Source organism: Marmota flaviventris, chromosome 2 (genome assembly GCF_047511675.1).
Source record: "Marmota flaviventris isolate mMarFla1 chromosome 2, mMarFla1.hap1, whole genome shotgun sequence".
NCBI lineage: Eukaryota > Metazoa > Chordata > Mammalia > Rodentia > Sciuridae > Marmota > Marmota flaviventris.
Window position 1 is genome coordinate 94,930,711 of NC_092499.1, and position 72,089 is coordinate 95,002,799.

The following is a 72,089-nucleotide window of genomic DNA, read 5'->3' on the forward strand; positions in this document are numbered from 1 at the left end:
AAACTGTCCCTAAAAAAAAAAAAAAAAAAAAAAAAAAAAAAAAACTGATGGGAAATCTGCTAAAAACAGACTAAAAACTGCTGCTTAAAAATGCTCAAAAAAAAAAAAAAACTAAAGGAGGATGTGGAAAAACTCAAGAAGATGGTATGTAAGCAAATTAGAAAAATTGATCAAGAAATAGAAAATCTGAAAAGAAACTAAAGGAAATTCTGGAACTGAAAAGTGCAATGAATGAAATGAAAAGCACACCAGAGGATTTCAAAGGCAAATTTGAGTAAATAAAGGCATCTATGAATTGAAGAAAAGGACAATGGAAATTATTGAACCTGAGGAACAATGAGATAAAAGATCAAAGAGAAATTAAAATAAATAAATCCATGCAATTATAGTCAACTGATTTTAATTAAGTTCAAGAATACTCAAGGGAGAAGGGAAACTGAATACTCATATGCAGATGAATGAAACAGGATTCTTATATTATGCCATATAAAAAGCAACAACTAAAAAACTTAATGTAAAACCTAGAACTATTAAACTACCTGAATAAAATATAGGGGAATAATCTCCATGGTATTGGTCCAGGTGATATTTTAGACAGGATACCCCAAAACTCAGGCAACAAAATTGAAAGTAGATAAATTGTATTGCATCAAACTACAAGTTTCTTTCTGCACAGCAAAGGAAACAATTAACAAATGAAGAGACAAACAACCAGAGTGGAAGAAAAATATACATTGGCATATATCTGATAAGGGTTTAATATTCAAAATACATAATGAATTCAAATAACCTGATTAACTGGGTAAAGGACTAAAATAGACATTTTTTTCAGAAGACCAGTGACCACTAGATTCAGGAAAAAAATGCTCAGCATCACTAGTTATTCGGGAAATACAAATTAATTCACAATAAGATATCATGTCACACTTGTTAAAAAGGTTAATATTGAAAAGATGCAGGATAACCAGTGTTGACATGGCTGTACAGAAAAGGGAACCTTTGTATATTGTTAGTGGGGATAAAACTTAGTGCAGTCATTATAAAAAAAAATAGTATGGAAATTCCTCAAAAATCTAAAAATGGAACCATTATGTGATTTGGTAGTACTACCTCTGGCTACATATTCCAAGGAAGTCAGTATGTCAGAGAGGTATCTGTGCTCTTATGTTCATTACAGCATTATTCACATTAGTCAAGATATGAACACAACCTAAATATCTTCTTGAGCCACAACTAGTGCAGAGAGCAGATAGCCAAGGGAGCCCTGGGTAATGAACCTTGAGGCTCCTGGAGGCTCTAGGCCCCTCCCACAAAATCATTCTCCCAGCAAGCCTGGGCCTGTGATGGGTGTGGTACTACTGAGATAGGCAAGGCAGCCCTGAAGAGCTCCAACTAGCATCTTAGTCATTCTTCATTTTCTTGTTAACCCACCTGGCTTCCTTCTATCCACAGTAATCTTCTTATCAGATGGCAACTTGGAATACTGTTGGTTTTCTCTCAACATACTTTCTTATATTTTACATGGCCAGACTTAGAATTTTCCAAGTTTTTACATTGTTTTACTTTTAATGGTAAGTTCTGTCTTTCAATCATTTCTTTCTTCTCACATCTAACCATAAACAGGTAAGGGAAGCCACGCAGATTTTGTGATTTACTGCTTAGATATCTTTCCATAAAATATCTTAATTAATTACTCTTAAGTTTTGCTTTCCACAGAGTCCTATGACACAGATACAATTCAGCCAAGTTCTGACCCACTTATATAAAAAGAATATATTTTCCACGAGTTTCCAATACCTTGTTTCTCATTTTTATCTGAGACCTCATCTAATTAATTTGCACTGTTCGTATTTTTTACTAACATTCTGTTAAAGACCACTTAAGTAATTAATATCTGAGTACAAAGAGGCTTCTTTACAAAGCCTTACAAAGAGGCTCAGCTCTTCTCCTGAGCCCAGAATCACCCCTAACTCTCCATTCATGATAATATATACTTTTTCCAGCATTCCCCTCAAAACTTTCCTAGCCCCTACTCATTACCTAGTCCCAAAGATGCTTCCACACTTTTTGTTATTTCTTACAGCAACATCCCAACTTCTGTCTTAGCCATTTGTGCTGACACAACAAAATACCTGATTATTTGGTAAACTATAAAGAACTGAAATGTATTTCTTACAGTTCTAGAGCTGAAAATTCCCAGATCAAGGCACTGACACAGTGTGCATTTTCAAGATGATGCCTTGAATGTTTTGACTTTGGAGAGAAGGATTACTATGTCCTCACATAGCACAGGGTCCGGGGACTAAAGGGGATGATCCTGCTCCATCAGTGCTTTTATAATGGCATTATTCTATTCTGTTCATGATGAGCATAGACCTTATGACTTAATCACCCCTGAGAAGGCCCTAGTTTGTAACACTGATACATAATTTTGGGGGAAATAGTTACCATAACAGCAACCATCCATGGATAAATGAAGAAAGAAAATATGGTATTTATATACAACAATATTATGTAGTCTAAAAAAAGGAAATTCTGTTATTTGGGACAACATGGATGAATCTGGAGGACATTAAGTTCAGCAAAATGAGCCAGGCACAGAAAGACCAAAACAAAAATTTTTAAAAAGTCAAAATCATAGATGTAAAGAGTTGTTGTTAAAATAGTTGGGATAAGGAGGGAAGGAATGGGCCTTGTTGGACACAGCTTACAGTTTCAATCTGGAGGAACAGTGTTGAGGTCTATTGCACAGCCATAGATTATATATTATCAGACTTCTGAGTATTGTGCTCTCAAAATACCAAGAATACATTAGGGACTCTGGGAACTTCATATTGGAAATGTAAGTAAATTGCCACATATATTATTGGTTATTTAATATTTTGAAATATAGTGTACTCCATGATATAACATATTGCATAATAAAAATCTTTGTATGTACTATTCATATTGAGTTATGCATATAGTTTGACATTACTCTTTCCTCTCTTAAAGAAATAAAAAGATACAAATACAACTAAGCCCACATGCAGATTTACTTTCTTTCTTCCTCTAAGGAATCTACTATACTGAAGATAGAGAACATGATTCTCATTAAATATGTAGTTTACAGGAATTGTTTATCTTGTTTTGGAACTTTTTCTCACTTAGCATTTGTTTTAAAATTCTAGGCATACTCACGTATGTATAGTTAATTAAACCACTTATTTTAATATAATATTTATTTAATTAAACATACCTAATTTTATTGGAAATTGAGATTTTTCTCTACTAAAACTGTGGCTTTACAAATCTAATACATTTATACATGTGAAAATCTTTTAAAAAAATATTTGTTATATAATTACTTATATGATGAGATGCTCTGCACCTTAAAAATTTAAATAACCCATAACTTACATATCAATTTTTTTTGCAAGTCTAATTTCAGGTATTTTTTTCCCTACAATAGAAACTAAGAAAAAATTGAATCACAAAACAAGCTTATTTTAACTTTGACATGTATTGCCAAGTTGTTCTTCAAATAAATTATTTAAAACTTTCTTTGTAAAACTCTATAGTAATGTGTTATGAAGGAAAGCATCAATTTTCTTTTCTTTTTTTTTTTTTTAGAGAGAGAGAGAGATAGAGAGGGAGAGGGAGAGGGAGATAATATTTATTTTTTAGTTTTCGGCGGACACAACATCTTTGTTTGTATGTGGTGCTGAGGATGGAACCCGGGCGGCACGCGCACCAGGCGAGTGCACTACCGCTTGAGCCACATCCCCAGCCCAAGCATCAATTTTCTTTAGGAGAAAATTGAAATCATCACATGGGTCAGGCCCACTTATTTAAAAACCTTTCACCATTTTCTTTTTCTAAGATAATTTTACATCCACAAAGTGGGTAAGATAAGTCTACACCTCAATCAAAATGCCCTTTCATGCACTTGTAGGAAGCTTTCTCTAATGATATCAGTGAGGGAATAAATTGTGAAGACCTCCAACACCCTGATTTCAAAGTATGTCCTCACTAGGGAAATGAAATGGATGCTTGAGCAAATTATAATGCATAGTTAATGACAGGGTAAAAAAATACATCATGGTCTTTGATTAAAACTTTGTAAATTTTTGACCTTGCTTATTCACAAATCTAGAAGTAGTCCAGCAACTTGAATATTTTAGAAAGTAATAGCTTTTTGAATTATTAACTAAAAATTAAAAAGTTCTTTCTTTATTATTTCTCCTCCTCCTCCTCCTCCTCCTCTTCCTCCTTCTTTTTAATTTTGCTTTGGATTGAACCTAGGACCTCACACATGGTAACCAAGAGCTGTACCTCTGAGCTACATTCCCAGCCCCAGTAAGAAATAAAATAACAATCATTGATTAAATTCAATAAATTAACTTGTTTTGAATTTTTAAACTTTTATTAATTAGTGGATGTCAGGCCAGAAGTATCTGAGTGAGTTTAGAAGTGTGATGAAAGCATGCTTGTCTAAGGTGATATCTCAGTTGTCCTAAGTTCCCTCCAAAGTTCCATAACACGAACTGTTTGTTTTTCCTAAGCTAAGGTACAATTACTGCTTTAATGGTCTGAATATTTTATTTTGTCTTATTCCTTCTTTCATGACTTTTCTCTCTTTAAAGCATCTATTTTATTTAGTTTTTATTATAATTTGTTATATATGAAAGCAAAATGTATTACATTTCATATTACACATAAAGAACACAATTTTTCATATCTCTGGTTATACACAAAGTATAGCCACACCATTTGTGTCTTCATACATGTGCTTAGGGTAATGATGTCTATTGCATTTTTCTACCCTCAGGCCCCTCCCTTCCTATCCCACATCTTTGCCCTATCTAGAGTTCGTCTAATTCTCCCATGTACCCCCCCCAACCCCATTACAGATCAGCATCCTTATATCAGAGAAAACATTTGGCATTTGTTTTTTGGGGATTGGCTAACATCACTTAGCATTATACTCTCTAACTCCATCCATTTACCTGCAAATGCTATGATTTTATTTCTTTTATTGATGAATAATATTCCATTGTGCATATTTACCACATTTTATTTATCTATTCATCTACTGAAGGACATCTAGGTTGATTCCACAGTTTAGCTATTATGAATTGTGCTGCTATAAACATTGATGTGGCTGTGTCCCTGTAGTATGCTGTTTTTAAGTCCTTTGGGAATAAACTGAGGAGAGCTGGTTCAAATGGTTGTTCCATTCCAAGTTTTCCAAGGATTCTCCATACTGCTTTCCATATTGGCTGCCCCAGTTTGCAGTCCCACCAACAATGTATGAGTGTGTTCTTTTCCCCACATCCTTGCCAACACTTATTGTTGTTTGTATTCTTTATAGATGCCATTCTGACTGGAGTAAGATGAAATCTTAGAGTAGTTTTGATTTGCATTTCTCTAATTGCTGTAGATATTGAACATGTTTTCATATATTTGTTGATAGATTGTATATCATCTTCTGAGAGTTTCTGTTTAATTTGGTACCAAAAAATAGGCTCTCTATCCCTCTATTCAGCTCATTGATTGTTTCTTTTGCTGAGAAGAAACTTTGTAGTTTGAATACATCCCATTTATTGATTCTTGATTTTAATTCTTGTGCTATAGGAGTCCCATTAAGGAAGTCAGGGCCTAATCCAACATGATGGAGATTTGGGCCTACTATTCCTTCTAATAGGAACAATGTCTCTGGTTTAATTCCTAGGTCCTCAATCCACTTTGAGTTGAGTTTTGTGCATGGTAGGGGTTTAATTTCATTTTGTTGCATATGGATTTCCAGTTTTCCCAGCACTATTTTCTCCAATGTATGAATTTCGCACCTTTGTTTAATATAAGATAACTGTATGTGGGTTTGTTTCTGTATCCTCTATTCTGTACTATTGCTACAAGTCTATTTTGGTACCAATACCATGCTGTTTTTATTGCGATTGCTCTGTAGTATAGTTTAAGGTCTGGTATAGTGATGTTACCTGCTTAACTCTTCTTACTAAGGATTGCTTTAGCTATTCTGGGTCTCTTATTTTTCCAGATGAATTTCATGACTGCTTTTTCTATTTCTATGAGGAATGTCATTGGGATTTTGATCAGGATCACATTAAATCTGTATAGTGCTTTTGGTAGTATGATCATTTTGAAAATATTAATTCTGCCTATCCAAGAACAAGGGAGATCTTTTCATCTTCTAAGGTCTTATTTAATTTCTTTCTTTAGCATTTTGTAGTTTTTGTTATAGAGGTCTTTCACATTTTTTGTTGATTCCCAAGTTTTTTGTTTGTTTGTTTTGTTTTGTTGAGGCTATTTTTAAATGGAGTAGTTTTCCTCATATACCTTTCAGAGGATTTGTCACTGATATACAGAAATGCCTTTGATTTGTTGGTGTGGATTTTACATCCTGCTACTTTGCTGAATTCATTTATTAGTTCTACAGGTTTTCCAGTGGAATTCTTTGGGCCTCTTAGGTATAGAATCATATCACCAACAAATAGTGTTAATTTGAGTTCTTCTTTTTCTATTTGTATCCCTTTAATTTCTTTCATCTGTGTAATTGCTCTGGCCAATGTATCAAGAACTGTGTTAAATAGAAATGGTGAAAGAGGGCATCCCTGTCTTGTTCCCGTTTTTAGAGGGAATGCTTTCAATTTTTCTTCATTTAGAATGATGTTGGCCTGGGGCTTTGCATGATAGCTTTTATGATGATGAGATATGTTCCTATTATCCCTAGTTTTTCTATTGTTTTGAACATGAAGGGGTGCTGTATTTTGTCAGATGCTTTTTCTGCATCTATTGCAATGATCATATGATTCTTATGTTTATGTCTATTGATGTGATGACTTACATTGATTGATTTGTGTATGTTGAAACATCCTTGCATCCCTGGGATGAACCCCACTTGATCATGGTGCACTGTCTTTTTGATATGTTTTTGTATTTGATTTGCCAGAATTTTATTGAGAATTTTTGCATCTGTGTTCACTAGAGATATTGGTCTGAAGTTTTCTTCCCTTGATATGTCTTAACCTGGTTTTGGAATCAGGATGATATTAGCCTCATAGAATGAATTTGGAGGTGCTTCCTCTTCTTCTATTTCACAAAATAATCTGAAAAGTATTGATATTAGTTTTTCTTTAAAGGTCTTATAGAACTCAGCTGTGTATTCATCTGGTCCAGGGCTTTTCTTCATTGGTAGGCTTCTGATAGTGTCTTCTATTTCATTGCTTGAAACTGATCTGTTTAAATTCTGACTCAATTTGGGCAAATCATATGACTCTAGTATAAGTTTTCAAAATAATTTCTAATTATCTTCTGTATTTCTATAGTGTCTGTTGTAATACTTTCTTTTTCATCATGTACATTTGTAATTTAGAGAAGAATCCATGTGCTGTTGAGAAGAAAGTGTATTCACTCTTCAATGGATGAAATATTTTATATATGTCTGTTACGTCTAAGTTATTGATTATATTATTGAATTCTATAGTTTCTTATTTCACCTTTTGTTTGGTCAAATCCAGTGGTGAAATAGGTGTGTCAAAGTTACCCAGAATTATTGTGTTGTGATCAATTTGACACTTGATCTTGAGTTGTTTGATGAACGTAGATGCTTCGTTGACTGGGGCATATATATTTATAATTGTTATGTTTTGTTGATGTATGATTCCCTTAAGCAGTATGAAATGTCCTTCTTTATCCCTTTTGATTAACTTTGGCAAAATCTACTTTATTTGATATGAGGATGGAAAACCCTGCTTGCTTCTGCAGTCCATGTGAGTGGTATGATTTTTTCCCCACCCTTTCATCTTCAGTCTGTGGATGTCTTTTCCTATGAAATTAGTCCCTTGAAGGCAGCATATTGTTGGGTCTTTTTTAAAACTCCAGTCTGCCAATTTTGATTACTGAGTTTAGGCCATTAACATTCAGGGTTATTATTGAGACATGATTTGTTTTCCTGGTCATTTTTGTATATTTTTGGTTTTTAACTTAATGTGGTTTCCCCTTTGATTGGTATTTCCTTTAGTGTAATACCTCCCTTTGCTGATTTTCATTGTTGTTTTTCATTTCCTCCTCATGGAATATTTCGCCGAGAATGTTCTGTATTGCAGGCTTTCTGGTTGGAAATTCTTTTACCTTTTGTTTATCATGGAAAGTTTTTATTTCATCATCAAATTTAAAGCTTAATTTTGCTGGATATAAGATTATTTGTTGGCATACTTTTTTTTTTCAAAGCTTGATATGTTGTTCCATGATCTTCTAGCTTTCAGGGTCTGGGTTGAAAAATCTGCACATAACCTAATTTGTTTCCCCCATAAGTTATCTTATTCCTTTCTCTAGTAGCTTTTAAAATTCTCTGCTTATCTATATGCTAGGCATTTTCATTATAATGTGACTTGCTGTGGATCTGTTGTGATTTTGTACATTTGGTATCTATAAGCCTCTTGTATTTGCTTTTCCAATTTATTCTTTATGTTTGGTAAATCTTCTGATGTTATTTCATTAAATAGACTGTTAATTCTTTTGGTTTGGAACTCTATGCCTTCCTCTATCCCAGTAACTCTTAAATCTGGTCTTTTTATGCTATTCCCTATTTCTTGAATGTTCTGCTCAGAGTTTCTTACCATCTTCGCTGTGCAATCTATATTCTTTTCAAGATCATATATTTTATCTTCATTGTCTTCCAAGTTATCTAATCTGTTTTTGATGCTTTCAATTGAACTTTTAATTTAATTTATTGTTTCTTTCCTTTCAAGGATTTCTGTTTGTTTTTTTGTTTTGTTTTGTTTTTAGAATCTCTATCTCCCTATTGAAGTAATCTTTTGCTTCCTGTATTTGCTTATGTAGCTCTTTATGGAAATGATCTTTTGCTGCCTATATTAGCTATCTTATATCATCTTTTAATTCACAGAACATTTTAATTATGTACATCCTGAACTCCTTCTCTGTCACTTCTTTGACTGTGCTGGCCATGGATTCTAATAATGTGGTATCTTGGTTTGTTTGGGTTTTTTTCTTCCCTTGTCTTTTCATGTTGATCATGTGCCTTCCCTTCTAGCACTGTGGGTCTGAGGTATTATCATTTTTACCCTATAGGTTTATAGTGCCCCTACAGGATTCCAATACCTCTTCTTTCAGGTGAAGGACAATGTTAACACATCCCAATATAAACAATATACAACCTTAAATCAAATAGTTGCTATTAAGACATTTACAGTTTGGTCACAATGTCCAGAAATGGTGACTTCAATTACTATCTACAATATAATCAGTAGATTTGGTAAAGGGTTTTTACAGTTTGTGATGGTGGACAAAGAACCTATGGTGAGGTGTAGGATGATATGCTGAGGGAGGTAGGAGGTGAGCATATAGAATTATTATATCTTAGGAAGTATGAAAGAAGAATCTAAAGAAGAAGGTTAGTAGCAGGAGAAGAGAGAAGGAGTAATTTGGGTTAGACAAGTAAGTGGAAAGACAGTAGAGTACATAAAACAAACACACATATATATTGAGAAAAATTAAAACATGTTAATACCATAAAAATGGGAGAAAAGGTAAAAAACCAAAAAGACTATACAACACAACTGCAATGAACTATTCAGACATCCAAGTCCTTAGTATCCTAATTCATGCAAAGTACTTGGTTTCACATATGTTGGGGATGTGAAGGCAGGAGAATAGAAAGAGAGAAGGAAATAAAATAAATAAATCTCAAAGGAAGAAACAAGGATTGTTTTGGTTGGAAATTAGTATCTTTCTTTCTTCCCTTCTTATCCAATAGGTGTGACTGTCTGTTGTTAGCTGGTATCTCCGCCCTCAGGATGGTGAATGTTATCAGAGTGAGAGGATTGGTCTTGGGTGCAGGGCACCTGGAGGTGGGGTGTGGCAACCACTGGTCACCTAAGGGAGACTGCGCCTAAAGGATCTCCTTTGGGGTTCACTGGAGTGATGTTGATGCCTGCTCTTATCTCTTTATCTCGCCTATTGTCCTCACATTTCCCAGTCTCTATGTTAGTCTCTAAAGTGTGTCTCACTCACCCTCTCCCCTTCTACTTCCTAATAAGGGACCTTTCTTTCCAGAGGTCTTGTGTGTTGCCCTTTGGCAGCTGTGCACCTGTCACAGAGAGCTGTTTTGTATTGTGCAGTCACTGTGTGGGGTTAGGGGTTGCTGGGGAGAGGGGGGAGTTAGAAATTATGAGTACCTGGCCAGCTGGAGTTCCACTAAAGATGATGATGAAGGTGACCGAAGATGTTGGCGGCTGCTTTCATCAATGGGGTGTGCGCTTGGGTAGGGGAAGCTGGGCAATGGCATTGGGTGGTGTGTTGAGAAGTGAGCTCTGTGACGTGTAGTGTTGTGGCTATTGGCTCAGAGCCTGTGCTATGTCCCCTGGTGCAGGCAGGCTACCACGTGTAGGGAACTATCTAAGTTGCTGCAGAGTCTTAAGATGGAAGTGATCAGGGGAACCCCTCGTTGGTAGATGGGGGTCCACATGGGAGTGGCGGCTAGAGTTCTTGTACATGGGTAGCGGCTAGGTGTCCTGTGTGTGAGCGGCATCTGGGATTTCTGCTCAGGTGGGTATTCAAAAGTTCTGTGCTGGTGCTGATGCTGTGGTCTGGCTTGGTTACCCAGTAGTCCTGTGTGGGCGAGTAGTTGAGAGTCCTACTCTGATGCTGGGGCCTGGAGCCCTGCACAGGCCGCAGCCATGCTTCCTGTGTGGGAGCAGCTGTGGGGGTGTCATCTATCGCTGGCATAGAAGCAGTATTCTCACTACTTGAGTAAGGTCACAGAGCAACAGAGTATGCTGCCTCCCTCTTGCCTACCATCTTGGATTCCCCCTAAAGCATCTATTTTAAAGAGCAGCTCTTATACTTCAGAGTAACTGACACTTTCATAAAACATTTTTAAAATAAGGATGTGTAATTTTATTTCAGAAGATATACATATTTTCATGAATTGATATTTTGAATCTAATCACACTTTTCATACATCTATTTTATAATCTCAGATATGCTTTTAATGATAGTTTTAAGTTCACGTGCACTATTTCTGTTTGGCATGGAGTTAATAGCATCTCCTTATAGTAACTAAGCCTCTTTGTTAAGTAGTCACTTACAGGCAATTAACATTTATGTTATTAGTATGCTTTCTGTAGCAAGCAAAAGCTAATACAGTTCAAAGGAACTTAAATAATAAAGAAAACTGATTGACATACTCAAATTGGAGTTCAGTCCTTCAATGAGTACTTACATGGACAGCCCCTAACTAACCACGTTTCAAAGTATGATCTTTTTTACTTTACCATGGTAGGAAAGCAACAAGCACCAGTAGAAACTGTACTTCAGAGTTTGGATTTTTATATTTCCCAGGCTAGCAACACACCCCCTTGGGAGCCATATGATCCTGAGGGTCAATAACTGATGCTCTACAATGTGCTTTTCCCAGAATTTTTTCTTTATACATTTTGTGCTTTGTATTTTCATTTACCATATCTTTAGTAAATTACCTTACATTATTCAACAATTCATTATAAAATGGGCTTTGTATTAGACGATTATGCTCAACTGTAGGCTAATATATGTGTTCTGAGCATGTATAAAGTACATCCAGCTAAGCTATAATGTTCATTAGATGAGATATAGGAAATGAATTTTCAACTTATGATATTTTTACCCTACAATGGGTATTTGGGAACAAAACCCCATCATAAGGCAAGGAAATAAGTACATAAAATTAGTCTGATTGGCCTGAATTCCTAGGCCAACCAGGGCTCACTCTGTCTATCATGCTCAGCATCAGATAGTAAATTTGGAACTTCATTAGGAGGACAACAAAGGAAATGAATGCAAGAAATACAACGTAATAATGTTCTATAGTATACAAACCTAACAACAGAGTAAGCCACCTCTCTTAGTCCTTCATATGGATCAACCAAATTCTTATAGTTACATAATGAACATGAAAGATGAGATTTCTTCATTTTCTCACATCTAAGTGATTTTCTAGCTCTGAAATTCTGCATTAAGATGATCTTAGGGCTTTCACTGCCCTGGAGATATTCATCAGCTCTTAAGTGTGACAGGCTCAGGAGTTAATTATTGGTCTACATACATTGTGGTAACAAAATATCATATACTCTTATTATTTGTATCTTTAGCATTCATTTCACTCTATCATGAGACTCATTAAGATTTATAAAAGTTAAATACTATGTTGAAGAAATATCATTATACAGAAATTCTTCTGCATAGGGTCAATCACTGGAATTATGTTGCTTAATTTTTTTAATATCCTTTACCACATGGAATGGCTTTGAATGCCCTCAATGCTTATTTACTTATTACTAGATTTAACTGTTTTTATTATGTATATTACATGCATCAAAGTTAGATAAGTTTTCAAGCCCTTTCAACATAGAGCATGTTATGAAACAGATTTTGTGTGCTTTGGTTCATCAATATGTTTTAAATTTTATATCAACTGAATTCACAAGTTACTTATCACTTCATCAATTTTAAGTTAAAACATAAGGCACTTAAACTGATCTAAAAGGATACTCCATGTGTCTAAGTGATTAGAACATTCAATCTATGTGATCAAAACATAAGATGCAAAATATTTAGGGATCTAATTTCAAAAGTCAAATAAATAAGTGTGAACATGGATGTGTAACCGATGTGATTCTGCAATCTGTATATGGGGTAAAAATGGGAGTTTATAACCCACTTGAATCAAATGTATGAAATATGATATGTCAAGAGCTTTGTAATGTTTTGAACAACCAATAATAAAAAAGTAAGCAAATGGAAAAAAAATTAAGTGTGAAATAAAACTTAGAATTGTAGGCCCAAGATGGAGACACAGGGACAGAATTTATCCTGCTGCCTAAAACAAGCAAAAATGAAACAGTCAAATGTTGAAGTATAGTTTTCAAGAAATGGAACGTCATACAACAATATGATTGCTCTATTTTACAGTCATGGGAGAATTTCCAGGCTATTGCATGTGGAGGAATAACATAAGCAGTTCTTGGCAGACTCTGAATTAAGCAGCTGGACTTGAGAATACAAGGAAAACAAGACCAGTTACAAGAGGTGTACAAGAAAGGATAGAACAGTACAGAGAGAAAACTTGAGATATTAGTGGAGGTCCTCCTCACACATTCAGCAGAGCACTGGATAGTGCATGTGTATAAGGACATTAACCACCATTGGCAAGAGAACTGTCCAAAGGGACTGGAATAGGAGTGTCTCCACATTCACCCAATATGGGAAGGTTGTCTCTTCCCATATCCCAAACCTGAAAACATGGATTCACCTGACATTGACTTGAATGATGAAAGAATATTTTAAAACTTGAAGACAGGCAGTATCCAAAAAGAAACAGGAAAAAAATATTAACAGAGTATCAGTGATCCTTGCAATAACCTAAAGCAGCCTCATGTATAACTAGAGCTACCCTAGAAAAGGGAAGAGAAAAAATATTTGATGAGATAATGATGAAAAAGTGTCCAAACATGATGAAAGTAGATCAATGAACCCAAAAGAGACATGGAGAAACCACCATCCATGTATATCATAATCAAATTGACCAATTGTTTTTTTAACAAGCAGAGACAAAAAGACATGTACATAGAAACAAAAATCAAGATGGCCTTAGATTTCTTCCCAGAAACTAAACAATAATAAGAGTCAAAAAAAAAAGTCAATCCACAGTCATGTAACAACTATATTTCAAAAATGACTGGTAAATAAAGTCTATTTAAAATATAGCAAAGGTAAAAGGATTCAACACTAACAGACCTACATGGCAAGAACTGGTAAATAAAGTATTTGAGGCAGAGAGAAAATAATATCAAAAGTAAATGTGCATTTATGCATGGTAACAAAGAGCACCAAATATACTAGTTACATAGATAAATACATTTTCTTAGTATTAAAGAAAATGTTAGTTGACTAAGAAAAAGCTATAAAAGTATTATGGGGTTTACACAATACTAATAAAAATAAATGGCCACACTGGCATAAAAACTGAGAGAGAATAAATGGAAATATATTGTTAGATGTTTCTAATACTACATATTAAGTGATAAAATACCATTAGAAGGTAGGTTATATTATGTTAGAAATGTATACAGTAAACTCTAAAAAAATAAAATAACCAAGCAAAGAGTTATAGTAATAAAAAAAATGAGATAAAATAGGAGTATAAAATTCACAATAAATACAAATAAAATAGGATATTACAGCAAATGAGAAAAATAGTAAACAAATAGCAAGACGATAAACAACATATCTCGATTATCATGTTGCATGTAAGTGATCTAAATATGCTATTCAAAAGACAGAGATTGTCATATTGGTTTGAAAGTTAAAACCCAATTATACAGTGCCTGCAAAGCACATCAGTATAAAAACAAAACTAGGTTTTAAACACTAACCTAAAGAAATTTGGTATAAGCCATATTATACCAAAGAATGTATGTTTAAGTAGAATTAATTCTACTAGGAATAGAAATGTCATTTAATAGTGACATGGGGTCAACTCATCAAGAGGAAATTATTGTTCAATCATTAATGCATCTAATATCAGGGATTCAAAATTATGTAGAGTAAAAACTGAGAAAAGGGATACATGAAATAGATAAATAGATTAATATTTCTCAGATCCCAAGATATGTATCAGAAATTTGATTTCTTTTACCAATATTTCGCAGTATTTGTAAGCTTTATGTGTGGTAACACAAATGCTCATCAACAGTTGAATGGGTAAGAAGAATTTTGTGTATACGCAGCATTATAGAGTACTACTAAGCAATAAAGGGAATGAGCTATAGATAACACAGAGAACCTCTGAATTCAAATAATTATGTGGAATGAAAGAAACCACTTGAAAAAGAGCACATGATTTCATTTATATGAAACTCTGAAAAAATGTGAGATAATCAATAGTGGTAGAAAGCTAATCGATGGGTGCCAGAGGAGAAGGTGGAGGTAAATAAAGAATGATAGAAGGTAGAATTAACAATAGGGTACAAGTAAACTCTTGGGAGTAATGCATCCACTCTCCTGGTTATGGTGATTCTTTCATGGGTGTATATATGGGTCCAAACTGAGCATATTGTATACTTTATCTCCTAGCAGCTGATTTTATGGTAATTAAAACAATAAAATTATTTGTAAATTTAACCTATGTTCTAGATATTAGCAGTATATTAATAACTAGTAGATCATCTGCTCCATATTCCACCCAAAAATTTTTTTGAAGGTTTGTATAGCTATCAATAAATATATGGAACTCCAGTGACCATCAGGGCCAATTCTATGCTAAGGTCTATCTTTTCTAAATTTGTTCCAATTGCAAAGTAACCACATGTTCTCACACATTTATAACTAAACACTCATGAAGTTAAAGGGGTATTTTTGTCCCAAAGAAGTCATAAATTGTAATTATATATTGTATTAGGCAATTGCAGTTTTGAAGAATGGATAGTGTCCCATTCAGAGTGGTTACTTAGGACATTATAATGGCAATGTCACATTCATCACAGTATATAGGAGGCACAATACTTAAATGCAATGGAAAGGCCATTAATGTAGAAAGGTTTTAAAACTGTCATCAGATCCATTAGAGTTGATACTAGTATTTTACATAAAAATTGCCTGATGTGAGGATAAGGTGTCTGAAATCAGATCATTTGAAGAAAATCAAATCATATACTTGATTGCTAGATGACATGGCTGTTAAAAGGACAGACACAAATATGTATGAATAGAGCTTTGATGCGCTAAAGGCAGAAATGTCAAGACAAAAACTTCTTTAAGAAATAGCCCGATTCTCTTAAGACTGGAAATAAAATGAGATCTGCTTTCCAGAAGAGACCTGAGAATAATATTTTTATCTATAATAGAAAAATATTCAACATCTTCATACACTGTCGGTTTAGGCAAGTAACTCCATCAAGTCATCAAAGTGACTTTTGTTCTCCCTCTTAACATAGAAAATGCCACTGGAAACTTGTTTAAAATTTTAGTGTCTCAGTAATGGGCTTCAAAATTGATATTAGTTTTTTTTTCTTTCCATATTCTGACATTCACTATGGTGGGTACTCTGATAAAGAAGCAATATAAACATATTAGCACACAGTGCCCTTCAATTTTTAATAACAGCAATTCTGTCAGGAGGACTTATGTCTAATACAAAATTGTACACATCTGTTCTAGGTCTGGAAAGATTCACCTTTTTGGAGTTCTGGAAAGAATCTTATCGTGGTAGTAATGGTCAGTATTAACTGAATTATTATGAGTTTCGCTGAGGTAAAATTTCTTACACTTAAAAATGATAGACACTTTATAAAGGGGAAACTAAAGGAAGAATATGGATCTATATAATTGATTATCATGATAGGATTTTTTAAAAATTTTAGCATGATTGTTTTCCAGTCTAGATAATCCTTGAGGCACACTATAGCCTATTTGAAATTTCCATCTGTATTTAGCATTACCAACCTAGATGAAGGTAAAAACAACCAAGAGTCCAAAAGTCCTCACTTAACTAGAGTCTGAATGCCAAACACATGAGGTATTAAAATAAAATTGAAAAGTATCTTCCTTAGAAAACCAAGGTAATTAGTTTTAATATGGCTCAAGAGTGATCTCAAGCTGTTCCCTTGACCCTGTATCATTTCCTCAATTGAGAATTGGGGTCCTCCTCCCACTGAGTGTCACACTGCCATCATCTCAATTCCAATGCACACATAGCCTGCATCTCCCTTTCTGTCTCCAACCTGCAGTCATTTATGTCTCATGTGGATTTACATTTAATCACTGGTCTGTATTTTTGCAAGACAGTTTGCATATTAAAGGATTTCTCAGAGGATTTAAGCCACACAGCACATCAAAATGTTCGGCACTTAGGAAAGATGGTTCATAGTGGGTTTTTTTTTTTCTTCTTTACTCCATTTCCAAATATTTTCCATGAAACTGCATTCATTTTTTTAAACAGGAACATTAGAGTAAATTTTTCCATTAGGTAGATTCTAACAGAGTAAATTTATAGATTAATAAAGATTCAAAAGTGGCAAAGTCACTAAACAAAAAGACATTTTAAACAGACCTTATACATCTTCTGTAACATACTGAAGCAGAACAGGAAGAGGAAGAGGGATGGCCTACCATTTGACTAATTGCAGCAGGCTTTCAGTAAGTATCTTCAGTTTAGGTCACTGTTTCTTAATTCATTATTCCACATAAATTAAAGCCCTTTTGCATCACATTTCTCTAACAGAAGAAGGAACTCTGGATCTCAGTTCAGCATTGTTTGCTGCAGACGATTTGTTTTGCTTCTGTGGACATTCTTAGGAACAGCCCCATGAGCAGCTGGTATTAGCATGACATAGTGCACACTAATGAGATTGCAGGATCCTCTTGATGGGTCTAGCCTGCGATAACTTTCCTCTTAATTCTGTTTTGTGGTCTGTAAACCATTTTGAACATATGCTACTTTGGGACTTTAATCAGAGATACTCTATCCAAACCATTTTTAATTTGACATTTAGGTTTGGAAACTGCTGTGGGCCACATTATTAGTAACTTCTTATCTTACTAGGATTGCACAATCCTTAGATTCATGTGGTCACTAATTGCACAGAATAAATTATGACTAATCATTATTTTTATTCTGATATTAAAATTAGATGTAACATTCATTCTATATAAATATTTGGTTCTTAAAAGGAATAGTTTGGTTTTACACTAAATTGTATGTGTGTGTGTGTTTGCATGTTCCAGAATAATGAATAACATATAACTGTATTAGTTAATTTTATTTTAATTCTCATATCTTCTAACACCCATTTTAACCATCATCTCTAACTTGGTAACTGGTTTCAAAACTATGAGTGATGTACATATTAATTAGGAATGAAGATTCCTTTCATTTGTTTCATAAAAATACTTTCTAAAAATGTAATAAAAATACAAATTTCCTGTCTTTTACATTTAGCTCAATTTTCATTAGCTTATAGCAATTTGCAAATGTATTCTTTTACTAGGGCTGAAAATAACTTCTAATTTTAAAAAAAGAAGAAAGAAAACACCTGTTTTGGGTCCAATTATGAATTGCAGAGAACTATCATTCCTAATTACTAAATAGCTACAGAATTCCCATTTAAGTCAAATCAACTATACTTGAAAATAAACCTAGAATTTCAATGCTATAATCATTTATAATTCATTCTGCTTCTGAACACAAAAATAAGGCTCAATTCAAAAGCAAGCCTCGGGTAGGATGTGTGCTTTACAAATCTTGCTGGGTGGTTTTAACATAGATGATATCAAATTTCGAAAAATTTAATGAAAGGCAGGCTTTTTTCAGAAAGTACATTTGGAAAATCAATCTTAACTCATTCTTGATAGCTTCTTCACCTCCTGCCCCAAGAAAAGACACCCTGTGATGATTCTAAGTATTTTTTAATGTTCCTATTTTAAGGCATTTAGAAAATGTCAATATGACGCCACATTTAAGGAATTTTTGGACATAAAATAATAAATTATTTTAATCATAAGAATTGGTATACTTGGATCTCAGTATACTTTAATCTCAAAGATTAAAGAATATAGCAACTACTACTTACAAATTAATAGGATCAATGACCCAAAGAAATCCATTGCTAATTTCTCAGGCAAAATTACTGAGGGTATGACTTTCACAAATCAAATGCAATTAATGTTCTCTTGGGAAAAACAAAAGTCTCACAACATCAATCTTTAATTTGTAGGAATATTCCTGTTTTCTCCTAGATATTACCACTCAGTGCCCCAATGTAGGGAGCACTCTTACTAATTTAGAAGAGGGTATTTCTATCATCAGTGTATGTTATATGTCATTAAACTGTACATATTATAATTTACATATTTCTTCAACAAGACAGTTAACTGTATTGAGAATAACGTGAGACACATATGGATTTCTAAAGGAAGAATGGCCACTTCTGTGTTTAACTCAGTTTTATTAAACCAAGGCTTCTTTTGTGGGTTATTTTAGACATGTTTGTCTACTGCTACTTAAAATGAGGTCATAAGTATTCTTGCTGATTATAGAAAATACTATAAATTCCTCTAAAAATCACCTGACACAGCACATATTCTGACAAAAGCACACATTGCAGGGTTGATTTATGAAGGGATGTGGAAGTATAGTTCAGTTGAGGTGGATGGTGAGGTTGAGCATCCCCTTATGATTCCATGTGTGAGGAATGATTTACAACCAGTTGAGTGCCTATTAAATTAAAATGTGGGTGCATCAAAAATAATAAAAACAAATCTGTGTGATGATTTTTTTTCAATCTTCATATCTCTTGAGGTTCTGTTTGTTTATGTTATGTTTTGCTTTTGCATTTTTCCACATAAGATAGTGTCACTTTTGAGTATACACACACACACACACACACACACACACACACAAATATGGAATCTTATGGTCTGCTGTGAGAATCAGGATAATTCTAGAAACAATAATCCTTATAATAATCCTCTGTATTGTTCTTGATGAGTAGGTTAGGGAGAGAGTAGCCCAGTATACACAACTTATTCCCCAGCCTTCTCTTGAATGATAAAGAAATTGATCAGATGTAGAATTTAGCATTGGCAGCACTACAATTAAGTTTTGTCACTGTCACTAAGTATGCGGTTTTCAGTGAGTCACCAACATGTTTAGATTTTAGTGAAATCTCCCACTTGAATAGGGATAAAATTCACATCAAATTCTTATAACAAGCCAGGTGGGTGGTGAATGCCTGTAATCCCAGCAACCTGAGAGGCTAAGGCAGGAGGATCACAAGTCTGAGATCAGACTCAGAAACTAAACAGAACCCTGTCTCAAAATAAAAAAATAAAAAGGGTGGGGGATGTAGCTCACTGGTAAAGCAACCCTAGATTTAATCCCTAGTACACAAATAAATAAATATACAAAATTCTTATAGAACATAGGGTAAGTTGATGAAAAAATTTATGTAAAGAAATTAAAAGCTGTTACACAATATTCAATAAATGTTACTGTAATAATTACTTCTGAAAGCCATACATTTTGTCAGAATTATTATAATAAAATACAACAGTGAGTTTTTATACAGTAGTGTTTACTATGAACAATCATGAAGTAAGATATTACCCTTAGTCTAGAACATTCCCACATAGAGTCAAGGACTTGTAAGCCTAGAAGAAAATTTTGTGGCATCTAATTTCCTTATTTTATAGGCAAGAAAACTAAAGTCCAGAAAATTGTCCATCCTTAAAATACCTCAGCAGTATAAAAATCCATCAGATATCTCATTTATTTCCCCGGGGCTTAGTTATCTTCTGCTTTACCACATTGAATATTTTCTGGTCAGGTTTCTGAATGGTAAAGAAAATCTCTTCTGAGAGCAGGTAAGTTTCTATGTTAGAAACCACATAGAGCTGTTCAAGAAGTAAAGCAACACATGGGCATAGGACCAGAGAGCAACAAACACTGTTCTCTTCCAAAACTGGAGCACTAGAAAAGTTACCTGCTCTTTTAGTCTGGAAGCATCTACAAAATTTTCTTTAAATTGAAATTCATAAATTCCATTATTGTATATAAAAGTTAAGGGAAACTAATATACATATAAAACAAACTGTGAAATTTTGAGGAGGGATGGGCCTGCAATAAGATTTTATTGGTAATACAGGAAGGCCTCTATCCATCATAGACACAAAGCCAAAATCATGAAGGCTTTTTAAAAAATAAACTCTTTGTTGTTTTTGGAAAGATCTGGTGCTTCTTCATTGGGAAAAACCATGGCTTATTTTATACCAAGGTCTGGTGACCTTGTATTTAGTCCTGATTGAACTCTTTAAGTGGCATAGGGTTTGCTAATTAGAATTCTAACACTGCTAGTCCACTTGAAGCAAAAGGGCCTCACACTTTTTACCATCTTTCTGTCTTTCAAAGCTTGGGTAAAAGAAATATCTATGTACTATAGATAAAAATAGTGATTTTCTAACACTTTATCATATATTCCCCTAAAACAATTTTGAAAAACTACTAAACATTTTAAGTTGATATCTAAAATGTTTGAAGTTTTAACATTAAATAATTTAAAAGACTATATAAAAGTTGGGTTTTATAAAAACATTAGTGTTTAGTATTGATCTTATTGATACATCACTATTTCAAATGTTTTCAATTGACTCTGATTATCATTTGTGATTGATACCCACCACCATCTATTCAAAAAATAATAAGAATGAATAAGTTATTCTTTAGAAATTCAACATTATTTACTCTTTTTTTATCCTATGGATTGAACCCAGGGATGCTTTACCACTTGAGCCATATCTCCAGCCATTTTTATTTTTATTTTGAGACAGTGTTTTACTAAGTTACTTTGGGCAAATTGCTGAGTCTGGTGTCGATAGGGCAAATTACTGAGGCTTGACTCAAACAGGTAATCCTCCTGCCTCAGCCTCTAGAGTCACTGGAATTACAGGGGTGGGCCAACATGCCCAGCTACATATTATTTATTTTTTATCTTGTTCTTGTTTTTCCATTTCACTTTCCCATGTAATCTTACACTTATAAAATATATGTCTTGTGTAAAAATCTGTTCTAGCTTGATTAATAGCAACAAACACACTAATAAAAATAGACATTTCTTTGTCATTTTCTATGGTAATTGATGTTAAGGAAGCAAGATAAAATTTATTATGTCCCTAGTGGCCATAAATTTTGATAAGTAATTTTTAAGGACAAAAGTAAAGTGTTATCAAGAATACATTTCTTTGTAACAGGCCTTGCTCAGTAATAGGAAACTCAACATTTAACACAATTGTTGTGTTCATCACAAGGGAAATTATATTAGTGGCCCTGTCCACAAAGACTTTATCTACTCTGGTCTTTCTGGTTAAACAAAATTCTCACTTATGTAAAGTTTCTTAATTGTGTATGTATTTATTTGCTTCTCTCACAGTATCTAAATATTTTGTGTCATTAAAAAATATGAATTGGATAAAAAATACATTTTTTAATAAAGTTGATGACACTTTTTTGTTTTGATTAGTTTATATCTTCTTTTAAAACAAAACAGGGTTCAGGATAAATTTTATTCTCATCTTTATAGACAGACACATTGACCTAACTTGTTCTCAGAGGTAAGTGCATTGGATGAAAAGAGTTTCATTACAGGTATGAACTCAATTAATTGAACTTCTTTCAAGTTACAAGACAAAAATCACATAATGATCTCTAATTAAAAATATATCTTTAATGATCTAACTACAAAATTAGTTCTTCATTCCATTTTGTTGAAAGAAATAGAACCCATCTGTTGGGCAAGAGAAATCATTTATCAGTCATTACTATCCTTTAACTTCTCCTTTTGATTGGCCCCTCACACACAGGTAATTCACTGTATGTGTGAAATCTATGCCTTTTCTTTGTGCATTGGGATAAAGACAATCATGAAAGAGGAATTTAGTAAAAGAGAATATACAGGAAACATCTAGCGTAATGTATTGGCTACTAGAAAATTGTCAGGCAAATCAATTCTAGGAGACTACAAACACGGCAGTTGAAGATTTGGAAATGGACTTCCTTAAAACTATTCCTTCCAGAGTGCCTGTCTGAAAGTCTTAATGTATCCCCAGGGAAAAGATATTCCAGTATGAAGACCACTGAGGTAAGAAATGAAAGACTAATTTTATCTATGAAAGATTTTTTTATGTTGCTCTTTAGACCTCTATTAAGTTTATGATCAAAAAGCTACTGCTTACCCAGAACCATGCTCACTGAGACATAATATATCCTTTATATTTTGAAAGCTAAAAAAAGAAAAAAAATCATGTACCAATAAATGGGAATAAGATTAGCTCAAGACCATACCTGTAGCCCAATTAAAAAAACAAAACAAAACAATCATTTAAAGATAACTTCAGGACTTCTAGTTTACAACCAAATAGTTAAGTAACTTAAAAGCTGCTACTCCCTACTAATGACAAGTAGAAAGCTAAAGAAACTGAAAAATCAGTCACTATTTTAAATTCATCAGGGAAGTGAAGTCATAGTGCAAAGCCCCCCAAATTGGAGAGATATGTGGTTGGATATATAGAACCCCAATTTACTAGAGCAGAAAGCTTCATGGGACCCAGTACCATGGTGGGAAAAGCTAAGTTGTAATTGCTAAAGTTCTGGAGGCTCAGTAAAGATAATTCTGAGAGTTAGAACTGTAACTATAGTGATGTCAGCAAGATGACCAATTAGGATATCCCAGGCTTCATCATGCCCCACAGAACGTTCAAATATCAACTATCAAACAGACACAAACTTCTGATGAAAATACCACAATTTGGGAATAAGCCTAGGGCACTTGAACTGAAACTTCATTGAAGGGACAGAGAAAAAGTATCACTTTCTTTGCATCTCTCCTCCCTTTCTTCTCATCAGCACAGTACTGTACAGAGATAATTCCCCAAGACCCACAGTTTATACAATGGTAAAAGAACAGGAGGCAGACAACTAGTTTCCCTAGCATTCTGGAGGCTTCCTGGGAAACCCACTCTGTTCTCTGACAGGGAACACTGGAGGAAAGAGCATAGTTAGACTACCCAGAGTCTGGTAGAAACAACAGAAAGAGGCAGAGGTCACAGGAACCAGTATGCAGAGCTTGGTGTTACATCTGTATTCCTGCCAGCTGTGTCACACAATCACACATACCAACAAACCTCAGGGCCCAAAAAATCTCAGAGCCCATTTAAAAAGTTAAGCTGGTTGCCTTCAGAAATATGGTAGAAAGTTTACCTTACTCATGTCCCTAGAAGGCTACTCTTGAACCCAGCCTCAAAGTTCAACCAAATGACCTGGATCAGGCAGGGAAATGACAATCTCTGCCCAATTCACAGAAGGAAAGGGGCTAGGAAGCCCCCTTGACCGTGATCCAGGAAGCCACCTTAACCCAGGAAGTCAAGCAGAAGCTCCACTCAAATATAAAGCCCACCCAGTGACCCCACCCATGCTAGATCTGCTTGACTTAGAAGGTTAAACAGCTACTTACCCAGCAAAATACCCACCCCATGATTCTACCATGACAGGGAAGCAACCCTCAATCTTTCATTTCTATAAAGCACAGTCTATAGTCCTGCCCATCCTGAGAAACAAATCTGCCTAATTGTAGTCTTATATAACTTTAGATTCTGAACAGCAAAACAGCCCAGCCAGGGAATACATATTGCAATTGGTCTGACAAGAAGCCTTTATAGCACACAGTTAGCAGATCCATCTAATATTAAGAGCTCAGTCCGTGAGTTTATCTCCCAAAAGAGCTCAGTCAGAAACCACATTTGATATCAGAGCAAAAGCAGTGTCCTAGCTAACTAGAGAACACATAACAATCTTTACCTAGCTATCCAGGTCATCACCCATTGACCTTTCCAGAATTGCAGGAAAGATTAAATAGTGGTCTGTCCTTACCAAAGAACACCAGTAGTGGTCAGAATAGGAGGCTGTCTCCTCAAATGCGTAAAATATTATGAAAAACCAAAGAGTCACAGTACTCCAAAAGACGCTAACAAAGCTCCTAAAATGGGATCCCCCCAAAATAGAGATGTATGAAATGAGAGCTTGAGAATTTAAAATAATACTCATAAAGAATTCATTGAACTACAAGAATATGTGGCTAGACAGTGTAATTACCTTTGTTAAATAATGCATGAAAGTGAAAAGTTTGACAAAAATTTAAAAACTAAAAAATAAAACCAATAGAGAAACAGAAATCCTATAGATGAATACAGTGAATGAAGTAAAAAAAAAAATCAATAGAAGGCATGCACAGAACATTCACACAAACAGAAGAATCATTGAGCTGGAAGACAAAACATTTGAAATTATCCATTCAGAGAAGAAAAACACAAAAGAATGAAATAAATAGGGAAAAAAAGGATGAAGAAAACTTATGAAAATTATGGGACAACATCAAGAGACTAGTCTTTTGCATAATCTTTTACTTTCAGAAGTAAAAGAAAAAAGGTTAGGGGGGAAAAAAAAACAACTGAGAACTTCCCTAATCAGAGTAAACCTACCAATTTCAGGTATAGAAATCAGAGATCTCCAATCAATCTCATGCTAAAGAAGAGTTGTTAACAAGACCCGTAACAATAAAGATATCAAAAATAAAAAAAAAAAAACAAAGAAAATCCTCCAAACAGCAAAACATAAGAAACTTAGCAAATATATAAAAAGTGTCAATGTGACTACTGGCAAATTTCTCATCAGAAATCCTAAAGGCCAGGAAAGAATTGGATGATATGTTTAAAGTGATAAAGGAGGGGAAAAAACTGCCAACCAATAACATTATACCCAGCAAAATTATCTTTCATAAATAAGGAGAAAAATAAAAATTTTCTTAAACAAAAACTAAGGTAGTTCATCACCACTATGCCTGCCTATAGGAATTGCAAGAGTGGTTTAAGCTCAAACAGTAGGCCACTAATTAATATAAAACTTATAAAAGTGCAAATATCAATACCATAAGTAATACAGAGCCATATTCATATACTCTAGAACTGTAATCATGGAGTATAATGCAGTTTTATTCCTAATATAATCATGGAAAGAAGTCATTAATCACCATTATGGCTAAAGAAAAATTTAAAGGACCAGGCATGGTGGTGCAAAACTGTAATCCCAGCTGCTCTGGAGGCTGAGGCAGGAGAATGGAGAGTTCAAAGCCAATCAACAAAAGGGAGGCCTCAGTGAGACCCTATCTCTAAGCTCTAAATAAAGTAAAAATAGGGCCAGGTATGTTGCTCAGTGGTCAAGTGCCCCTGAGTTCAACCCCAAGTACCCCCAAAAAGAAAATTATAAAGGGGTACATATTACAATAATATAAATTCTAACAACCAAAAATTAATGTTAAGTTGTTATCAGTTTGCAATAAACTAATATAAGATATTTTATGTTAGCCTTGTCATAAACACAAGCAAAAATCTATTGTAGATGCACAAAAGTGGAAAAGAGTCAAAGCATATCACAACAGAAAACCAAAATATCACAAATAAAGTCAGTGAAAGAAGAAAAATAAAGTGTCTACAAAACAACCAGGAAACAAAAGATGGCAGTAGTAAGTTACATATTAATATTTTCCTTAAATTTATATGGATTAAATTATCTAACAAAAATTATCCAACACAGAGTGACCAAAAAGATTTTAAAACATAATGTCCAACAATGTGCTAACTATAAGGGACTCACTTTACTTTTAAGGACATGCATAGAAAGGAAGTAAAGGGGTAGAAAAATGTGTCCCCTTCAAATGGAAACTGAAAGAGAACAAAGGTAGCTAAAATCAGAGAAAATAGACTTTATGTTAAAAACCTTAAAAAGAAAAAGGACATGTAATTACAAAGGGATCAATTCCTCAAGAAGACATAATGATAGTATGCACATATTCACCCAATGTCAGAGCACCTAATTATGTGAAACAAATGTTAAAAGATATGAAAGGAGAGATAAATAGCAAAACAGAACTCATAGGGGGATTCAATACCCTGCTCTCATCAATGGACAGATGAATCATTCAGACATAAAATTAATAAGAAAACACTAGTCTTGAAAGATACTTTACACCTAATGGACCTAACAGACAAATGCATAATCTCCCCTCCAAAGCAAAAGCATCCCATTTTTCTTGAGCACACATGGAACATTCACCAGGGTAGAGTGTATGTGAGACCACAGACAAATCTTAGGAGTTTGAGAAGACTGAAATTATGATAAGTATCTTTCTGACCATAATGTTCAAAACTAGAAGTCAATAATGGGAGGTATTTCAGAAAATTAACTAATACATGGAAATCAAACATATTTCTATGAAGAAAATTTTTTAAAAATTAAAAACAATTTTCTGACAAAGGAAAATGGAGGCGTCTGGCTCCTTCTCTCACAGCCATTGCAGTGCATTGAGCTCCACAGAGATAGCGCTGGGGCAAGTGAGAGCTGAACAGGCACTGGGTGCCTCTGGGCCTCTCTGAGGAAAAACAACTAAACATGGGCAAAGGAAATCCTAAGAAGCTGAGAGGCAAAATGTCACCCTATGAATTCTTTGTGCAAGCTTGCTGGGAGGAGCACAAGAAGAGGCACCCAGATGCTTCAGTCAACTTCTCAGAGCTTTCTAAGAATTGCTCAGAGGTAGAAGAACATGTGTGCTAAAGAGAAGGGAAAATTTGAAGCCATGCCAAAGTCAGGCAAGGCCTGATATGAAAGAGAATGAAAACCCATATCCTTCCTAAAGGGGAAACAAAACAGAAGTTCAATGATCCCACTGCACCCAAAAGGCCTCTGTTGGCCTTCTTCTTCTTCTATTCTGAGTATCACCCCAAAATCAAAGGAGAACAATCTGGCCTATCCATTGGTGATGTTGCAAAGAAACTGGGAGAGATATGGAATCCCTCTACTGCAGATGATAAGCAACCTTATGAAAAGAAAGCTTCTAAGCCAAAGGAAAAATACAAAAAGAATTTTGCTACCTACTGAGCTAAAGGAAAACCTGATGCAGCAAAAATGGGAGTTATCAAGGTTGGAAAAAAAAAAGCAAGAAAAAGAAGAAAGAGGAAGAAATAAAGAGGAGGAGAAGAGGAAGAGGAAGAAGAGGAAGATGACGAAGAAGATGATGCTGAATAAGTTAGTTCTAGCAGAGTTTTTTTTCTTGTCTATAAAGCATTTAATCCACTGTACACAACTCACTCCTTTTAAAGAAAAAAAGATTGAAATGTAATACTGTGTAAAACTTGTTTTTAAACTGTACAGTGTCTTTTTTTGTATAGTTAACACATTACCAGATGTGTCTGTAGATAGCTCTGCCCTGGTGGTATTTTCAGTAGCCATTAACCTTACCAGTATGAGGATTGTACACTGGCATGGAAATTTAAAGAAGGTTCTTGTTGGTGCACAGTACAAATTAGTTACACATGGAGATGCTAGTTCTTCATTTTCAGTTGTCTCTGATGCAGCTTATACTAAATAATTGTTGTTCTGTTGACTAAATACCTCTCTGTAATGGCAAGAAAAAAAGTTGTAGCTGTTTTGTTGACACTCTGAATGCTTCTAAGTAAATACAATGTTTTTATTTTAAAAAAGAAAAAGAAATGGATGTACAACATACCAGAATTTATGAGATGAAGGAAAAGCAGTTTTAAGAAGGAAGCATATAGCAATAAATATCTATGTGAAGAAAAATTAAAGATCTCCAACAAACATCTTAATGTTACACCTCCAGGAAATAGAAAATCAAGAACAACATAAGCTCAAAGTTAGAAGATTGAAAGAAATTATAAATATCAAAGCAAAAATAAAGAGCAGGCAAATTATATGAAAGATAAACAGAACTAAGGGATAAACAAAATCAATAAAACTTAGCAAGATTTAAAAAAAAGAGAAGACTCAAATAAATAAAAGTACAACAAAAGAAAAATTATAACCAATAACAAAAAATAAAAAGAATTATAAAAGGTTATTATGAAAGATTATATGCTAAAAATTGGATAATCTATCAAAATAGATGAATTTTTAAACACATAAAACCAAATCAAGACTAAATCATAAAGAAATAAGAAATCTAAACAGAACAATAGTGAGTTAGGAGACTAAATCAACAAAAGTATTCAGTCAAAATAATCCAAAGACCTGATGGTTTTACTACTGAATTATACCAAACATTTAAAGAATAACTAATACAAATCCTTCACAAATTCTTCAGGGAGATCAAAAGGAAGCAAATGAAAACAAACTTATTTTATGAGGCCAGCATTACCTAGATTCCAAAGCTATACAAAAGCATCGTAAGAAAGGAAAATTACATGCCACTGCTCTTGATGAATATAGATGCAAAAATCCTCAATACAATATTGGCAAGCCAATTTCAACAACACATTGACAGAATCAGCAAACATCATTCTTAATGACAAGAAGCTTAAGTTTTCCTGCTAAGATCAGAAACAAGGGAAGGATGCCCCTCTTGCAATTTTGTATTCAATGTCCTACCTAATATAGTAAGATGAAAATGAAAATAAAAAATAAGTATATTGAGAAGGAATAAATAGCTGTCTTTGTCAATGATATGGCTGTGTACATAGGAAATCTGAAATAACTGACAAAAACGTTTTAGGTACTAATACGTGATTATAGCAAGGTTGCAGTTTAAATGATTAACATACAAAAAGTCAACTGCTTCCTGGCATTGAATAAATGGTATTCTGAAATTGAATACACATTGTTCTTTATATTAGCACTAAAAAATTAGTTCTACATGTAATAAATAAATATGTACAAAATCTAGATGAGGAAACACAAATGGCAGAAGCCATGTTGTCTGTCTTCTACTTTCCACCTATTTTGAAAGAAAAGGGTCAGCCAACTTTGTCACATGGGTATTGATGTAGGAAGAAGCACTCTTTTAACCTTTGCCATTAATCTTCATGGAAGAGATGACATGATTTATTATTTTAAAATTATGTGAACTTGGAGATTCAGATGCCCTGGGTAAAAACTTAAATCATTATTTAAACCTAATCAATGAGTTGTCAAATTCCAGGCTCTCCATTGTGACCCATATTTCTAAAGAAAAAAAAAATGGCTCGATATATCAGATTAAAATTCTGTTCACAATGAGAGTGTTTTAGGTAACTGACTGTGCCATTCTAAATCTAGTCACTAATTTTTTTAGCATATCAACAGGCTTTTTCTTTTTTTTTTCTTTCTTTCTTTTGTATTGGGAATTGAACCTAGGGATGCTTAACCACAGAGCCACATTCCCAGCCCTTTTTATTTTTTTATTTTGAGAGAGGGTCTCTTTAAGTTTTTTAAGGACTCACTAGCTTGCTGAGACTGGCTATGAACTTGTGATCCTCCTGCTTCAGCCTCCCCATTTGTTGGGATTACAGGTGTGTGCCACCATACCTGGCACCAGCCTTCTTAATGTGTACTAATAATAATCTTAATTAGAAACAATAAATACAAACTTATTATGGATCTAGTTTTGCCTCTCACATGGAAAGTAGTTGTTTACAGATTAAGTAAAACCATATTGTTGGAACACAACTTTATGGTGGGAAAGTATTTTGAGTTTAGGTTAATGTAAGAAAATTAAAGTGCTTGAATTTATACATGTTTGTAGAACTTAATAACAGTGTCTTTTATGGACAGACAACTTTGGATGATAAACCAACCATTAGAGATCAGAGTTCAAATAAACAATATAACAAGTCACAGTCCAAGGGTAAATATGATGTTAATGAATGAAGTGGTTTATTGCCTATTTCCAGAGTAATGTCTTGCTTATTTCTTTACTCATCAGACTCTGTGCAGAAAAATGCCTTAAAAACTGGAATAAGTGCTATACAATGTGATCTCAACTCTGCACTAAAAAGAAGTTATGTGAACATGTATACTTGTGAAAATATTAGAAGGTAATACACATATAATATTAGTGACTAAGAATATGGTTGATTTTTTTCTTTATGCTTTTTTATATTTGCAAATGTACTATGCCTGCATATCTTTTAATATCAGTGAATGATATGGATAAATATAAAAAAAATTAAGTGACAAGATTCTGACACAATTTTTTATAGAAGACAAATACATGAAATTGAATGTAGTTTAAGTTCCAACTCTACTCTTTATAACCATATGCACTTACAAAGTATTGCCTTCTTATAATTCCATATTGCAGTTTGGGGAGGATGCCTTGCAAGGAAGGTAGCCATGTGCCCTTTAAGGATCTTCTATAGTGAGTTTCACTCCTGCTGTGGGCTGCATGGATATTGATTACAATAAGATCAAGCATTCCATGCCTAACCTGCTGCCTATCTCTCCACTCTCCCATCTATTGATTTGGATATCCTTTCTCTAGGGCAGGTAAAATATGCAATTATACTAATGAGCAGAAAAGTAATTAACAGGATGAAAAATGCCCAAAGTCCATTTTAGATGAAGCTTTATCCCAAACATTAAATTAGTTAAGAGTAACGAGGTAGGAGATAAGGCCTCTGAACAGTCTAATAACCAACTGGAATGACCCCTTTTAATGAAATAGGAACAAATGCAATTATGACAGCATCATGCCAGGATGCCTTTGCTTATAAAGTTACCTGAGCAAGACAAGTTCTGGGATCACCTTCCAATCCCAGGCATTCTGAGGGATGAGGGTCTTGTCGCTATTCCTTGGTCCCCAATAACAAATGTTACCTAATTAAACAAAAGTGCTGATTTCCAGAAAGAAGACAATGCACAACAGGAGAAAAGTTTAGGTAGTCATGACTTATACAGCAATGTAAATAATCAAGTTCTCAATAGTGTATTTAAGAACATCGTGGGGTTATTAATGATGGTAAGATGTGATGATCATTATTATACAAAGTACATGTATGAAGACATGAATTGGTGTAAATATACTATGTATACAACCATAGACATGAAAAATTGTGCTCTATATGTGTAATAAGAATTGAATGCATTTAGCTGTCATATATAAATAATAAAAAGAACATAGATTTTCTAATCACTTTTCTCAAATCTCCTAATCATTAATTCATTTGTTTATTTATTCAATTTCAAACATAAACTAAGAAATTTTTAGGTGTAGGGTCCAGTTCTAGAGAAGTTTCAGAAAGTATTAAAAAGATCAAAGACACAGAGAATGGCAAGTTTGGGCTTTTAACTCTGGTTCAGTCATAAACAAGTTGCATAAGGCCGACTCAGGTTTCAGGGACCAGAGGTTTATAGGATTTCTAAGATCCTTTCTAAAAACTAAAATTAAGACTACATAACAATTAAAATGATAAGTTCTGAAGCTTAAGTCTTATCAGTGTCATAGAATTCCACCTCTGTAGCTGGGTTTGGTCTTTTGCTTCAGTGTGACTTTAAACAAGCCATTTGACCTCATTGGAACTCTATTTTCTTTTACATAAATTTGGGATAAACTGTGTTCCTTAACTGTTGTGGCAGTTAAATGAGACCATAAATATGAATAAAGTGCTTTGCACAGTGCCTGTCACAGGGCAGGCTCATGTTGAATGGTAGCTGACAGTGCTGTCAGAGAGCAGGCCACGAGCAGGCTTTGTATGTTTTGTACGTACTACAGCAGGACAGAGCTGCTCCCTTTTTTGCTTTCCCTAGAAAAATACATATGGTCTGATTGACACCCAGTAAGAGAGTGCACCTGGCCGTAGGTATTCTTCCCCACCCACCACCCCAGTCAATTGAATTCACTGAACTGGCTTTCACAATGAAAAAAAGCAAATGTTTGGGATGGAACCCTTTCATCAGTGCAGCAGAACACCATCATTGCAAATAAACATTTTGATCAAACATTTCATCACATAGATTGTGTTTGCCCATAAAAGCACTTGGGCACCTACATGTACTGGTTTTTTCCTTCCCAAAATATTTGCTTGGAAGTTTCTCAGCACAGTTGAGGGCTCCATTTTTTTTTTATTATTTCTTTGTGTGTGTGTGTGTGTGTGTGTGTGTGTGTGTGTGTCTTTTTAAAGCATGAGCCATCCAGATTCTATGTCATTATTAATGCTTTTTTATTTGACTATGGCCAATGGTACATGATGACCAATATTTCACATTGAATGAATGAAGTATACCTTTTCATTATGTTCTCTGATTTATTTCCTAACTTGCCAGGGTGAAACTCATGGTCCCAACTCTGCATCTGTTGCTGTCCTCTTAGGTGGTTTTATCATCTTGATTCTCATACTTATTCATTAAAACTATTCTTTTATGTTATGTTTTAGACTCCAGAATTCAAAGAAAAATAAGCTATGGTCACCTCTTCCAAGGTGCTCAAAACCTAGAGGAAGACAGAAATGAAAAAATGGGAGATGATTTCATCATATTATGAAAAATTCTGTCATTAAGATACATCCTACTTATAAGGAAGCACAGAAGATTAAGTTCCCCAACATGCCAGGGAATGACATAAGGTCAGAAGGAATGAGGACAGAAGAAGCAATAATGTAGCCAGGCTTTACAGTGTAAAGTTTTATCAAGATAGTACAAACTGATTAATTGTCAAGAGGGAAGAGCATGTGCAAAAATCTCTGTTTTAGTCAGCTTTTTCACTGCTATGACTACATGACAGGACCAGCACAACTGTAGAGGAGGAAGAGTTTATTTGAGGGCTTGTGCTTTCAGCGGTTAGTCCATAGAAGGCAGGCTTCATTCCTCAGGGCGTGAGGTGAGGCTGGACATCATGGTGGTAGAGGGTGGCAGAGGGTAGTACCTCATATCGTGACCAAAGAGCAGAGAAAGACTTAACTTGCCAGATACAAATGTATACCCAAAAGTCATACCCCAATTCCCATCTCCTCTAGCCACACCCTACCACTTCAGTTACCACTTAGTTAATCCCTAAAGGGAATTAATTCACTGACTGGGTTAAGACTCTCACAACAAAATCATTTCTCCTCTGAACCTTATTGCATTGTCTCACCCATGAGCTTTGTGTGTGTGTGGGGGGGGGGGTCCCTCACATTCAATCCATAACAATCTCCTTGCAAGAAAGAGCAAGGCACATCAGAAGAAGCAGAAAGACTTTGCAAAACGGGAGCATGAGTAGACATAAGACCAGGAATGTGGACTCTTCCTGGATTTTTAAAAGACATGTCTGTCCTTCTGAGGAGTTTTGGCTTTATTCTGTAGGAAGTTCGGTGATTTTGGATGTGTTGGAGAAGGATTTGGGTTTTAGAAAGATATGTCTGGCTATAAGTTCCGTGGGAGTTGAATTGGCAGAGAAAAAGACAGGGCTTAGAAACCACTTATAAAGCTATTAAAGTAGTAAAAGCAAAAGATGATGAGAGTCTGAGACAAGGTAGAGACAATAAGAATGTGGAGGAGTGTATGATTGCAAACGTTACCTAGGACACAGAGTGAAGAGAGATGGGAGGTGAGGAAGTTGAGGTTGATTCCTGGATTTCTACATCTTACTGTGAGACACAGAAATCTGACAAGCACACACAGATTAGACATCTCTTAAAACATGTTATAAGTATACAATGCACTAAGAATTCCTAAGCAAACTGCACTATTAAATGTTTAACCATTTATGAATTTGTTATTAATATTTTATTATTGTGTTCTTAATAGAACATGAGGAAAGAAAGCCTCAAAGCAATTTCCAGAAAATCTACTTGCCATAGTCTATTAATTTCTTGAGAAGAAGTGTGCACATACAGAATTTTATCCCAAACATCATAGGAAGTAAGACTGCAACTTAATCATTTCTTTGCATTGTGGTGGTATTAGTGTTTTGATTTTTAACTGTTTTATTGTTAAATATATTAAAAAATATAATATGTTGAAGTTTTAAAAGGTAACCATAAAACAAGTTTCCTTATCTGGCTCTAAAAAATGAAGTATGACCAATACTTTAAAGACATGTATGGGTTTTCATTGATCTCATCACCTTCTCCCAAACTTTTTCACTCTCTGGTAACTTAAAATTTTGATTTTTTGGAGTTAGTTATCTTCTTACCTTTTGATTTGGTTTTCAGCCACACACACACACACACTTAATCAGTAGTGATCATTTTGCATATACAGTCATGATCATTTACTAATGAATTACATTTTTTAAGGGATGTGACATTAGGCAATTTACTTGTTGGGTAAGCATCATAAAATGTACATACAAAAGCTTAGATTGTATAGCCTACTATACACCTAGGCTATATTGTATAGCATAGTTTAATTTTTTTAAGTATTTTGTTAAAAAAAAAATTAGACACAAACATGTACATCAGCCAAGGACTGCCCAGGGTCAGGATTATCAATACCACTGTCTTCCACCTCCACAAATTGTCTCATTGGAAGGTATTGAGGAGCAATAATCACATGAAGCTGTCATTTCCTATTATAACAATGCTTTCTTTTGGAATCTCTCCTGAAGGACTTACCTAAGCCTGTTTCATGGCGAACTTTTTTAAATAAGTGGGAGGACTACATTCTATTAACGAGTACAAAAATACATAAACCAGTAACATTGTCATTTGTTACCATTACCAAGTATTGGGTATTGTACATAATTATGTATGCCATACTTGTATACAACTGGTAGCGCAGCAGGTTTGTTTATACCACCATTACCACAAACTCATGAGTAATGCATTGCACTACCACCTTACTACAGCTACATCACTGGATGACAGGAAAGTTTTAGCTCTATCATAAATTTATAGGACCATGGTCATATATATAATTATCATTGACCAAAATATTCTGCAGAGAATGAATATGAATTAAATCTTATTTATGTAATTCTGTTATTTCTTTTTCTTTTTGCCAAACAATATATTAATGAGATAGTTATAGATAACATTTACTCTTTGACTCCAGCATAGCATTGTCATTATAAACATATCCTGGGTTTTGCATCCATTCTCCTGTGGACTGGTCTATTAGGAACATTCCTGCTTTGAACATTCTTGAGCATGTCTCCTTATGTATTTGTACATGAAAATAGCTAATCAGCATTCTTTTGCTTAAAATATTTGCCTATGATATATATTTATGTTCTCTCAATTTTAAAGATTTGGGATTCCTCATATTTTAGAAGCAGTTTGTATTAACTCTAAGTATAATATTTGCATTTGCATATAACTCTTAACAGTAGCAGTTATATATAAATACACACATAAATATATAGATTGTCTCCATATACATATATAGATTTCTACTACCTGATAAGTTTATTAAATATTGAGAGAAGGATTGCTATCAACTAGAATTGGAGAGTTGCTACTATGAGAAGGAAGGAAAGCTAATGTTATAATTAGGGGAAAAATGGAATTCGATTGATATGACATTTATACTAAGAAACAAATAAAGAACACCAGGGAGGAGGACAGTATAAACACGAGTATCACATATGGAAATTGTAGCATATGACTTAAGAAGCAGGGATTACTGGAAGAAATTGGAGCCCTGTCTGGAGAAAGAAGAGAAAAAGGTAGTACAAAGGACATGGCAAGTTTCTGAAGAAGTCTTAATAGTGAAGAATATTCTATCTCTGGAAGACTGCCTGGGAATGCATATATCCAGGGAACCAGAATGTGACAATGGACAAAGGATGGCACACTAGGCTAAAAATGCATTGGACCCTAAGGTTAAGTGGAAATTACTGTGATCATGAATCACTAGCACCTTAGAAGAGTCGTGGGGTGATGAATTTGGGCTGGCCTACATTAATATGTGTAGTAGATGTGTTTTTCTTTGACCAGCACCACCATGCTTCTTCCTTTCGTGAATGCTCATTCTTGGGACTTGAACACTGCCTCTGGCTTCACAAGACCCTTGCATCCCTGCCAACCAGTGCACATCCCTCTGTTTAGAGGATATTTTAATTTTCCTATTCCCAAAGAAAAGTTGCAGTCATCCTCAATGAGAAATTTTCATCTATGTGTCTCGGTTTTAATCAAAGTGTAGAATCACTTTTGGAAGTAAACTGTTCTTGTGTTGACTTCTTTTGATGGAACATTTTGTTGAAGAGTTTGTAGAGACCAAAAGAGTAAGCAGCAATAAACACAATGACATAAGTCAAGATGCCATCAGAGAGGTGGAAAGCTACCTTCATCGCATGACATTTTTGTCTCCTGAGGATATGGAGCTCAGTCAACATAGGAAAAAGTTTTCAGAAGACAAAGGCATGTTGCAAATGAATTATTAAATTGGGAACACTTTTAATAGAGTCATTCTTAGTATTATGTAATTTTATTATGAGTATCTTCAAATTTTTTAACCTACCCAAAATTCTAGCATTTCTGAATATATTGAAAGTACCAGATGTTTGAGGACCTCAGCAGTAGATACACGTTCTGGTAGTGTGCTGAACATATCCAATTTAGTGAACAAAGGCACACAGGCAGTGTTAAATATCTTTTATATGAGTGAATGTTGTCCCTTGCCTTGAGGAGGGCCATCTGATAAACCTATTTGGATTAACTTAAGGCTGGTATATGTTGATAATGTTTAGTTAGTACTTAAATGTTTAGCAGATACTTGCAAAGCTTATCACAAAGAATTCTATTCAGGTAGTGAGAAATTTCAGACAAAGACACAAAACCCACAGAGAAACCACTAGGAATGGAGATAATACATTAATTCAGCCTACTTCCTAAAACAAAACAAAAAAAAAATCAAAGGCATGAAGGTTAAAAGGAAAAACATGTAGCGGAACTTATTTCATCCATTTCTTAAATAATATTAAGTATACTAAGGACAGAAACTAGCTGAATGGAAGGATAGTAACAATAAATGTAGTAAATAAGGAAAAGTTGTAATATATTTAAAGGTGTTAGGTATTTTGAAAAAGTATTTAGAGGAAGAAAAGGAGTTCAAGAAACCAAAATAAAGAAAAGCTTTAAAAAAATCCCTTTGTTGAACCTCTGAGCCAGCAGTTCCTAAGCGTCTGCTTTGTCCTCAACACTTGGAATCTAAAGACAAATTAGACATGGCCCTATTTAGTCTAGTGGACATACATGAATGATAGAAAGAGACAAGCTCTTGTTTTGTAAGTGCTCTAATAAAATGGGTAAGGGTGCTTTGGGGACTCCCAACAATGGTAAACAATTCAGGGAGTCTTTAGGGACAAGAAAACATTTGCACTGGATCCTAAGAACTGGGTATGATTTAATCAACAGTGATGAAGAGGAGAGAAGAAACATTCCAGGCGCAGACACAGCTAATGCAGCAGTATGCATGTATGAGAGAACAACAATTTGAAGAGAGGTGAAAAGCTGTGGTAGCCAAGGCATAATTAAACAGGGAGCAAACTAGGGGTATGTGGCTAGGATGGGTGGAGTGAGGGAGTCGCTTTGTAGGCAGTAGGTCTGGAAAGGAGCCAGTCTTCCCAACACACATTAATAGTTTCTACATACACTGCGTACATTTGTATGCTGCCCTGTGTTTTGATCATATGAAACAGCAAACTTAAAAGGGCTGTGAAACAAAGTAGTGTACTTTTGTTTTCACCATGGGTGTGCTTGGTGTTACATAGACCCAGAGTATAAAAACCAAGCTTACAAAACAGATAAAATAGGATGTGATTATTTTGTGAACAAGGGGATTTTTAAGTTTATAAAAGGACTTATGTTCTTAGTCCTCAAATACGAAACTAGTGCCTAAGCTTGCCAACTGCCTGGATGTGTCAGGAATCGCCTGAAATGGAGCTATTCTTGAAATGCTTCTGACTCCTCTGTAAGAAAATTTTCTTCTGTTTTGTTTATAAAGTTTAAGTTCAGTATATACAGAACTTAAAAACATTTCTCTGTAAGACGTGAGTTTGTATTTCCACTATGGTTTTTAGTAAACATTGTAAGTTTAGCTTCCAGCCAGCATGCCCTCCCTTCCCTTATCAATAAACAATCTGAAAGGCTGAAAGGAAAGGAATCACTCAAATCAAAGTAAGCACTCAAATCAGAACAGACCAGAGCTGCAGCTGGGAGGGGGGCGGGGCTCTGGATCCATAGGGAACATTACTGGGAGCACTCCTATCAAAGATTACTGGAAATTAGCAGGGGTGAGAAGAACCAGAAACACGTGGATGGTAATGTGTCTTGACCTCAGTGGGAGTAAATGAGATAACTGCACTCTCATAATAGGTGTATGATGCTCCAAAAATCTCCTAAGTGGCATCTGTGTTTGGAAACTTAGTTAACCAAAGCTCATAAGTTACTGTCTTTATCAGTTGTTATTCTTTCCTGTTTGAATTTGTAGTGAACCAGTTTTTCCTTGCTTCTTCCTTCCTTTCTCTATATCTCCCTTTCTTCCTTGATTTCTTCCATCCTTCCTCTCTCTCTTTATTCTCTTCCTCTCTCCTCCTTCCTTCTATTCTTCCTTAAAAATAACACATCCAAGTTTAGATGGATGGGTTTTAGAAATAATCTTCTGTATGTATATTTACTTCCATTCCTCTCTGTGATACTATTCTTTATGCCTTAATTTGTGAAAGGCTCAGAGTTTAATATTTGAATTGGTAGATATTAAAACTTTAAAAGTAATCTATATCAGTAAGTCTATAAATACATAAGCAATTTACCTTACTTACCAAGTATCCATGTTCTTCTACAACAAACTGTATTTGTGCATGGATTTTCAATATCTAATGTTAACATGTTAATAATGGCAAAAGACTGAATGTTTACCTCTTAATACAGGGGGGGAAAAGACTGGGTTTGTCTCTGTGTCCTCTTTTCTGTATGATTTGTCTGTAAGTCTATTTTGGTGCCAATATCATGGTGTGTTATCTATTCTCAAAACTTCTAATAAATACTTTACCAGAGTTCTCAGCCAATAGAATGTGGCAAGAAAATTAATAAGAATACAAAATATACAATTACAAATTTTTATCCAAAAATTATATGACTGCATAGAAAATCCTAAGGAGTATTGTATTAAACAACAAAAACAATAAAACTTAGTGGAAAAACAATTAAATTCAGCAAGATAGTAGCATATAGGAGTGATATTTTAATATCAATTGTACTTTTATATTTCCATACGTTAGTAACACAAAATTGAAAAATGAAATTAAAACTCTGATCATTTATAATGACATCAGAAGATTAGATATTTAGGAATATATTAAACAAAACATGGTGCGAAACCTCTGAATTTAACATTAATAAACATTGCTGAAAGCCATTAGAGAATTTTGAAATATACCAAGAGATATGCCATTTTCAATAACTTAAAGACTTAGAATATCAAAATGTTCATCATTGCTAAATCAGTCAATGTATTTAATAAATATCAATCAAAATTCCAGGAAGCAATTTTTGTTTAAAACTAATGAGGTGATTGTTAAAATCATATATGAAAGTAAAGGATCTAGTTAAAACAATTAAAAAAACAAAACAAAGTTGGAAGATACACACTATCTGATTTTAAGACTTATTATTTAAAGCTGCTGTTTTGTATTAACATAATAGTAATCCTATAGATCAATAGAACAGGGTAGGAATTACATAAAGGAACCTGCAGGTTTATGGTCAAACAGTTTCTGACAAAGATACCAGTTAAAATGCTCACCATCGCTAGCAATCAGAGAAATGCAAATTAAAACTACTCTAAGATACCATCTCACTCCAGTAAGAATGGCAACCATTATGAAGTCAAACAACAGCAAGTGCTGGCGAGGATGCGGGAAAAAGGTACACTCATACATTACTGGTGGACTGCAAATTGGTGCAGCCAATTTGGAAAGCAGTGTGGAGATTCTTGGAAAACTGGAAATGGAACCATCATTTGACCCAGCTATTCCCCTTCTCGGACTATACTCAAAAGACCTAAAAATGGCATACTGCAGGGACACAGCCACATCAATGTTTATAGCAGCACAATTCACAATAGCTAGACTGTAGAGCCAACCTAGATGCCCTTCAATAGATGAATGGATAAAAAAATATGCATTTATACACAATGGAATATTATTCAGCACTAAAAAAATAACAAGATCATGGCATTTACAGGGACATGGATGGCATTAGAGCAGATTATGCTAAGTGAAGTTAGCCAATCCCAAAAAAACAAATGCCGAATGTCTCCTCTGATATAAGGGAGGTGACTCAAAATGGGGTAGGGAGGAAGAACATGAGAAGAAAATTACCTCTAGATAGGGAAGAGAGGTGGTAGGGAAAGGGAGGGTGAATGGGAATTGCATGGAAGAGAGAAGGAGACCCCCTTCGTTATACAGAATACAGGTATGACAATGTGAGGGGGAAAAAAGAAGCAGTGGGTCACATTAGATTGGGTAGAGAGAAGTGATGGGAGGGGAGCAGAAGGGAAGGGGGGAATGGAAGGACAGCAGAATAAAATAGACATTATTATTGCTGTGGGTATATAGGTGACTGCATGACCAATGTGATTCTGCAACCTGTACACTCAGAAAAATGATAAATTATATCCCATCTGATTCAAATGTATGATATGTCAAGATCATTGTACTGTCATGTGTAACTAATTAAAACAAATAAAAAAAATTAAAAAGATACCAGTTCAATTCAAAGAAAGAAAAAGTCTCTTTAGCAAATATGCCCAAACAACTGGATATTCCTATTTAAACAAATAAACCTCAATTGTCAACACATGCCCACAGAATTTAATTTGAAACAAACCATAGACCTGAATATAAAATTTGAAACTTTAAACTTTCAGAAATAAAAGTGAGAAAACCTTCATGACCTTACTACAGCCAAGGATTTATTAGATAAGATAGGAAATAAAGTTACCAAGGAAGAAAACTAGGAATAACAATCTTCACCAACATTAAAACCTTATCTTCAAATGACAGGGTTAGAAAACTTAAAAGGCAATTAATTGATGGGTAGTAAGTTCTGTGATACACACATCCAAGTCATATAAAGAGTCATTATGATTCAATAATTAAGAATTTAACCAATACAATGACACAACTGACACTAGTTTATTTCACTTAGAATGATGCTCTCCATTTTCATCCATTTACCAGGAAATGCCATAATTTCATTCTTATTTTTAGTTGAGTAGAACTTCAATGTTTCTAAGCACCACGTCTTCTTAAGCTATTCATTTATCAATGGGGCACCTAGGTTGATTCCATAATTTAGCTATTGTGAATTGGGTTGCTATAATCGTTGAAGTGGCTGTGTCACTGTAGTATGCTGATGTTAACTCTTTTAGAAAAGTACCAATGAGTGGGATAGCTGGATCATATGGTGGTCCCATCCCTCGTTGTTTTGAGCAAAGTCCACACTGCTTTCCAGAGATGTTGTATTAGTCTGTAATCTCCCCCCAACAATGTAGAAGTGTATGTTTTTCTCCACACTCTCACAAACATTTATTGTTGTTTATATTCTTAATCATTGCCATTATCACTGGAGTGAGATAAAATCTTAGTATAATTTTGATTTGTATTTCTCTGCTTCCTAGATGTGTTGAACATTTTTCATGTATTTGTTGGCAATTTGTAGCTCTTCTTTGAGAATGTTCTGTTTAGTTTTTTTCCAATTTATTGATTTGGTTTGGTTTGGTTTTGCTTTTTGTTTTGTTTGTCGTTGTTGTTGCTTTGGTGTTTTTTGAGTTCTTTATATATTCTGGATATTAATCCCCTATCAGAGGAGTAACTTGCAAAGATTTTCTCCCTTTCTGTAGGCTCTCTCTTCATTATTTTAGTCATTCCCATTGCTGTGCAGAAGCTCTTTAGTTTGAAGGCATCCACTTATTAATTCTTGGTTTTATTCCTTGTGCTTTGGAGGTCTTGTTAAGGAAGTTGGTGCCAGCACCAATATGATGGATGGTTGCCCCTATGTTTTCTTCTTTCAGTTGCAAGTTTCCTGGTCTGATTCCTAAGTCTTTAGTCCATTGCAATTTGAGTTTTGTGCAGGGTGAGAGCTAGGGATCCAGTTTCCATTTTCCTACATGTAGTTATCATTAGTTTTCCCAGCACCATTTATTTAAAACATTATCTTTTCTCCAAAACATATATTTTTAATATTTAGTTTTTAGTTTTTGGTGGACACAACATCTTTATTTTATTTTTATGTGGTGCTGAGGATTGAACCCAGCGCTGTGCACATGCCAGGAGAGCACACTACCGCTTGAGCCACATCCCCAGCCCAAAATATATTTTTTGCAACTTCGTTAAGTATCAGATGACTGTAGGTATATGGGTTTAATTCTGTGTCTTTTATTCAATTCCTGTGGTCTTTATGTCTATTTTGATGCCAATGCTTTTTGTTACTTCAGCTGTGAATTATAATTTCAGATCAAGTACTGTGATTGCTCTTCTTGTTCAGTATTACTTTGGGTATTCTGAGTCTCTTGTTCTTCCATATGAATTTAAGAATTCTTTTTAATTCTATGAAGACTGTTATTGATGTTTTGTAGAGATTGAATCTGTATATTGCTTTGTGTAATATGATCATGTTGACATTATCAATTCTGCCTATCCAGGAATATGGGAGGCCTTTTCATCTTTTAAGTTCTTCACTTTTTTTCTTCAGTGTGCTATAATTTTCATTGTAGAAGTCTTTTCCTTCCTTGGTTAGACTTATTCCCAAGTATTTTATTTTATTTTTGTGGTTATTATGAATAGGATGGTTTTCCTGATTTCTTTCCTGATTTAATTACTATTGGAATCTAAGAAAGCTGTTGATTTATTAGTGTTGATCTTCTATTCTGTTAATTTTTGAACTCATTTATAAGCTCCAGAAGTCTTATGGTAGAGATTTTGGGGCTTCTATATTTAGGATCATGTCATCAGAAACAGAAATAATTTGACTTCTTCTTTTCCTATTTGTATCCCTTTGATTTTCTTCACTTGCATGACCACTCTGGCTAATGTTTTGAGTACTATGTTGAATAAGAGGAGTGAGAGGGAACAGCCTTGTTTTGCACCTGATTTTAAAGAAAATACTTTTAGTTTTTCTTCATTGAGTATGATATTAGTTTTAGGTTTTTCATAAATAGCCTTTTTGATGATGAGGTATATTCCTTCAATCCCTAGATTCTCCAGTGTTTTTTTCCATAAATGGGTGATGGATTTTATCAAAGGACTTTTTTTCAATCTATTGAGATGATCCCGTGATTTTGTCCTTAGTTTTGTTTAAGTGGTGAATTACATTTATTAATTTGTGTATGTTGAACCAACCTTGTATCCTTGGAATGAAACCTACTTCATCATGGTGTATTATCTTTTTATTTATTCTAATTTTTTATATATTAACACAGAATGAATTTCATTCTTATTACACATATAGAGCACAATTTTTCATGTCTCTGATCGTACACAAAGTAGAGTCACACCGTTCCTGTCTTCACATATGAACTCAGGGTAATGATGTTCATCTCATTACACCATCTTTCCTATCTCCATGCCCCCTATTTTCTCCTCCTTTTCCTTTGCCCTATGTAAAGTTCTTCCATTCCTCCCGTTCTCTGATCCACATCCCCATTATGGATCAGCCTCTATCAGAGAAAATATCAGGCATTTGGTTTTGGGGGATTGGCTTACTTTACTTAGCATAATATTCTCCAACTCCATCCATTTACCTGTAAATGCCATGATTTTATTCTCTTTCAATGCTGAGTAATATTCCATTGCATATATATACCACAGTTTCATTATCCATTCATGTACTGAAAGGCTTCTAGTTTGGTTCCACAATTTTGCTATTGTGAATTGTGCTGCTATATACATTGATGTAGCTGCATCCCTGTAGTATACTGTTTTTTAGTCCTTTGGGTATAAACCAAGGAGCGGGAAAGCTGGGTCAAATGGTGGTTCCATTCCAAGTTTTCCATAAAATCTCCATCCTGCTTTCCAGATTGGCTGCATCAATTTGCAGTCCAATCAGCAATGTGTGAGTGTGTCTTTTTTCCCCACATCCTCATCAACACTTATTGTTGTTTGTATTCTTGATAATTGCCATTCTGACTAGAGTAAGAGGAAATCTTAGACTACTTTTAATTTGCATTTCTCTAATTGCTAGAGATTTGAACATTTTTTCATATATTTGTTGATTGATTATATATCATCTTCTAAGAAATATCTGTTCAGTTTCTGGCCTATTTATTGGTTGTATTATTTGTTTTTTGGTGTTAAGATTTTTGAGTTCTTTATATATCCTCAAGATTAGTGCTCTATCTGATGTGTGAGTGGTAAAAATTTGCTTCAAATATGCAGACTCTTTATTCATGTCACTGATTGTTTCTTTTGCTGAGAAGCAGCTTTTTAGTCTGGATCCATCCTATTTATTGCTTCTTGATTTTATTGCTTGCACTATAGGGGTCCTATTAAGGAAGTCAGTGCCTAAGCCAACATGATAAAGATTTGGGCCTATTTTTTCTTCTATTAGGCACAGTATCTCTAATTTAATTCCTAGGTCCTTATCCACTTTCAGTTGAGTTTTGTGCTTAGTTAGAGGTAGGAGTTTAATTTCATCTGGTTGCATAAGGATTTCCAGTTTTCCCAGTATCATTTGTTGAAGAGGCTGTCTTTTCTTCCATATATACTTTTGGCACCTATGTCAATATGAGATAACTATAATTATATGGGTTTGTCTCTGTGTCCTCTTTTCTGTATGATTTGTCTATAAAGTTTATTTTGGTGCCAGAATGTGTATCATGGTGTATTATCTTCTTGATGTATTTTTGGATGTTGTTTGCTACTATTTTACTAAGGATTTTTACATCTACATTCATCAGGGATATTGGGTCTGTAATTTTCTTTCCTTGATGACTTTCCATCTGGTTTTGGTATTAGGGTTATACTGACTGCATAAAAACTATCTGGGAGTGTTCCCTTCCTTTCAATTTCATGGAATAATTAGAGAAAGACTGGTATTGGTTCTTCTTTACAGGTCTGGTAGAACTCAGTTGAGAATCCATCTGGTCCTGGAATTCTCCTTTTTGGAAGGCTTTTAATTACTGTTTCAATTCCATTACTTGATATTGTTCTATTTACATTTTCCATATCTTCCTAGCTCAATTTAGAAGGTCATATGTGCCTAGAAATTTCTCACTGTTTTCTAGATTTTCCAGTTCTTTGAAGTATAAATTTTCAAAATAGGTTTGGATGATCCTCTGGATTTCAGAACAGTCTGTGGTGAAATCTTCTTTTTATATCTAATTTTATTGATTTGAAAACTCTCTTTATACTTTATATAGAGTCTTTTAGATCAAATTTTGCTAAGGATTTATCTTTTTTTAAATCTTTTTGAAGAACCAATCTTTTTTGCATTGATCCTGGGTATTTTTTTTTAAATCTCAACTTCATGACTTTTAGTTCTGATCTTAATTATTTCCTGTCTCCTGCTGATTTTTTACTTAATTTGTTGTTCTTTCTCTAAGGCCTTGAGACGCAGTATAAGCTTATTGTTTGGGGATTGCTCTATTTTTGTTTAAGTAGATAATCAGTGCTATAAATTTTCCTCTTAGAGCTGTTTCACGCCCTACCAGACATTTTGATATTTTGTATATTCGTTCTTGTTCATTTCTAGAATTTATTGATTTCTACTCTCATTTATTCTTTGATCTATTCTTCATTTTAAAGAGTATTATTCAATCTTCCTGTGTTTATATGGTTTATATTATTTTTTTGCTGTTAATTTCTAGTTTCTTTCTATTATGAGCTGATATGATGCATGGGGTTATACTGATTTTTTTTTTTATTTACTAAGATTACTTTGTGACCTAGAATTTGGTCTATTTTGGAAAAAGCTCCATGAGCTGCCAAGAAGGTAAATTCAGCTGTTTGGGGGTTAAATGTTTTGTATAGTCTGTTAGATACATTTGATTTGTACTATCAATTAATGTCACCAGCTGGCCGGCCAGGCTGGCAAATAAAAAAGCCAAACACACACACACACACACACACATACCATTTTGGGGGGCCAGGGATGGCTCTGAGACCTCATGTGTTGGCACCCATCCTGGAATGTCAGGGAAGCAGAGGAGGCAAGAGGCGAGAGAGAATAAAACCCTGAACCCAGCCCCCCTATTTTGGGGGGAAAAGTCATTCATAGAATATTCCACCCAAATAAGGCAAGGGATTGGATTTCAAAGGGTGGAGTCTTGCTTGGTAATGTGTTGTGGTCAGCAGGTTGACATCTTGATCTTGCAAAGCCATACCCATCTCAGGTGCTGTGTGGGATCACAGGCAGAGCAAGAGAAAAGGCACACATACGTCACCAGCCCACGCTAGACCAGTCCCCTCATACACTCAACTGTGTATAGCTCACACACACAGCCCATGGATGGCTTGTGACAATTTAAGTTGAAAACATCTTTATTGATTTTATGTTTTGATGACTTCTATTGGTGATAAGGGTATATTGAAACCACCTAGTACTACTATGTTGGTGGTCTAAGATTTAATGTATTTTTAATGTAAATGGGTGTACTGATATTTGGGGCATATTTACTATCATTATGTCTTCTAATTGGATTGTTTCATTTACCAGGATGTTGTGGCCTTCTTTTATTCTTCTGATTAATTTTTGCTTAAAATCTGCTTTGTCAGATATGAGAATAGCTACTCCTGCTTTCTTTTAGAGTCCATTTGCATGAAATATTTTTTCAACCTGTGGGTTTCTTTGTCTATGAGATGAGTCTCTTATAAACAGCATATAGTTGGATCTTGCTTTATGATCCATTTTGCTAATCTGAGTCTTCATTGGGGAGTTGAGACATTAGCATTCAGTGTTAGAATGGATATAGGCTTGTAGTTTCCTGCCATCTTGATTTTTTGCTGTATTTAATACTGACTTGATTCTCACTTAGTAACTTACTCTTCTATTGACTTTCTTCTATTTGGGAGCTTTGGGATTTGTTTGAGTTCCTTGTGTGCAGATTATCTTTGTGTATTCTTTGTAGTGCTGGCTTGGTGATCATGAATTATTTTAGTTTATTCTTGTCATAGAAAGTTTTTATTTCCCCCTCAAAATTTGAAACTGAGCTTGACCAAGTAATCTTGACTGGCAGTTGTTTTCTTTCAGAGCCTAGAATGTCTCATTCCAGGCCTTCCTTAATTTTAGGGTCTGAAGTGAGAAATCAGAAGTGAGCATTTATTTGTTTGCCTCTAATTGAGACCTGGTGTTTCTCTTTTGCAGCTTTTAATCTTTTTTCTTTATTTTTCTGTTAGACCTTTTGATTATGTGTCTTGGAGAACTTTTCATTTCATTACATCTATTTTGGGTCCTATATGCATCCTATATGTGGATATATATTTCATTCCTGTCAAAGGAAAAGTTTTCCTGTAACTATCTCATTGAAAATGTTCTTAATGCCTTTAGCTCATGTTCCCTTCTATCCCAATGATCCTCAGGTTTCGTCTCTTATTGTTGGCCCAGGGTTCTTTTATATTTTATCATATTCTGTAATTTTCCATTTATTGCTTTCTGTGTACTCAGGTTCATCTACCCTCTCTTGGAGGCCTGAAGTTCTGTCTTCAGGGGCTGAAGTTCTATATTCTAGGCAATCTAATCTGTGAATGATGTTTTCAAGTTATTTTTAATTTTATTGTTTGTACCTTTAATTTCTGGGAATTCTTACTGGTTTCTTTTCACTGTTTCTATTTCTTTTTTGAAGTGGTCTTTCATCGCCTGTATTTTCTGTCTTAATTCATCACTTAGATCTTCTTTTAACCATTGAACATTTTAATAATGAGTTTTTAAATAATCTTTCTCTTGGATTTCATCTACTTCCATATCAGTGAGATATTTTGTTAAGGAACTGTGAATTTGGGGGGAAGATATGTTTGCCTGTTTCCTCATGTTTTCATGACGCTTGGACTTATGCATCAATTAAGGTAGATTCTATGTCCTCTTTTTTTAGTTTTTTAGTGCATAAAGTTTTGTGTGTAATTATCTTATTTTTTCTGGGACTTCTCTCTATTTTTGATATATGAGTATGTATCAAATAAGAGAGATCCCTCTCTTATTGTTCCTCCTTGGATCCTGGTTGTTGACTTGAGACTTGTGTCTCCTTAATTATTTGAGTTGGAGTAATGTTAAAGTTCAAGTGGGGCTACATTGTGTGGGGGGTGAGATTTGCCATTACTTGGTTGAGCTGTGACTATTTCTCAGCATCAGGAGCTCTACTTTGTGATTTTGAAGTTCCCCAATCTCTTTCCAGTACCTCTTGGAGAGAAAAGCCAGGAATATCACTAATGTCAGCAATAGATATAAAGCCTTAAGATAAATATCCGGTATCTACTTTGATATCTCTAACACTAATTACCATTTATATAGGAATGGTGGGGTCAGGATTTAACAACAGTACCAACAATAAAAACCAATTAGCTGTGCCATGCATGTCAAAGCCAGCCTCAGCAATGGCAAGGTACTAAGCAACTCAGTAAGACCCTGTCTCTACATAAAAGACAAAATAGGGCTGGGGGTGTGGCTCAGTGGTCAAGTGCCCCTGATTTCAATCCCCAGTAACCCCACCCCCCCCAAAAAAAAAAAAACCCATGAGCTAGATCAGGTTTTCAACAACAGCAGGTGTCTAGAATGTTGTCCATGGTATTATTAATAATTACAACAACTTGAATGGAATAGGAATTACATAATCTATATAATTTTTATTACTTAGTGAGATTACAGTTTCTTAAGCAAAAATAGAGTATGGAGGCAAGAGAAGAATTGAAGTATTTGAAAATGTGATTGCAAAAGAGGCATAAAATAAGCAGATTTCAGTTGTAAAGAAGAAGGGATAATAAGTTAACTAAAAGCAGTGGAAAAAAAAGAAAGAAAGAAGAGAGGAGGTAGGAATGAAAAATTGGGGGTTTTAGTGGGCCCAGAACCTAGTTATGAACAAACCAGCAAATGTAAGATCAAAACAAATCAAAATCTCACGTAATTGTACCCCAGCCATATCTGTTAGGGTAAGTAATAAACATATGCCAGAGAGAGCTATAAATGTGTAAGGTTATATGAATATATATAACTATTCTCACAGGGAGAGCATACAACAATCACACATGCACACTCACAAACACAAAATCATGCATAATGAAAAAAGTGAATAATAAAATGATTTAAAAAATGTGAAAAAAGCAATAAAAACTAAAAAGAATAAAATATGAAAATAGTGAGGGGAAAGGAAATAAGAAAAGTAGGAAATGGAAAGGAAAAAAATATTAATGCGAAATAGAGGACTTGTTTCTGCTGTGGTGCTCATATCTGTTGGCAGGGATGGATTTTCTGTCTTTTTGCCTATTTGGGGCTCTGTTTTTGGCCACTGTCCTTGTATTCCTCCTCTAGCTGCCAGTTTGCAGTCTCCCAGCTTTGGGTGTGATAGACTGGGAAGTCTGATTAATTGTGCAATTTTGTAGTGGGGGTGAGGTAGAATTTTATATTGGAGTTTCCAGTTTCGATTTCCCTGTGTTTTGTAACTCTGTTAGTGGGTATTTATGATTTGGTCTACTTCTCCAATTGGTGTGAAGCTTCCTACCTACTGGGATTCTGGAAAAATCCACTTTCAGGGTGTAGGGACTAAGACTCCGCAGGTTTCACCCTCATGGCCATGCATGTGACTTACCAGACATCCATGCTGAAGCCCAGGTGTGCTTGTGTGGCTACAGTGAGCATCTTCTCAGTAGCTCTTCTGGGGTTATCACCTATTATGGGAGTTTTCTCCCTCAGAATCCAGAGGCTGAATGGTCCAGGTAAAAAATTTTTTATGTGTTTATTTTAGTCTCTGGCTCAGACACCCTCTGGGAAATATTTCAGCCGCTGCTGGCAACTTCCTTTAGGAATTCCCAGTCCTTCTGTTAACAGCTTCATCAGCTGCCCAGGGACAGCTCTCAGTGCCTGGGAAAATTTTCCTCACCTGCCAGTGTGTTCTGAGCCCATGGAGGGCTGCCCACCAGCGGGGTGGGTGGCGGTGGGGGTTGACTTCATTCTTATGGAGGGCTGGCCACCACCACCCAACATTTACACCCCAGTGACTTTGGATTTGTTTTCACTGAGACACTTACTCTGCCAACACTGTGTCCACCACAGTCAGCCTTCCTCTGTAGACCACAGGTTTTCGTATGTCAATTTTTATTTTTAATTTCTTTATCCACTGGCCATGCAATTCTTGTCTGCACTCCTTGCTCAGCTCTCCTGGCTTCACGAGCTGGCCTGTCTCAAAGATAGTATTTCTTATGCTCAAATTACCAACTTTCTGTAGCTCTACGATTTTTTTTTTTTTTTCACCATCAGTGTTGTGTGTCAGTGAATTCATCTGTTACTCAACCGGCTAAGGCTCAGTCTTCCCACTCTGTAGTCTACTGCTGAGGAAGTGCTGGGCTACACATCCTTCCTCCGCTCTGCCATCTTCTCTGGTATTATTGTGAATCCCTACTGACGTTTCAGGTTTGAAATTTCTTTTACAGATTATGGAAGTAATATGTGCTCAGAAGAAAAAATACACAAAAGTGTAAAGGAAGAAAAAAGTTTTATTTAATCAAAAAGACCCAGAAGAAATAATTATAAAATTTTTCAATACGGTTTTCCATCATTTCTAGTGACTTTTAATTATATAGCTGAGATCATGTAAGAGATACCTTTCTTTATGCTGCCCTTTTTATTTACCAATGAATAACTGATATAATCACCTATCAAATCTAATTACGGGATTTATTTTATACAAAATTTGAGCAACACAGAAAATTATAAACCTGAAAATAAAGACATGCATATTCATAGATGAAAGAAGAGTTTTATGGTACATTATTATATTCCCATCTAATTATTTTTTCTGTTTTCATAACTGTTTAACACTTTTATGAAGTTTTAAAAACTGAACTAATTTACTATAATGACTATGTGCTAAGAAAATACACATTTTCGGGGCTGGAGTTGTGGCTCAGTGGTAGAGCGCTTGCCTTATACGTGTGAGGCACTGTATTCAATTCCCAGCACCACATATAAATAAGCAAATAAAATAAAGGTCCATCAACAACTAAAAAAATATTTAAAAAAAGAAAATACACATTTTCTTATAACCCTAACTAGTAACAAACACTAATTTTTAAAGCCCCTCTCAATCTGATGAGTGATGTGTGACTTCATTACCTTAATTTTTATTTTTACGTTTCAAAAGAGCTTAGACATGTTTTCAAATGTTCTTTGGAATTTTCTCAATGGATTACTAGTTTTTATTAATAATTTATAACATTTATTTGCAAATTAGGGAATAAAGCTAATTTATGTTAGGGTTCACTCTTGATATTGGACTCTCTTTGGGTTCAAACAAATATACAATGACAAATATCCACTGTTATAATATCATAGATTTTAATTTTTGTCAAGTTAGGTAAAAATTATTCTTCCATATTTTCTTTTAATATACTTAGTTTTTATCATGCATGGATTTTTAAATGATTAGGCAAATCAATACATCTTGTATATAATTTTATCTGCTGCTTTCAAACTTAGAAAGTTCCTACATATCTAGTTCTTTGTTGATAATCACTTAAATTTTCTTCTTTATTATATAATTAAATAATTATAATGATCACTATTTTACATTGCTTTGTAATATTCCCTAACCCATATTAAGATTATGTATGTTCATCTGTTTCAGTGTTGTTTTATTCTATTAATCTAAGTTTCAGTACTGATACAAAATAATACTTTGTTATTTTGTAATATTCTTATATGTATTAGAATAAATTTTTATTATCAATATTCTTAGTTGCACTTACCTGCTTTCTTTCATCAAGGACTTATAGAATTGTTATTTCCTATTGTGAAAAATAGCCATTTGAGAATTTTCTTAAAGAATAAATTAATTTGAAATGGCTTGAAACATCTCTAGGATACATGCAAATACATACAACTACATAATCTCTTGGTATGAATTTAGTGAAAGCTATTACTATCTCTTTAAATATTAAACAATCCTTGCATTTGTGGGAAGGAGTCTTAGGTAGTAAGGGTGGAAATTAATTAAACATGGTACCAAATATTGTTTTGTTGTAGATCAGTATTGAATTATACATCTCTATGATTGGTGAGGTTATTTTATATTTGTGTTCTTTTTCATTTGTTTCAGTCTGAAGACAGCTAAATAAAATAATTTGAATTATTTTTCAGATATTTGTTAAGCTCTGGAATATTTCATATAACTCTGTGATTATCTGCTTTTGGTAAACTTATCTGCTTTTGGTAAACTTAGTAAAGCTTATTTGTAAAATTTGCTTAAACAAGATTTTTTATAGCTCTATATATGATAAGCATTTCAGTTTTTACTGATTAACATTTTTGTACAAAATTAGAATTCTCCAATATATTTGTATTTGACTATGCATGGAATTTTTATGTAGAGTTATAATCTCTCCCATACATTTCAATGCTTACTTTACTTTTTATAAATGGATTTTTGAATAATTACATTTTCTAAAGATGTCCATTGAAAAAATCCATGCAAATGTCTATCCCTTCACTCTATCTTTTTGTGTGTGTGTGCAATAACTCATTACTTTCCTTTTTCCTGCTTTCCTTAGGGCTACCTTCTTTAAAACTTTCTAACTTCTTCAATTAAATGCTGATTTCATTCATATTTTCTTTCCTAAATGATAGCCCCTAAGGATATATATTTACCTTTGAGTATGTATTTGAGACTATCTCAGAAATTTTGATACTTGCCTCCTGAGTTTAATTATATTCTAAAGACTTTTTAATTGCAATTTTAGTCCCTCTTTAACTAAATTGCTTTTTAATAGAATCTTAATTTTTAGTTTTGTTTATTCTTGAGAAAAGAATATAAATAAACTGACTTGTCCAGCATCTACTTTTTAACAAGTTGAGGTTATTTTCATGGTTTGGACATGAGCTTTCCACAGGAACTTGATAAAATATGTATTTTTCTATTTGGGGTATAATTTTATAACAATCATAATTATATACTCTTATTCATCTCATTTCTTGATTTGTGATACACAGATAATCTTAAGGTAGACTATCTCACCATAATTAACCTTTTTCAAGTTGATTTTTGTGTCATTCAGTCATTTTTTTAAACTATCTTTTAGAATAGTTTTAAGTTCACAGAAGAATTGAGAGGAAATTACAGAGATTTCCATTTAACTCCTCCCCCTACCCCACATGTAGAGCCTCTGCCATTATTTACATCTCTCCCTACATAGTACATTTGTTACAATTAATGAATATTGGTACTCCATGATCACCTAAAATCTAGTTTATGTTAGGGTTCACTCTTGATATTGGACCCTCTATCGGTTCGCACAAATATATAATCACAAATATCCACCATTATAATATCATAGAATATTTTCACTGCCTTAAAAATCTTCAGTCTTTTCATCTTCTCCTGTTCCCTTCATAATTGTTTATTTGTGAAATTATCTCTAGCACTTTAGTTGCTATGTTTTTTGTGCCTGAAAAGTTAATATCATTCTGTAATTATTATGGATTTTATTGGTAGCATTACCCACTGTCACAATTAATACATTTTTCCCCTTGAGTCCCACTTTGATATTATTTTTGTGACTTTTATTTCCATTTCTTTAACTTTTTTTGCATTTTCTGCTAACAGAGGAGTTTAACTCACATATAAATGTTAAAATTGATATATTTAATTTAAATTCTCTTATTTTATAATTCTTTTGTTTTCTAGCTACTTTGTATTTCTGAATTTTGCTTTCTCAACTTTGGCTTTTTTCTATATATGCCGAGTATAAATCCTATCTTTAGTGTTACTGAGAGTTGGCTTAAGTTTTTTAACAATATATTTTTAGGGTAATTGTTTAGAAATAAGCATTTAAAATGAATTCACTTAAACTGAGACTAAAATCCTGCTGTATATAGTTGGACTAGGGCAGAGTATACTGAATGGCTAATGTATCTAGTGAAAAAAACTAACATTACAACTAATTATGAAATTATCTATGATTTATTAAAAATATTGGTTATAATTATAATTATATTAGAAGTCGTAAAAGGAACAACCAATATCAAAGAAATTATTTTATTTTCAAAGTTTCCCAACAAAATATTACACTATTTTACTTACAATCATACTATAAAAGCAGTCATTTTATTTCAACTTACACATTTTAAATATAATGAATGATTCTTTATTACATGCTAGGCAGTCATGAAAAACACAGATGATTACCATTATCATGGAACATTTAACAGCTATTTGGGAAAATACCATAAACAAATAAATAATGAACACACACACACACATACACACACGCACACACGCACACATGTATACTCTCATCCTGTGTTTTGGTCACTTTCCAGATGTTTTTAATCTGGTAGGAGGAGAACTGTTACCCACAGCCAGTAAGTCTGTATAACAGAAATTGTAACATAAATTCTGTCTTCAACAATGCTTTATTTTCAATATTGACATTCCAGCTAGTTATGATCCTAAATATATTCACTTCAAATTTTTCTGTTTCATAAATTTTGCTAACACATAATATTTTGTATTTCTGAAAGAATGGGATGGCTTAAAAGGACTTTAGAGAGTATCTAGTCCCAGTATGTCAAGTACAGGCACCAACTGCAATTCCCTCTCCCTCCTCCTGAGCCCATGGTAGACCCTGCCAGTCCATTCCGATACCTGTTTGTTCTATTGCTGGAAATAGCTCAGAGATCATTCCAATTCTCATCATAGCATTCTAGTTTCTATTCACCATCTGAAGTTTCAAAGATAAGGTGAATCAAGCTTATTATACAACATTTTTGTTTCAGGGTTTGGAAAATTATTACTGATGAAAACTTAAAAACAAAAAAGAATTAGTAGATTCAATGTAAAATAATTCCTCTGAATAGCAACTTTGTAAATTAGAATTCTCAAATAGGGATTGATTTTAAAGTGAAGAAAATCAAAGGTTATTCTGTCATTCTGTTTTAATAGCCCTATGCCTCTTCTACCACCAAAATTTTTGAGACTGTTAGGAGATCCTAAACTGTAACTGTGGTGGTAGAGCATCTGCTTCCTATGTGTATCTTTTTTTTTTTTTAGTTAGTTGTTGATGGATCTTTATTTTATTTATTCATATCCAATTTTAAGAATTGAACTCAGCGCCTCACACATACTAGGCAAGTGCTCTACCACTGAGCCACAACTCCAGCCCATATTTGGTATCTTTTGGATCAAAGGACAATAGGAACTTGAATCCCTACAGGAATCCTCTCTCATTTTGAAGCCTTTGTAAAATTTTCTACATCATTAATTGAATAAAACAATAGGATCCAGTTTTTGAAATTTGTTTCCCTAGTCTTAGCAAACTTTCTGAACCCAGCCCAACCCTTTTCTAAATTCAGCCTGCATAATAAATTTTTACATTCAGAGTTTGTGTTTTTGTATATCAAACATAATTACCTGTGAAGTATTTTGTGATATTTCTGCAAAATAAATTATATTACAAAACATTTTGGGCTCCATTTACCACCTAAAACAATTGATTTGAATCTGTTCCATCTTTACCATAACAACATGATTTGAAATGGGCATTATTAAAAATGCTGAAAGTGCCTCATGCATACCTTTCAACTTCTCTAGTGGTGTTGAAATGAGATGATGAATCCATAAAAACATACATCTGCTGCATTTCTTAAAAGAAGAGTGTCTCCAACTCTCAGGGAAGCCGAGTTTTGCCAAGGAACTTAACTAACATGAGGAGGACTCAGCCTCTCTCCAGAGTCACTCTCCAGTGACGGCTCAATTCCAGCCCAGTTCCAGTGAACACAGCTTTTAGTCACATCAAGTGCATTCTTTGTGGCAGAAGGAGTGTCTTAGCCCAGCACTGTGGAGAGCACACAAAGATAAGATAGTTCTCACATCTTTAGCATTTGTTTATTTTATACATTTCAAAACACTTTTATGATTCTATCCAGAAAAGCTGCACACACACACACACACACACAAATGCCTCTTTTTTTCCCCTAAACAGGCTTAATTGGAGGGGTAAAATTTAAATATGTAAACTAGAAAATAAGCACCTTCCAAACTCTGCAGTCTCAGCCATATCATTTGCACAGCAAATCAAATTCAACTAGGGTTGAATTTGACTGTACCACTTGCTAAATCCATGATTTCAATAAATTACTAACAATACCTATGCCTCAGTCTCCTCATCTGTAAGCTTGGGATTAAAAAAAAAACAAACTTTTCACTGATATGAGGATTAATTGAGTTTCATGTTATACAGCTTGCTGTCTAGGACAATAAATGTTGTAATTAATGTTAATACTCTACACCACTCATTTCCTATTTCTGAGTGTGGTAGGAAGAGAAAAAGTTTACCTCATTGGAATTCTGTTTATTTGTTTTAGCTTTAATAAAGCTGACAAATATTTTTATTTTTAGAGTAATATCTGTTTCTAACTCAACTATTCAACCCAACAATGTGAATGTTGTAGCCAGTGATAAAAACAAAAACCTAAAATGGAATAAGAAAGTGAATAAGAAAAAAATTGTAGAAAAAAATCCATCTTTAAGTTATTCTCTTTATTTGAGGAAATCCTCCCAAGCCAAATGAAATTGCTTCTTTATCCATTGATTTCTGGGGGTCATATGGAGAAGATACAGCAAAAATTCAGTACAGATAGTTTCTTAGCTTGAATTGCTGCAACAGAAAATGGTAGAATGGATGGCCTGGACAACACATGTTTATTTCTCATGGTTTGGGGCTGGGAAGTCTAAGGTCAAGGTGTTGGCAGGTGAGATTCATAGTGAGGCCCTTTTTCATATTGCATATAGCTACCATCTTGCTTGTGCTTTCTTGGCCTTTCTTTAATGCATGCACATGGAGAAAGTGAGTGAAAGAGAATGGGAGGGGACTCTCCTGCCTCTTCCTCTCTTATAAAAGCACTCATCTCATCATGAGGGCTCCATCATCTCATGACCTCACCTAAACCTAATTACATTTCAAAGACCCCACCTCTGAACACCATTGCATTTGGGTTAGGGCTTCAAGGTGTGAATCTGTAGAGGCACAAACATTCAGCCCTCAAACAGACAGCGTGTTATATTTTTACTCAATAAGTTAATGTTGAAGACGATGGTGAGCCCAAGGGAGCCACATTTCTTGATAGTCATATTATTGTGCATTTCCTTCCCGCATTAACACTGGGCTTAGCCATGTGACTTTCCAGCATTGGACTGTTGGAAATGAATAAGCATAATGCAAGGAGAGGCTTAATAAGCGCTCACACATTAGGGCTTATATGTGTAAGGAACACCCTCTCTTGCAAGCCAACCACTAAGATACGAAGAAGCTCAAACTAGACAAAAGATTAACAAAATGACTGATTGATGGAGGCCTTAGACAATGAGAACTCATCTTGATCATTCCAGATACATCAGATCTCCCAGCTGAATTCAATCACCTGAGTGGAACAGAAGAACCAACCAGCAGAATGGAATTCAAGAACCACCTGGCAAACCCACAGAATTGTGAGAAGCAATAAACCATTGCTCTTTTCACCTATAAGGTTTGAATTAATTTATTAGCAGTAATCAATAATTGAAACAGTCAGTATATCTTCATATTTTTCTTTTCTTTTTTTGGTGCTGGGAAGTGATTATAGGGGAGCTTAACCACTGAGGCATATCCTTAGCCTTTTTTACTGTTTTTTTTTTTTTTATTTTATTTTGAAACAAGGTCTCACTAAGTTGTTTAGGGCCTGGATTCATTGTTGAGGCTAGCCTCAACTTGTGATTCTCCTGCATCAGCCTCCTGAGTCACTGGGAATATAGGCATGCACCACCATGTCCATCTAATTTATTTTTCTTTTAATATAATGCTTGAGTCACTGAAATTTGGCCTCTCCAGTAGATTTTTATTTATAATTATTATTTGGACAATAGTAAGTCCAGATGAGAAGAGAGGTCTATGACTTGACCTGGGAATGAATACAGGGATTAGGATGAATAAGGTAAAGGAAAAAACATGTTACTAATACCGGACAGTAGAAATTATCTTAGGCTCAGAATAAATCCATTTAGAAAAAAGAAAATTCCTTAGCTAGTATGCCATTGCAGATTAAGCATGGCAGCATGGAGTAACAGGAAAAACAGCACACAACACAAGAATAATGGCATAAATAAGAAAAATCCTTCTTTTCTTTGTGTTCCTAATGAAAACTAAAGGAAGACAGTCCAGAACTGCTGTGTTTTCTTAGGGTTTTCTGGAACCCAGGTTCCTTCTATCTTGATGCTCTGTCACCTGACGGCAGTGCCTCATTATTGCTCATCAGGTTTTGGAATGCAGGTCTGTGCTGTAATGAGCAGGGGAAGAAAATGGTGAGGGTGCAGAGAGGAAATCCTAAGTTTATAACTACTGGTGCAGAGGAGAAATCATCTGCTTATTATTCATGGAGAGGATGAAGAAAAATCCACACAAAACTGTAAGGAAAGGAAAGAAATATAGTCCCTGATAATTCTATGCAATAAATGATGTGAGCACCCTATATTGCTAATGGTTTTTCATGAAGAAACTTTATGGAAATTACCTAGCATGGGAAGTGGGGTAGGTGTGTAATTTGGTGGGAAAACTGAGATTCATGTATGGTGGCATTAAAGTGGATGAAGGTGCCAGAAGAGGAGGTAACAAAGGCGAAATAAACCTCCCAGACATTTTCAAAGAAAATCTGGGGAGGAGTTTATACTTTAGTAGACTACAAAACAGACTTTAGACAGTTCTTTCTTAATTTTTGTTGTATACATGTTTTAATGTTCACAAGGTCAGAAATAATGATATAATGAACTCTCCACATATCCATTACCCAGTTTTAATCATTTGGACACATGGCTAATCTTGTTTCATTTGAAAAACATTGACTCTACCCTCCCTTCCAATGTTGGATGGTTTTGAAGTAAATTTCAAACATATCACAAGCTAATCTTTCCGAGATCACAAAGGATCAAACATTGGAAAGCATCTGTCTTAAATGTGGAAAAACATACAGTCATTGATTATAGGCTCAAAGAATACGAGTTGGACAGCATTGACGAGGCATATAGTGGAGAATATGAGCAGCTCAGAATTAAATAAAAAGAAAATGCATGGGAAATGTAAGATGATTTCCCCATAGATGAAAAGAGTAGGGAAAAGAAAGAATGGATAACATAAAAGAGAAGACAGTAGAATTGTTAAATGACAGCAGATTCTCAGAAAGAGAGGAGGAAATCATTCAGGTTACCCCCACTTAAGCTGCCAACTGGATGCAAACAGGACTTAAAAGATGAAGATGAAAAAGAACAGGGAACACTCAATACCATTCCTCCCTGTTCTCCTGAGTAATAGATCCTAGTGGCATCTGGGTAGCAGCATGTCCTACTGACAGACAAGGATTCTGGTAGAGAGGGGAACTTCATTGAGTAGGGCTTAGGGAAAGTCTCGCTAAAGAAGGTCAGTTAGATGGTGGGGCTGACATTTCCCCCTTTCCTCCTTTCCTTCTACCTCCAATACGAAAGTTGGTGATGCCTGAACCCCACTTTTAGCTGCCTTAGGCTAAAAGCCACCACAAGATGTTGGAAGCTGCATCCCTAGGCACCATGTGGCTACCACACTGGCTGTAGCCAGTTGAACTCCACACTTGTGATAGGGGAAACAAACAAAAGCCACCTCTGCAGGGGAAGGAGGAGTGTCCAGACTAAATTTAGCCAACACTAATTCAATTGCTATAGGTTTTGTGAACTAGAGTGAAAAGTATTTGAAGGATGAATGGGAATTTTTACTGAGCAAAGCAGAATGAATGAAACATTTTCCATTGATCGATAGATGTTGCCGCCGTTCCGTAGACGATGTTTCTCTAGATTGAATCTTTAGATAAAAAAGGCAAAGCATCAAACATTTCTTGCAGAGCAATTCTCCAAAGCTGAGCCAAAATCAAAGGCTCAGTAGTGTCACCTATTACTGCTTATTAATTATTACTATTAGTGCTAACCTCTTAGAATTCTATAGTATTTTGTCAATCTCACAGTACTTTCATATAAGTTATCTTATATCCATGCATTAATTTATTTAACTATTAAGTTTTGAACATGAGCAGAGGCACTGGGATCCAAAGCAAGAACTGATTCTTCTGTCCCCACATACTTTTTATTCAACATGGAGAATATTACATATCTAAACAGTATGGAGAAATGGCAAAAGGTTTTCATTATTTTAATTTTTGTGTTGTTGTTTTACATGTTGTATTAGTGTCTTTTTGATTATTAAAAATTTATTCTTATTAGTTACACACGACAGTAGATGTATTTTGACATATCATACATTCAGGGAGTATAACTTCCCATTGTTGTGGTTGTACATGATGTGGAATAATACTGATCCTGTATTCATATATGAACATAGGAAAGTTATGTCCAATTCATTCTACTGTCTTTTCCATTCCCCCTCCCTTCCTCCCATCCCCCATCTCAATCTAGTGAACCCCTACTCCTCCCTCCTCCCCCTGTATATTATGAGATAGCATTCACATACCAGAGAGAATATTTAGCCTTTGGTTTTTTTGAAATTGTCTTATTTCACTTAGCATGATAGCCTCCAGTTCATTTACTGGCAAATACCATAATTTCATTCTTCTTTATGGCTGAGTAACATTCCATTGTGTATATGTGCCACATTTTATTTATCCAATGATCTATTGAAAGGCTCCTAGATTGGTTCCATAGCTTAGCTATTGTGAATTTAGCTTAGCTATTGTGAACCTCGATGTGGCCACATCACTATAATATGCTGATTTTTAAGTCCTTTGGGATATGCTGAGAATGGGATAACTGGGTCAAATGGTTGGTCAATTCCAAGTTTTCTGAGGAATCTCTATACTGCTTTATAGAGCAGTTACACCAATTTGCAGTTCCAACAACAACATAGAAGGATAACTTTATCCCCACATCCTCACCAACATTTATCGTTGCTTATATTTTTGATAATTGCCATTCTGACTGGAGTGAGATGAAATCTCAGGATAGTTTTAGATTGAATTTCCCTAATTGCTAGTGATGTTGATTTTTTTCATGTATTTGTTGACCATTTTTATTTATTCTTCTGTGAAGTATTCCGTTCCTTTGCCCATTTATTAATTGGGTTATTTGTTTTTCAGTATTTTTTGAGTTCTTTATATATCCTGGAGATTAATATTCTCTCTGATTTACAGGTGGCAAAGATTTTTCTCCCATTCTGTAGTTTCTCTGTTTATGTTTTTTATTGTTTTCTTTGCTGTAAAGAAGCTTTTTTTGTTTGATACCATACCATTTATTGATTATTGATTTTACTTATTGTGCTTTAAGAGTCTTATTGAGGAATTCATTTCTGAAGCCAACAGGATGGAGATTTGGGATGACTTTCTTCTAGTAGGTGCAGGGTCTCTGGACCTAGGTTCTTGGTCCACTTTGAGTTTTGTGCAGGGTGAGAGATGGGGATCTAATTTCATTTTGTTACATATGGACATAAATGACAAATTTAAGAGATTAGAGACATGAACTGGGTAAAATCAGGGTTTGTGTTCTATTCCCACAGAGGAGGAAAATGAGTCTTAAATACCCAACTTTGTCCCTTTCATGTTTCCACTACAGGCCCCATTAAGTATTATCACTGACCTTGACAACCTGCATAGGTCTTACTGCCGGAATCATAGGGGAGAAGATATAAAAGGGGCAGAAATATTCATCTTCTGATGGCTAGAATTATTGTACTAAATTCACAGAACCGTGAATGAGGATAAAGTTATTCAAAAGGAAACACAAGCTTTAGTTTAATCCGGTCTGCTATCTGTATGTTATACACTGTGTGATTCAGTGGGAAATCCTTCACCAGTGGACTAGGTAATCCAGGCTCTGTGACCAAATCTGTGAGGAACCCCACCTTTCTCTCTTTTCTGATGTCTGAAGCAAGGCACCAGCCCTAGGCCAATGATGAAGGGTTTAATCTTGTCTCAGTCCTGCCTGAAGCGAGCATAAGTTAGTCCCAGTTAAGACTGAGGGGTAGGGGGTACAAAAATGCATGAGCAACTGGAGAGTCAAAAATAGGGTTGTCAGATTTAGCAAATAAAAATACAGAGTTCCCATTTAAACTTGAATTTCAAAAAAGCAATGAATACATTTTTAGTTTAAGTTTAGTTTTAGTTTCAGTTCCCATATCTCAACAAGTGCATTGTTGATAATAAGCTTCAAAACAGATACAATTTATTACCCCACATACTGCATGGCACATGGACTCATAGTAAAATCACATTAGTTGTTTTTCTGTAATTCAAATTTTACTCGAAGTCTTGTATTTTATCTGTTGGCCCTAGTTTAAAAAAAAAAAATCAAATACCTTGAATTAAATCTAATGTCTCTTCATTTGAGGAACTAAGGCCTCTCAGAGGTTAAGAGAGCCTGGGTCATATTATGGTAATGTTCATACATATTTTAACTTTTTAAAAGTTAATAATTTAGGGGCTGAGGTTGTGGCTCAGCGATAGAGTGCTTGCCTAGCGAGTGTGAAGCCCTGGGTTCGTTCCTCAGCACCACAGAAAAATAAATAAGTAAAAACAAAGGTATTTTTTAAAAGTTAATAATTTAATATAAATGTATTTTTGCAGTTCACTAGGTAGTTATAGAATTATATATTTAAAATTAAACTAGGTACTACTTAATTTTTTATATATTGTGGTAAGAATATTTAAATAAAATCTACTTTCTAAAATATATTATCAATCTGACCATAGGTACAATGTTATAGAGCCAAATCTTTGGTGCTTACTCATCCTTTTTTTGTTTTCTTGTTTTGGTACTGGGGGATTTAACCCAGGGCTGCTTAACCTCTGAGTCACACCCCTTCCCCTTTTTTATTTTTGAGAATGGGTCTTGCTAGGTTGCTTAGGGTCTCACTAGGTTTCTGAGTCTGGCCTTGAATTCGTGGTCTTCCTGCTTCAGCCTCCTGAGTTGCTGGGGTTAGAGCCATGCACTACCTCACCCAGCTATTTGCTCATCTTTCTTGACTAAACCTTTTTTTTTTTATTATTATTATTAGTTGTTCAAAACATTACAAAAGACTAAAACTTTATGCCTGCTGATTTTATCTCTTCATTCTTGTCTTCTAGCAATAAGTAATCCCTGTACCTCTAAACAGTGATGCCAGAATCCTAAATAAAATTAGTAATCTGAAAGAAAAATTTTAAGCTGCCATCACTTTAGGCCATATGGTTGGATCGTTCATAAAAAATTTAAAATGTCAAGTGTAAAGCTAGGTGTAGTAGCATAGACCTATAATCACAATGCCTGTAAAAAACTGAGGCAGGAGAATCACAGGTTTGAGGCTAGCCCCAGCAACTTAGTGAGACCCTGTATCAAAATAAAAGCATAAAGTGTTTGGGCTATGGCTCAGTAGCATAGTTGACCCTGTAATTCCAGTATCCAAAAAGCAAATAAATTAACAAAATGCCAAATATACTTTAAATCATGTACATATACCCTAGTTATTATATGTATTTGTTATTTGGAGACTATAGCATAGTCTAAATTGGAGAACTTTTACACAGTGTTGTGCTGGGAGCCAAATGTCCCTCTCCCTACCCCACCTGACTAGCTCCACCAGCCACAGAAGAAGGAACTGAACTATTGCTTGAAATATCTTCCTTTGTTTCATCCACAGATATGAAATGTCATCTTCCAGATTTGAGAACTGTATTTGTTTCCTTTGGCTGCAATAACAAATTATCATAAACTTGATAGCTTAAAACAACACATATTTATTTTTGTATTGTGGAAGCCAGAAGCCCAAAATCAAAGCATAAGGAGGTCTGTGTTCCCTCAAGAGGATCTTGGGGAGAATGCCTTCCTGGCTTCTTCAGGCTTCTGATGGATACTGGCATGGGTTAGTCTGTGGCTGTGTCATTCCAATCTTAGCCTCTGCTGTCACTTACCTTTTCCTTTTGTGTGTTAAATTTCCCTTTCCCTCCCTCTTACAAAGCCATGTGATTGCACTTAGGGCCCACTCTCATAATTCAAGACAATCTCCCCATCTGAAGGTCTTCAAATAAATCACATCTACAAAGTCAATTTTCCCCTATGATAAAGTATCATTCAGAGGTTCCAGAGGATTCAGACATGGATATCCCTGGAGGCCATCAGTCAGCCTCCCACAAGAGCAGAGGAAATGCCTTGCACACAGGTTTTTGAAGAACATAAACTGGCTTGGCAGTGGGATCAACCAGGTATCTGTTTAACTGGTGATGTCTTTCACAAATTGTGAAGAATCGAAAATGCAAAAATGAAGGCTTAGCTATTTGCATAGGAATGCCTGAAGTCATGAGGCTGGACTGTGTCCCTTTCATGTTTTCAATACGGGCCATAGACAGTGTCCTTGATCCCACCAAAGAAAGGCCACTTTAATAGATTATTGGGGATCAAATCCCTGCTCCACTAATTACTGGCTTTGTGATCTACCTCGGTTCTGTTTCCCATCTATAAAATAGTCTTCTCATAAAGTTGTTGAAGATTAAATGAGCAAAGATGTAAAGTGATTGGAGCAATGACTACTAGATGATCTAACTTAACATGAGCTGCTATTTGTTTCAATGGATAAACTAAAGAGATAAGGATCTTGTTCCAACCATATTATTTTTAAGCTTAAAAGTTACAAAATGAGTGGGGGAAAAAAGAGGTACCTTGTTTTGTTCTTTTGTTTCTCTGACACTGACTTAAGGAGATTCAGAGTAAAAGAAGAGAACAAGAGAAGGGGAAAACCAATGCTCTGCTGGAAGGAAAGATGGCTGAGCTGGCTCTCTGTGATGCTGGTAGTAGCTCAGCCATGTGGTTGGGCAGCAGGTAGTCAGGTATTGTGTGAAGAAGGTTGTGGCTTGTGATGGTGTGAAGAGACATGGAGACATGGAGGCTCACAAGCTTCACATATAGTGACCAAAAAACAACCTTGGTGACAGTCTCATCTTAGAAAAACTGGGTAATAATTACAAGGTAGGCTCACTTAAAGGAATAAAGGAATGTATGAGAAATCACATAGTCAATGCAAATTATTTTTAGTTTTCTATAAGACCTATTATTTGGGTTATAAGGAAGTATTTAAGTGTTTTTTTCCTTTAAATATGATATAAAATCACCAAAGCTTCTCATATTTGAAGGCACTCATTCTTCCAAAATTTTGAATATAACTTTATCCTGAGGACAATGTTAGGGCTATGCTAGGAGTTGCTGATAAAGTTATGAATATGAATGTGATATATGAAGTTTTGACCGGAGAAATTTATGGGCCATCAATAGAGACAATATAATTTTTTAAAGACGTGATTATTTTCATGAGACTATGTACAGTGCTGAGGGAGCTCTTACAAAGTAACTTCTAACTTTGCTGGAACAGGAAAAAGTAAATATTAAATATTTTTGTAACAACAATAACAAAAAAAATGGGAGAAATCAGTAGAAGATGGCATGTTTGATTTGGATTTGACTAAAGGAGGTTGTTCGGGAACTTTGCCGGGCTTGTTGCATGTGGTGAAAGGTGAGCTGACATGTAACCCCAAAGGCCAATGAATAACTGCTCGATGATTACTCTGACTCCCGGGAATACATTTCTATAATGTTAAAAGTGACATATGACTCATTAAAATATACATCTTTATATATAGTACACAATATAGCTACAGCATCTAATATACCTATCAAAGCGAGGTCCTGTGCACCCAAGGTGCAAAGGTGCAGGGGGAATGTGGGTGAGGACCCCGAGCCCTTACCCCTCCTCCCAGACCCAGAGGTTTACGGAGCGTGGGTGGGGGCTCCCTGTAGGGGAAGTTCAGAGCCGAGGGAGCGGCAGAAGCACGTGGGCTGAGGGGGGTGGGAGGACGCAGACGGAGGAGTAACCGGTGGAAGTGTCAAAGAGGAAGGAGTGGAGGGCTGCCGGGGTGACAGGGTGTGGTCTCTGGCGAGCGGGCGAAGCGGGAGAGGAAGGCAGAGACCCGTCAGGATTGAGGGGGCAGTGGGGGCCGAGCCTGCGTCGCTCGGTGCGGTGACAGCCAGGAGCGCGGCTGGCAAGGGGAGTTTCCCGTCCTCTCCTAAGTGGAGGCACTGCTCCGAGCTGCGCCAGCGCCTTCCGCCTGGGCCCCGGTACCAGACACCTGCCGAGTCCGAAGCGCGAGTCCGGCTCAGCCTCCGGGCCCCAAGTAAGTCTTGCTTTTCCTATTTCTCCTCCGCCGTCTCTGCACCTTTATCTGAGGAACGAAGAGCTTCTGAAAGGAGCTTCAGGAAAAGCGCACAGAGAGCTTCGGCCGCGTCAAGGATGCTCCAGCCGCCGGGCGCGCCCCGGCCGGCGCGGGGACTCGGCCCCGAGGCCCCGCTGTTCGGTTCATATGCCCAACGTGGACGGAGGCGGCGGCAGAGTTGTTGGCACTGATCTGCCCATCTTTTGTGTCTTGCCCGATCCCAGAGCCCTGCCAGGCCGGGGGAGAGGGAGCGGAAGCCACTTTATGGCTCCTGGCCTCACCTCTTGCCCCCACCCCAAATCTTTTGGGATTTCAAAATGCCGCGGACAAGGGCGCAAGTGCTTGCCAAGCCCCCAGCTGGGCTAGTTGGATCCAGCTGGGCGGCCCGAGGGACCTCTATGCCGCCCCCCTCTTCTAATTTTCTTTTTAGGTACAGCATCTTTAACTGGTGGGTGGTGGGAGGAAGGGCTGACTGGGTGAGCACAGGTGTGTGAGTGTACGGAACGACCTACCTTCTGGATTTTCTTGGGGTGGCAAGGGGGAAGGGAGGGAAAACCTAGAACCCCGAAGCCCTGAGCGTCCCGTGCTAGCGGGCTTGCGCGCGGCCGGCGAGCTGGCGTTCCCTGGGTGGGTCCCTTGTCTGGCTCATTGTTCGCGGTGACTGTTTCTGGGGCCCGGCTGAGCGACACAGACGTCTCTCACCGGGCTGTAAATAAAAGTGACGACTTGAGGGTGTAAGGGTCACAGTTGCCAGTAGGAAAACGGCTTACCTATTTTGGAAACGGACTTCTCTCAGCTTGGAGGGCAAGAGTAGTCCATAGCAAGAACCGCTCGTGAGTGCGAAACTTAGATCTGACTCTAATTCAGAGAGACAGCCTAGTGAATTAAACCCTCAGAACCAGGGCACAATATTTTCCTCGCTGAAATTGTTTTCAGAGTAACGAAGATGGAGTTTTAAGTGTTATTGGCAACTGACCGCCTTCTCTTGCTAGCACCTGTTTCCCTTAAAGGTCCTTAGGTGGGGTTTATTTTTCTCCCTTCTTTGCAAATAATGTGCATTTATTCTGTTTGTGCCTTCAGCTATTCAATTTGCATGGTTCTGGAAGATAAATCCGTTTTTTAAAAAAACAAAGTCCAATTTCCAGTCTACAAATAGCCAAGCACTGGTACAGACGTCCATTGCTCCCCCACCCTAAGCACATACTAACATTCATGGAGGCAGAGATGTGCACCAGGAGTCAGAGGGAGCCTGTTATCCCTCCTTGAAGAAGCCAAGAGACATCTTGTGTATAGTCTTTTTGTTGGATGGTAGATATTCTTATTTTACTTTATCTACTCTTTAAATTACAATGATATCACCTGCTCTTGGTACCTAGTATTTAGCCCATTATAAAGGATGCATTTGCTAAGAAAGGTGTTCCTTCTTTTTCTAATGTCCATGAGTAGTAATCAAAGTATGCTCTTGAGAAGAGAGATTTTTTAATTACCTCATGTATATAGCATGTATATATATATATATAATATATATATACACACACATATATATGATGTGTACATATATATGTACATGTATATATTTGTAGCTGATTATAAATCCCAGTAGATACTAACACATCCAACTACCCTGGTCTTGTTTAACTTTGACATATCTGAGGGACCTGCTAAGTACATCAGGCTGCTGAAGCCTGGAGTTCCAGCCTCAAGGGAGAAATACTTAACATGAACACCTCCCTGACTACAATCCAGTTCCAGAGTGGGGGAGGGAAACATGCAGTGATAGTGTTGTTTAGGGTGTGGAAAGCTGTTATGATTTATTCTAAAAAGGGAGGAGTTGAATTATATATGAAAAATATAAGTAGAAACCTAAATAGGCATCCAATCCATATTCACAGTTGTACAAATATACATGTAGAAAAATATATTGTGTTCTCTTTCTCTCTATCACTTTTAATGTTTTTATCTTTACCACTTTTCATAGCAACATTTGTACTTCTTTTTATTTTTTGGCTTCAGAAAGAACTTTTATGTTTTAGCCTATTTTTCTATTACATTTCTCATACCAATAGTGCTTATTGAATGTATTCAATTATCTTTTCAATTGTTCTTTTGTCTACTTGCCTACCATGTCCAACTTTGTACAGAACCAAATAAGCAATGAGTCAACCAAGTTCTAATGAAGATTAAGACATGAGAGTTATCCACCGCTATGTTTAAACTGTACACTCATTTAACTACCTTCCCACATGACCAATTTTAGTTAGTAGCTTGTTCATCTTCTGAAATCTCCAGACTCCAAATTCTTATGCAGATTGATTACTGCACTAAATCTTGATTGTACAAAGAACAGAACTTAATTATTTTGGTCTCATTTATCAGTCAGCCATGTTTAGTGTTGCCAAGATAATTATATCATTGAAATATGCATGACTTTAAAGAATGCTAGAAAAAGTCTTTCTAAACTTGTTTCCTCATAGAGGGAAGAAAACTTCCTTGTAAAGCCATAATTTAACTGTTGTGAGGCCCTCTAACCATTTGTGTTTATTGAGTTTACTCTTCCACATGAAGAAAGAACCATTGTTTTGTTGTCTAGGAGCTGAAGGAAGATGAAAGTGAGAAAAGAAAACCAAGCACTAACTGTTATTATTTTTTCTATTTGGAGAAATATATTAAGTAATCTGAATATTTTCCTAAGGTTGCAATAAAATCTTATTAAGAAATATTGAAAAAAGAAATTTTCAGGATAGAAATGCTATTACTAAGTATTCATTAAAAGTAGGTATATATACATATATATGCACATGCATCTTAAAACCAATCTCAGAATGTTCTTACCATTCTATAGAATTATGAATTATTAAAGTATTAATAAAACACTGAAATTTCATCAAATTTAAATTTAAATGTACTGTCTTTTTGCAAGTGTTTTAATTGTAATAGCCTGTTTGTTGAGATTAAAAAGAACATCATTGATGTCATGGTGTGCTTCGCATTTTAAAATAGTAGCTAATGAATTACAAACATTCATTACTCTACAACCACTTGCTGAAATTTCTCAGGACCCCCAAATAGAGAATTATTTGTACTATATACTGTCATTCATGCCCTTGCTGAATGTATGTTGGTCTCTTTTCCTTCTTCAAAATTAACCACCTTTTAATTTAATACCTGTTGGTCCTCAATCATTTGTTATTTTTCTCCTATGTCATAGATTTATGTATAAATATCTTCAACATAATCTGGAAAGGAAGTTCCTGTTGAAAACTTGTGGGAATTAGTTGGGGGGGACAGGGTGAAGAAAGAAAGAAAATAACTTTCCTTAAACTGGAAAGAATCAGGACTTTATAGGAAAAGAAGGGTAATTCATTGAACAATTCTTTACTCTTTCAAAGTCCAAGCTATGTAAGACATAATATACATTTGAGTAATTCAGACACTAACTTCATATATCATAAGGCAAAGTTATCGAGTATCATGGTAGCTTTTCTTTATTACATTTGAATGGTGACTTTAGTGCCATTCACTTTTCTCCTTAAGTGTTGAAAACCACCTACTGTTTGTTTTTTTATACTTTTGTTTTTTGGAGACATGCTTGTCTCTGTTTGTACAAATGAAAAAGGTAAATGTTTATTTGGGGGAAATTTTAGTTAAATAGCTCAGTTTATCCCATGAGTAGTTACTAAATGTTTCTTCTACAAAAGTTTATTAAGTGTTTACTAAGGAAGATCTTGGACACTCAATTTACATGGATTAAGTTCATTTAAATTTTATAGTCTTTTTTGTCAAATAAACTAATTTGAAGAAAAAGTATTGAATTACCTTTTCAGGCTAAAAATCAATAATCATATTTCTTTTAAATGAAAATCAACTTAATTAATAAAGGTATAAACATATGAAATGAAGATGTAATGCAAATTATGCGTATTTTTTGTCTTTAGCTCTGTTTTGATGAATTATTTTTTTTTTAAATTTTCAGGGGTAATGTGAATTTCTTCCCTGATCTCATTTTCTCTCTTGCTTTGAGAACTGGAAGACTGAGAGCCAAACTGAGATCTAATTTATTAATCATATAAGGCTCCATAGGATACACATATGTGTTATCTTTCTCAATGATCTTGTCTTATTCTACTTATGATGTCTGTCTACCTGGATGTCTAATTTTGTTTTGGTTTTTGTTAATTTGTAAGGAGACAGGCCATCAAAGTAGATGCAAATAAGTGTTTAGAAATAGAATCAAGTCTATAAGTAGTTTTTAAGGCCTAATATTGCAAAAGCAGAGGGGATATTAAACAAATTAAGGCATGATTTCTCATCTAAAGACATCCTGACTGGATTTTTCAAAAGCTATAAATACATAAAAAATTAATAATAAGTCAATATCTATACACATCTGTTTCATTAAAATGAAAGCCCAAATCCTATCTTTAATGAAATTTAGCTGTCACTTTCTAGAAAAACACTATTATGGCACTAACCAGTAAACCAAAGTAACCATATTTTTTCATTAGAAAGGATTCCCCTGTGGGCACACTAAAATTCAAGTAGTCTGAGTACGTGAGGATGAAAATAAATGTTGGAAAAATATTGTGAGTCTATGGTACTGGAAACTCCCAGACACTTCACTTTCCTTCTCTTCTCTTCCTCCACACCCGACCCCACTCCATTGGCTTTTCTACTTGCCACCTTAGCTGGGCATGATTGACAGGTGTGGCAATTCCAAAGGCAAGCTAACCCCACTAGGCTGGCAGCTTTTGAAATTTCTGTCCATGTAAATACAGTATTTGTTCTAAGTACTGCCCTTAAATACTGTAGTTAAGCCTAAGTGCCCACTGGTTGTTTCCCTTTGTGCTTGAATCAACAACCATTTTCAGCCTTCAGAAGGGACCACCCACAAAACTGTTCCTTTTAACTGTATGTAGACAGGAATCTCAGAAAGAGAGGGGGAAAGAAAAAAAGAGGCAAAAACTTAAAAACTAAATTATTAACTAAGAATGACATGTTTATGGATAAGTCCACAAACTCTGAATTAAACTTCCAAATCTAACCAGCTACCTCTGGATATAAATCTGATACTCATCTTCTCTCACCCCAATATAGACATGACTTTTTTACGACACCTTGTTTACAGTTTGTGTTAAAATAATTTAAAGCCTAAAATGTAGATCTGTTGTCTTGAGCTGAAATGAACTATCAGACAATGATAAACACTGATCATTTAAATTTGGCCTTTTAAAAAGCACATTGGATACAATAAAGATCAGTGTATTAGTACACTTACTGAGCTTTCAATTATGATATAAATAGTGCATAAAGCTTTAAAATTTTCATCAAATTAATGTTTCATTGACATGCAAATTAACTGCTGACAT

General features: G+C 35.1%; 1 pseudogene; it reads left to right on the plus strand.

Annotated features, from left to right (window-relative positions):
- The first annotated feature begins 27,049 nt into the window (after window positions 1-27,049).
- LOC114081452 (high mobility group protein B1-like) lies at window positions 27,050-27,682 on the plus strand (annotated as a pseudogene).
- The last annotated feature ends 44,407 nt before the right edge of the window (window positions 27,683-72,089 follow it).